General features: G+C 40.0%; 2 long non-coding RNA genes across 2 annotated transcripts; one reads left to right on the forward strand and one right to left on the reverse strand.

The window, feature by feature from the left end:
* Nucleotides 1-3,439: 3,439 nt before the first annotated feature.
* LOC114021572 lies at nucleotides 3,440-9,202 on the reverse strand. The gene is made up of 3 exons (XR_003566080.3): nucleotides 9,082-9,202; nucleotides 7,612-7,743; nucleotides 3,440-5,201 (listed from the first exon to the last, which is right to left on the reverse strand). It is a non-coding gene; the product is annotated as an uncharacterized LOC114021572 (long non-coding RNA).
* A 23-nt stretch (nucleotides 9,203-9,225) lies between these two features.
* Nucleotides 9,226-34,443, forward strand: LOC122463901. Its single transcript, XR_006287634.1, has 3 exons — nucleotides 9,226-9,476; nucleotides 10,321-10,364; nucleotides 25,906-34,443. It is a non-coding gene; the product is annotated as an uncharacterized LOC122463901 (long non-coding RNA).
* Nucleotides 34,444-72,089: the final 37,646 nt, after the last annotated feature.

A 72,089-nucleotide genomic window follows, 5' to 3' on the forward strand; every position in this document is an offset into this window, starting at 1 on the left:
GGGGGCGGGGGAAGGAGAAGGAGAGAGAGAGCGAGAGAGAGAGAGAGAGAGAGAGAGAGAGAGATGCGACCAAGCGGAAACGCTGCACACAGGCAACCTCAGTGAACCAAGAAAAAAGAGAAAGTGGCAACCAAAACAAGGGCAAATTGAACACTCCTCGGGGATTTCCAATGAAATAACACAATTCGGACATTCAAGGAACACATCTTTACTAATGATTGTGTTTGTGTTGTGTAATCCATACAGGCTACCTATCCGTCATGTATAATGCATATACACATATAGTGTGTGTGCGCGCGCCTACGGATAGAAAAAATGCATTATGTTTACATTAAAATGTGAAACATAACGCCCCCCCTCTTTCAGTTAATAATTTCCCTACAAAATTCAGCTAGTTGAATTCAGCTTCCAGCACAGACTACATCCCCAACAGCAAGTATGCAGCATTTGCGTGATTTGAAGATTAACTGTAGACTAGCAGAATTTATTTAGGACCCTTTCCAGGTCCTTGCTTGCACGGTAAAAGATACCATCTTAGGTAGGTTTAGAAAAACCATTAATGTGAAGTATACAGATCTGAAGAGTAATGGTAACTAAACCCTAAACATAACTATTTTTTTTGTTCCCATGCGTCCTCCAAAGGTTTCATTTTTATGTGTATAAAAGATCTAACACAGATTTCATTGAATAAATCTGAGATCTCCAGGTGCAGACGTTTGAATAGTCAGTGCCAGAACCCCATGTTTTCCTTTCCAGCCGATTTTGCTTGGATCAGGCTCAAAAACCGAGTGAGTCTCGTGGTTTTGTTTACACTGAATGGGGAGGATAGGAACGGTGCCATGGGGCCGTCTTTCATTAATATACAGTGAGGATTTTGTCTAAATTACTGCTATGAATTTCACAGTACACGCTTTCAAAAGCCGTCTCAGGTGGCCTGATGAAACGTGATAGCGCCTCTGCAAACAGATCTACATTCTTTAAAAAATCCTAAAAATATTGTACACACGCACAACAAAAACTAAGCTTGTGCTGGAGCTTGGTGTTTTATTAAAAAAAAAACAACAAAAACAAAACAAAAAAACAACAGCCAACAACAACTTAGTTCCCCAACTCTCGCCCACGCCCTCCCTTGCAGAGTGTGATTGTTTTGTCTGGAAAAAAAAAATCCAAAGTATAACAAGGGGAGAACAGTTAGTGCTGATTTTCATTTGCATAAATTTTCATATATTTTGGTGAAAATAATAGACAAGTGGAGAGCTGGGCTTAGTGGAGTCAGTGCAAAGGAAAATCTTAGCATGGATCGTTTCGCTGGAGTTCAGAACATGATTTTTCCCCTGTCACCTTATTAAACCCACAAAAATACAAAATTTTAAAAAAGCCCTCTAAATCCTGGGAGTCTGGTCGGTAAGTGTTTTTAATTTTTTTTCTCTATTTTTGTTTTATTTAAAGTCCTGTGAATCTATTTTTAAAAGCTTAGGAAAAGACAGGGAGCCCATGGCAACTCTCTGGAAGGAAGCAAGCCTAATGAAAAGAAAAAAAACAAAAACAAAAACAAAAACAAACCACCAGCCCCCCTCGCTCCCCCCCTTCAAAAAATCGCCCTAGTGAAATATTACATAAAAAGCTCATTCCAAAGCTCAAGGCTGTAAAGCAATTCTGTAGTACTGGAAAGTCTTCTGGTTACTACTTCACTTTTCTGGGCACTGTTAATTATGGTAGCACTGGGGGGGGGGGGAGCCCTAGAAAATATTATAGATTCTAAAGAGTGAAGGATTATAAATATTTATTATTTTCAAATGTTTCTTCAGGAGAATCTCTTCCGATGACTGGGGAAAATCAGCTTTGAACAGCAATAGTGTGCTGAGGGGCAAGGCAAAAAGTAGAGAAGTGGACACCTGCTGAGAGCTGGGGAGTGAAATAAACCAGTCTGGTGCTGGGGGAGGAAGATGAAGAGCAGAAGGAGGAGAAGGAGAGCGATGGGGCACACATAGGGTTAATATTGTAACTAGGGAACAGACGGTTAAGCACAACATCTAGAGCTCTGTAGTGAAAGTCCATCAGAAAGAGTATAATCAATCAAAACTAACCAGGACACCCCTTCATTTTATTCTCAAAGGAGATTGTGGCTTGAGCATTATAAACCAGATTTCACTTTGTTTCTCATTTCTGACGGTTTTCCTTGTCCCTAGATCCACTTTCCCTGAATTCCCATCTAATGGAGAGGTATAGTCTAGTGATCTGAAACTCTTTTATAGCGTTTAGGTCAGTGTGATAAATAATGTGATAAATAATGTAAGGTGAAATTAGTAGGCCAGATACTGCTACTGAAAACTTTACCGAGGCTTAAATATCCATTACATTACTTTCATTTATTGTAATTTTAATTTTATTTTATTTGCACCATTTTGCTCTTTTGGATACACAACAACTCGTGATCATTGTAATTCCCTAGAATTAGTTACTTCTTTGGAAACGATCGATACTCAAATCAGTAAAATGACTTGTAAAACTAGGGAGGTATAGGTTTCAATTTTGGGGGAGAAGAATCGCTCCGTTTCCACTTCTTGATGACGGGCTCAGCGTCTCTTTTGACTGGGGTTAACTCTGTGTTCTCCATTGGAACAGATGCCGTATAGAGCTGCTCCCTCAAGATCATTTGTTTCCTTGATGGGGGAACATTTCTGAGCAGAACATATTGGTTGCCATAGAGAAAGAAATAAAAGGAAGAACACTAGTCACATTAAGCTATATGTTTGTGCACTGGGCTTTAGATAAAAGGACCCTAGTTCAGCCAAAGAGAACGAAGCCAAACCAGAGCTTTCTAGCTTCACTAAAACTAGCTTTATTTTGTTTTGGACTTTTACAGTTGAAACATATAAGATAATTTTATTGGTTGTCGTTAATTTTATATGACACGGTTTGCAGAACAAAATAAACTTTTGAAGTGCTCAGTGAGAGCACTGATGGTCAGCAGGGGGCGCACTGACGCGGCTCAGAACCTGGTGAGTAAAACGCTACTACATTGAACAACAATTCTGTCCCTCCAGAGTTGTCAGAGGAACAAATGCCCTCTCCAAACTATATGTGTCTCTGATATTTTATATAGTTATATAAATGGTGACATCAAAATAGTGAACTCGTGGGGTGGATAAAGAGGCTAGGGTAAATTCATGTCCTAAATACAACAGACTTAAGTCCAAATAGAGCTGTCACACCGCTAAGATAGAAACACAAGATTCTACATTGGGCTTTACAGTTTGACTAATAGTTAAAAAGCCATCCTAAAAGTTGTTAATTTGGTGCATTATCTTAAAGTGAGATAAGGCCTTCGAGTAAGTGAAATCAGTTAAATAAATAAAAACATCATTTAAGGTATCACACAGACTTTGTCCAAATAAAGCTTTTAAACCGCTGCAGATATAACAAAGAGAACCCCGGGTGTCTTTACATAATTTAATATTTAATTGTCATTTTAAACCTTCAGAAGTATCTGCAATATTTCCAATAAAGTAGCCACTCACGCTCTGTCAATTACTGTACTTCACTATCTCGAATGTAGCTATAAAATAACATTATGTTAACAATCTAGATCATCTGAAGTCCGTAGCACTAAACACATGCAAAAAGTACACAAGAAGTTCCAGCTATTTACAGACATAAAACAATCTTAACTTCTGTGTCTGCTCAGATTTTCTGTCGTTTTGCAAACATATTGTACATAGTCTTAACATATTGCTTAAGGAGCCCATTCCCGTTAGCTATTTTTCTAGGTGGCTACATCGGACACATAAGTCAGCAATTCAGCTTCTGTGATTTTATTGATAAGTACATATGTTTATTATTATGAAGGTCTATCTGTATATCTATATGCACACCAGCAAGTTAACATTCCTTTAGCACGAGCTAAACACCTGTAAAAGTGGAAGTGCCAGGGAGGCTGGTGGGGCAGGCGCACGTTTGATGCATAACCATAACAAACTATGCCAGGCCGTAAAGACAGGTTGTTCTCTCCAACTAGAACTTCGTCAGTTTCAGTGTGACTGTGCAAGTTTTAGTCTTTGTTTTTACAATATAAAGACCAATTAAATCCTGGAAATAGTATTGCCAATAAATCTGGTGGAAAGCTAAGTCACTGTTCAAAAACATAATAGAGAGAAGTAAACAGCAAGAGAAACAATGAAAAAATAAGACATTTCTCTTTTTTCCATGTGCAAATTGTTCACACGCCTTCACTTTTACAACTGAGTTAAGCCTTGCCGTGTATTGAACATGACTGAAGATGCATTGAGATATTTACATGACTAAAACTTCCAACCTTGCCGCATTTGCCAAAGAAAGCAATGACTATTTCCCAAACTATTAGGGTACATATCTAGAGTGCAATTTTATTCACAAGCGTCACCACATAATCTTGGATTTACCATTGTTTACCAAACAGTTTTTGGACATATGACCATGGGATTTTGAGTTTAGAGAGGCCAGTGATGGTTAATATCCCATATTTGAAAATATTGCATTTTTGTGCAGTTCGTGCTTTGTCTTTTTTCCACCTCAAATGCAACTTGCATTTATAGTCCAAGAAAACAATCCTAGTAGGTCAACTCCGACAGTCTTATTCCTGTATAAGTTACTGTCTGTATACATCGAAGCGAATAAAAGCAAATAGAAAGCACGATCACTTAAAACGAGCAACAAGTTAATTTGATAGTTACTTTCCATGCTGGCTGTTAAAGATATTATTTGGATGTGATCGCCACGTTTATGCCTTAAGTACCAGGACAATTAAAACAAAGCTACAAAGAGGTTTTTTTTTTTTAAATTATTTTGTCCGCAAAGACTTATTTGCAAAATGAAGAACATTGCTGAGGTATTGGGAAATACAAAGTGGCTATTTACTGTATTTAGTATTCATCTACTTATATTCGAGAATGCTTAGGTGTGTAATACTATAATCGTGGAGAGCAACTGCCTAATTAGCATTTACAAATTAAAATGTTAAACAAAGACATGCTACATATACAGTATGCTATATGTAAAATGTTTTTCTTTATAATACAGCAGTCAGATGAAAAGGTGGAGTTGACTGGATTCCAGATTTGTAGCATTCCTGGGTAATGTGATTTGCTCTGTTTTTAAACCTTACCCATATTGTAGTTCATATAACCGTTCATAGCTGAACAAGAGATATTACACCAACCAATCTGGAGAAAAGAGGAAAATATACATATTACTTTTAAAGGCTTACAGTAACAAGGAGATACACAATAGGTAGGAAGATCTTTTATCCATTCATTTAATTGTGAAGGTTCCAGTATGAACCTTATTTACTGTTTAGGGTAATAAATAATTTCTGATTCTGTAATAAATTAGTAATATAACACAGTGCTACACATACAATTAAGATATATTTGAAAATATAGGTACGTTTAGAACAGCACATTTCTGATATTATACACTCTATTGTGTTTAGGGTGCACCTAACATGCATAGTAATGAAAGTTCTCAAATGAATGGAATAATCTATCTGCTGGCTTGAGTTCCATGTAGACACATTGCATATGAAACTTAATGTCACCACTTCCCTTAAAATTCTCCGGATATATGGTTACAACCTAGCTCCTCGAACATGTAGATTTTTATTTATAAGAATAATTGTGCATATAGCAACATAAAAAAAGATTTATAAGTTAGCGTCTTTCAAAGGCTGTGGAAACCTTAGCCCTGCTTTCATTAAACATATTCTGATTTGCTTGCTGGCCATCTCAATCGCGTTTCACATTAAAAAAAATCTATATGCATTACATAGATTTTCTTTTACGCGCATAAGAGTGGCAGTCTCTTAGTGGATAAGAGGGTGAATAATTGTGGTACACCAGAAAACAGTTCGTGCAGTTTGGCAGCTCTGTTTTTTATTATTAGATTTTTTGACATTTGAACTTGTCTATTGTCTGAGGAGCTCAGTGCAGATTGCAGTAGGTCAAGCTTAAGGCTGCTCTTTTTGGCATTTCACACAAACATGCACATGCTGTCTATTCTCCTTTAGTGAATGCAAGAGCTACAATTTTCCTGATGGGTTGTTGTTGTTGTTGTTTTCCTTGGGAGATATAATCTAGTGATATTTTCATGATAGCCTGGTTATTTTTTCTCATTTTGGATCCATTCCTAATATATCTACATTTCTTGATGTTTGATTCTTCTAAGTACTCAGTCGCTTTTACAGCAGCATGATTTCAAGCCTCAAAATGTTTGAAAAAGGGACTTCAGTAGCTCTGGGATTAAATGATTTATTTCCCCGAAGCTTCACCCAACTCTATCATGACTCCTACAGTCAAAGTTAACATCGTTCATCATTTCTTTGCATCCCCCCTCCTTAAATTCAACCCTCTGATCCTACTTTTTAAAAATTCTTGTTGCTTGATGGGGCTGTGAAGGAGGAGATCCTAAGCTCCTAACATGGATTTGTATACTTCCCACTACAATTTTGCAACCTCTGAAGCAAGGAACCTCTACCATAACAATAGTAGCAATGGTGAGTTTGGGGCCTTTTATACTGTTTGGTTGAAATGATCAAAGAAACACGCCCACAAATAGTGGCTTATTAAAGATCCACTTTTTACAATTAAAATGTAAAGAACAATTTTATACTGTTGAAGGGAGGGATGTGAAGCAAACTGAGTGAATCCCACATAGGAAAGTCATTTTATACTCTCAAAAGACAGGAATTAATTCTAAGTAACTTTTCCCTGGCGTGATTTACGCTTTTTGACTCAGACTTTCTCCTAATCTGCCTCGGTGCATTGATTGAAGCGGAGCTGCAGCCGATCTCTTCCCATAGCTGCTTTTAATTTAAATTTCTTTCTAAAAAAATGCAGCATTCTCTCCTCTCTCAGCAGCCCCATTCCCTTTAACAAGCGTCTGATAACGCGTTTAAAGCTTGTTATTCGAACGCTCAGATCAGCATGCAGAAATGTAATTGCATCGTTTTTCACCAGGAAAAAAAAGAAGGGGGGGGGGGGGAAACACACCTAAAGAAACTGTAAATGCTGAGTCACTGTAATGCGGTCATTGGGTAAACAGGAGAGAGAGATGCTGGCATCTTATTGAAAACCCTGGTGCAAATCGCATCCCCTATCTGCAGGCTTGAGAGCCCTCCTCCCTAGCCTGGATTTATTAATCCAGACTTTGAATAAAGTGGCAAAACCGCAGGCAGAGCCCTCCTTTGTCACTGGATCTCCTCCTCAAGCACCATGAGACCTGCTTTGTTATGGTGGAATAAGATAAACACTGCACTACCATTTCAGCTGCCCATAATGTGCTTCATGATGTGGGGGGACTGCAGGCCAGTTCACCTACTGTTATAAAGGAAGGGAAAGCACGTTTAGTTCTGATCTTGGTTTGCTTATTTCATTAGGCCTTTTAAAAGTATATTGCTCTGCACTGGGGGAGAAAAGCACTTTCCAAAACAAAAGAAAAAAAATCTAGATATTTAAAAAATAACAAAGGTGGAATGTTTTCTTTTTATTTAACAAGATCTTTTGTTCAAGGCTGTTTTCTGGGGCCCCACTACCTCCCTTTTGAACTGCTTAGAGCACTTTGTTGTGGTTTGCTTACCATTGCCCTGGTTTGAGAGGTATATATGGCTTCAGGTATGTGTGACTGAACCTCATGAAATGACAGAGCTTCATAGGCCTCTGGCTGCTGGTGGATTGAATGAGGAGAGTTGAAAACAGTTTGCAGCAAGCCCTGCAGTGGGAAACAAAGAGGCAGAAACGCTGAGAGACCAAGGAGAGGCAGAACTACAGAGAGGCACTGGGCTTCCCAGAGATGCTTTTGCTTCTCTGTGGGGAACAGAGAGCATCCTTTGGGCTGTCTTTGAAGTTGAGGGCTGGACTGGACAGCCCACACTGAATCAGGAGCATTCAGAGTAAATTAATAAGAGTTCACATTGTTTTGAAATGCTGCTGTTGTATTCGAGAGTGGGGTGGATTTTTTGTGTCTTCTAAAGGTGAGTGCAGATTGCAATAGTTGCTGCTCTGTTTTTGTTTGTCAAACAGGGCTCTTCTCCTGGGAGAGGGGCATGTGGCGGATCCCAGCCCAGGATTACATTAATCAAAGCATTATTTCCCCAGGGATGCACAGCACAAATGATAGTAAATCCTAATAAAATTGGATCGCTGAGAAATTGAACGCTTAAAGTAATCTGCTCTGCCTGATAAAAGCTTCAGATTTATAAGATATTTTGTCCCCACCCTCAAACACCTACGGTATCAACAGCGTGTGTGTATGAAATATTGTATATTATATATATAAAAGATCAAGCAGTGTGTAGTCTGACAGACTCATCATTATATACCATATGAAAAACAAAACACCCCCTATTATTTGCAGCATCCATAGGTTATTATCCTACAGAATCGATATCATAAACTCATTTAGGTAGTGGGTTTTCTCTCTCATATATCTGAAGTCAAAATGGTCCCCAAAATTAGATTCTCACGATCTGCATCTCATGAGGGAAAATGTACACTTTTAATATTGACACTGTGGGGAAAAAAGACGTGAATGGTTGAAGCTGAGTTTAAACATCCTTAGAGAGGATCAGTTACAGAAGGAAACAATGCTGGGATAAGCAGCCATTGGTGGAGGGAGGGGAATTGTTCCCGAGGCTGTTATTTTGTGTAAAATGTACGGCATGCTGCACTCTCTGTCAGTTATAAAAAGGCCCCGCAGACCGCTCCTTCGCCTGTGTGCTGGGGTCAGTGCAGCTCGAGGGGAGCCGCTAGGGCTTCGCTGCCTTCAGATTCTCAGCCTCAGCTAGTTCCTCTCTGCAGAAGAAAAGTTTGTTTGGAGCTGAAGTAGGAGGAAATGACAGTGGGCTCAATGAACCCCACCGGGCAATGCACAAGTGGACGGCTAACACTTTCAACGCACGCCTTGGGCACCAGGAGCTGGAGCAGGGAGCATCCTTCCCACTCCGCAGCACACGGGCAACTTTTTTTTTTGCGGGGGGGGGGGGGGGGGGGGACGGGACGGGAACCCAACCAAAAACCAAACCAACAACCCTGCAAATAAAGTAGCAACCTCCAAGCACCAGTGAATTCCCTTTTGCCAGTCTGCCGGGGTGCGCTGAAGCCAAGCTGCACGGACAAAACGCGCTGCTGCGGGATCCGCCCGGCCGCGAGCGAGCACCGAGCAGCGAAGCCGCCCGCCCGCCGGCAGCTTTCCGCGGCACGCGGGGGCGCGAGGACGGCGGGAAGGCCGACACAGCAGATGCGTCTTAATCGCTCCCATCGGCTCGGCCTGACCCTTCCCGGAGCCTCGCGCGGCGGCTCGCAAGACAAGGGCTGGCTCCGGCTGCCCCCGGCCCCGAGCCAGCTGCTGCGCGGGGTCCCCGTTCCCCCGGCCCGAGTCCTGCGGACGGACTGACACCGGCGCAGCAGCGGCACCTGGATGGGGAGAGCTGCACAGACTGGCAGGTAGCTCGCTCCGGCTCGGGGAAGGAAAGGGGGGGGCGACACCCTCCTAAATGACGCAATCGATGCTCCAGCCTTGGCTCCCACTTGGGCTGGTGCAGTTGCAGGAGCCCAATCCCCCCCCCCCAGCTCTCTTCCTCCCCCGCCCCCCCTTTTTAGTGCTTCTCCCCAGGACTGGGGGGGGTGTGTGGGGGGGCGAGTCCTGCTCCCCTCCGCTGCCAAACGGGAGCTGTGGCCGTGGCGAGAGAGGCAGAGCGGGCGGGGGGAGGCTGAAGGAGGGAGAGGCAGCCGCAGCAGCCCCCGGGGCGCGCGCACACCCACAGCCCCGCTCCCCCGCCCCTGCGCGGCTCCCCCTCGCCTCCGGCAGCCGAGCGCCGCCCGCCTGCGGCACCCAAGGGGACCGGCTGGCCGCGCGGAGCGACTGGCGGCAGCCCTCGGCTCCCTTCGCCCGGCCCGGCCCCTGCGGCTCGCCCAGCCCAGCGCTGCGCACGACGGCTCCGCCTGCTCCCAGGTAGCTGCGGCTGCTGCTTCTCCTCCGCCGCCGCGCTGTGGCTTTGCGCTAAGGCTGGGGTGGGGGGGTCGGGGGGGATGTAGCCCTGCACCGCTCCAGCTCGCCTGGCTCACCGCCCTGCCTCCCTTGCCCACTCAGTCAGCCCCCAGCGCGGGGGTGGGGGGTGGGGGGGTGTCCAGACTCTGTCACTAATTATGTCTTTTCACCCCCCTCCTCCGCCACTAACTGATCTATAATTTGGTACCCAAGTTTGATTTTTCTCTTGCACTCTCTTTACTTCCTCCCCCCTCCCCCCCCCCCGCCACTCCGCGTGAAACTGGATCAAAAATATCAAAGGGGATTACACTTTAACCCAGTGCCTTCCTGAGAGCACTCATAAGGTAGGTATCACTGGGGGAGAAAATCTATCCCTTCCAGCATGCTCAGTAAGGTGTGTGTGTGTGGTGTGTGTGTGTCTCCCTGTGTGTTTGTATATAAATTTCGTTTCCTTAATTGGTTCTAGCTTGATGTGCACTTGCTTTGTTTAGGCTTCTTTAATATTTTAGGTGGGCTAGACAGAAAAGGGAGCATTTGACTTTGGATGTCTATATGATGGTGTCTTACTTCTGTTGTTAATTTGGAGTTGGGGATATAGTTGGTATGTCAAAATCCTGGCGTCTGAAGAATTGATAGAAATAGAAGACTGTTCCATACTACAGACCTGGAGACTCTCATGTTGTTTACTGTCATCCAAATCGTTTTGTTGTGGTCACAAAGGAGAAGGGGGTTATTTATTTATTTTAAAAGATTTGGATCAAGTTTTTTTTTTAAATGTTCAGATTTGTTAAATTCCAAATTGAAAACATGGCAGAGATTAAACCAATATGGGAGACCTTACCTGTACTACACTAAACAATATAGCAAAACTGAAAGTTCAGAGCATATACTTAAAAATATATATTAATGTGTCTTCCTTGAAGATTAGTTATGAATAACCTTGGAATTGCATTCCTACTTAAAGCAACATTTGACTCTGATGACATTCAGAAAGAGTTGGTTAGACAACTAGCCATGTATATTTTTAGCTCTTTACATTTATTTATAAGTAATTTCACTACTGTTCACTATTCTGGATCCAGTGCTTTGTAATTATCTCACTGTTGAAAGGCATTTTATAGAATTATTTTCTGATTCACTTATTAAAGCTTTTTGGCATCTCCAGGTATATTTTCCACCATATCTTTGGGGATAGTTATGTAGCCATGTGATCTTTATATGAAGAATATGAATGTTACAGGGTCATAAATAGGTTCTTTTTTTCACATCCAGCATTTTTGCCTTTATTTGGATTTGATGAGGAAGCTGTTTGCCTTTAGGCCTTTATAATAGAAAAGTTCTCAGTCAATTTACCTTGTATATATTTTAAAACACATGCTGGAACAGAAAATCACACTAAGTTACTGAAAAAACAGCAGTAACTGGATCTGTTGATGCTCCACCATAGAAACTTTAAATGAGACCCAGCATGTTCATAAAGAATATTTACATATAATTTACTGGAAGTTTCACTCTGTAAAATCCATTTAACTGATAGAATGTATAATATATATCCACATGCACTCTCATGTCAACATATAAATGTTCATGTATATACCTGTGTTTCTAAAACTAACTAATGAGGGCCATGTATTGCACTTGAAAAAGACACCAGCAAGATAAGACCATATAAAATAGTAATGCAAAATGAAATTTTATATAATGTCAACACCTTCAGCATGATTTTTGGCATAAGTAATTTAGTGCAATTCTGTTTGCCTGAACTGGAGTGATATTACAAAGTGAATTAATAGAACATTAGTATTGAAAAAAGAAACAATTCTTCCTTTGAAATATGAAGTGTCACTAACTTGCTATGACACCTGGAAGTCAGTGAATAATACATGTGAAATATTAATATTTTAAATGCATCATATTTAACATTACTGTGAACTTAAAAAATGTTTCATATCAAGAAAACATACGTAGTTCATTTTAGATTCTAAATTTTAAATGCAACATTTTGCCAATGAAGCAATTTATTAAAGAACTAAAGTCAGATATCTCAACATATCAGGTAATTTTGCACATGAAATATAAACATTGTGGAATATGAATTTAATTTTGGTCGTTATAAAAAAGAACATTCATTTTACTTTCCACTACATTGCAAGAAAAACATTTTCAGGTAGCTGATTAATGAAATGAAGTGAATTGACATACTCCATAATTCTTGCATTTTTTAAATACATACTAAAAATAAAACCATAAAGGGACATTTATAGAAAGCATGAAGCCAGATAACACAACAATAATCATATTTGGTTTTAAAATTAATGCAGATTAGAATAGTAATCTATACAATATATTTGCTTTTGCTTAAAGCAAATCATGTAACATTGGGCATTGGATTTTTTAAAAAATACTACAATACTAAAATTATCACAATAAAAGCTATTGGAAGGATTGTATTAGGGTCAAATTCTGCATTCCAACTCCAAATTGTGGTCCCATTGGATGTTTTCAGTGGGATGAAGACATGGCCCTCAGTCCTTCTTCATGCATGAGTCCCTTTGACTTCAACACTTCCTGGTTTTGTTCTAGCACAAATGAGCATGTATACCTAATTCTTCTAAAAGCTAAATCCTATGTTCCTTGCCTAGGGCCAGATTCTGCTTACCGTATGTTTTGAAGGCAATGGGAGTTTTGCCTGAATAAAGTGACCAGGATCTGTTTCTCAATCCTCACTCTGACATAAATGCTACAGTGGGGTTATAATATGGTTGGCATGAAGGCCATATCTTCTCATTAAAATCTATGAGAAGTGTGCTGGAGTAAGGTCTGAGTGCCATATTGTGATCCTGGTTAAGTCAATAACAATTATTCCAGCATGAGAAATGAGGGCCAGATCCTGCTTACTTTAATCAAGCAAAATTCTCTTTGGCTTCAACAACTAAGGCGAGCAGAATTTGCCTTTAAGTAAGGAATGCAGGGTTAAGCTTTTTAGAAGAGTTAGATATATAGGTTAATTTGTGCTGATTCATAGGATCAGAAAGTGGTGTTGGATCCAGATGATTGTGAGAATTTTTCTACCTTACAAATTACACAAGACACCGTCAAGAACTAGGAAATACTGAAGTTCCCATTAGGGACAGAAAAACATAGGAATTGCCATACTGGACCAGACCAAAGGTCCATGTAGTCCAATGTCTTGTCTCTGACAGGGGTCAACCAGATGCTTCAGAGGAAAGTGGAAGACCCTTGTGATAGGCAGATGTGGGGTAATCTACCCCCACATTAGCTCTTTTCCTGAACTCTACTAGTTAGAGATGGGCTAAAGCCCTGACACATGAAGTTTAATATCTCTTCCAATTTTTTTGGTTATTAATTATGATAACTCTGTCTGGTGTTGTCTTCTCTATATAAATGTCCAATCTCTTTTTAAATCTTGCTATTGAGATTTTAAATTCCAATCTGTTCTGATATAAAAACAAATCCATTGTTAAACAGTTTTTCCCTTTCCTCCATGTTTGTTTAAACATGAATTTCTTTGCTATTAAAACACATTTTCGTTTCCACTTTTTTTTGTTTTTTGTTTTAAATTTTGTTACACCAATGTGAATGATGATTATTTATTCCAGAAGAAACTTTTTAAAACAATGGGACTTTCATGTCATGCTTAAAGGATAATTATTGAACTTATCATAATGAAAATCATACTAAATCTACTCCCATGATTGTTGCCTTAACATTTTTTAAAAGTTTGGAATTAAAAAACTCAGACATGCTACAACAGACAAAAAAATTACAAAATATATAGCATGTATTAAAAATATATAACTCCCACAGGGATATTTAGATGTAGACAAGAGTGTACTTTTTGGTTGATAGAATATCAGATGGTGACATATGATTTTATTTTTATTTCTAATTTTTTCTTACAGTTTAATAAAGATGATGTTTTATATATAGATATAATTTGCTGAGCAAAAATTCCATTCAAGTATGTAAAAGAAGCCTTTACATCAAGCCAATTAATGAAGAGGGGCTATGAATTCAAAACTATAGTAGCTATAAATTATATAAAAATAAGGAAGATAAATGGTCACATTAGGTATCTGGAGGGATAAATACAGAATAATCATGCAGTTTGAAAGCAAAAAGAATTACAATTTGATAATAAAGCCTACACTAAAGATAGGCAGGCACATTATAGTTCCACTGAGAAATATAGTAAGTAAAATAAAGCAAGAAAAAAAGATTATTTTCAAACTTACTTATGTGGCCAGGTCTTTTCTAGCTCCATGTTGAAATGTTCATTTATGTATCGTAATTGCAATAATACTGTTAAAGAACAAATTACTCAGACAAAACTGTTCTACATTGGTTTTAGATTTTGTACCCTTAAATCCTAAAGTTTAACCTCTAGCAGTCCCACTGTTAATGTAAGCAGGTAGGTTTGCAGTTTACAGTTTAGCACTCTTTTGAGATCTGGTCCTGCAAGCCCTTACTCAGATGAATAGTCCCATTGACTATGTGAGTAAGAGTTTGCAGGATTAGGTCCATATATTGCGCATCAAGGCCAACATTTTCAAACGTGGGTGCTCATAAATCTATATTTAGGAACCCACCTAAATGCAAGTGGGCTGATTTTCAAAGGTGCTGAGCACTTTACAGCTGCCATTGACTTCAGGGGAATTTGTGGGAGCTCAGCACTTCTGAAAACCAGGCCACAGGAAATTAAATATGGATTAAGGAACCTAGGTTTTGGTGTGCTGGTTTGAAAATTTGGGCTACAGATTGTTATTTGGAATTTAGGTTCCTTTCTGTAGAGGATGTTCAGGATAAAAGGAATACTGAATATTGAAGAAAGCAGTAGTATAACACCCTCTCCCTCAAAACAATCACTTTACCTCCATGCAAAAAGGTTCTTTATTGCTCCCAATGATGTAAATGCCAGTACTATACTTCCATGGATAACTGTTGGTAGTTTTGCCATTTACAGTAGGGAGAGTAGGAACAGTCCCTAAAACAGTAAAAACATTTTGAAAAAAAAGTGATATCCATGCTACAAATACTTTAATACTATTAAATACAGGGAGGCTGGAAGCTGCATATGGTGAGTTATGCTTTCAATGCTGCCATTTTAGGTTACACAAGTAAAGATCTTAGTATTATATTCTTCCACAGATTTTGTGCTATGATTTGGAAATACTAAGAAGTATATTTTCTGGGCCTTTTTAGGAAGGACAATTTTCTGAGTGTAATAAACTGAATTCTAACCACCAGTCTAAACTTTTTATGTGTGGGGGGCAATAAATAAGAGCGAGGAAGAAATGATGTCACGTACTGTACCATTGTAATTAATCATGTAACATTCAAATGCTGACATTATGGAATTTTGTTTAGTACAGTAGAATCAGAAGAACTAAAAAGGGTGATTGATCATTAGTGAAAGACCTTCAGTAACATGATCAATGTTTGAAACAATTTTTGTCAGATATTGATGAGTAAAAATTAGGGATGGGCCTAGTCCAAGCCCCTCAGCCAAACATCCCAAAATTCAGGGAAACCCAGCTCTTAATTTGGATCTGAACTTCCTTTATGTCTATAACAATGGGTCAAGCAAAGGATAATACCAGGCCTTACAACTAGAGACCCACTCCCACCTCTGATCAATGGGATAGTTCTTTGGGAACTGAACTTAGTAAAACTTCTACTCCAGATCTGGGCCTGATCTTTGCTACTTGGGCTCGTCTCTTCTAAAATATTTTAAAAATATCTTTGATTCTTCTAATAGTGATCAAGCTATATACAGCATGGACTATTGCTTAATGCTTTGAAATTCTCGGTAAACCTGTATGCATGTGTTTTATAAATATATTTAATAAAGCCAGCCAAAATATTAATAGGTGAAATACTTACATTTTAAAGGGACACTGTCAGCTTATATAAATATTAAATATATGAGTTAAGTGTAGTTTCAGGTACTTCACCAGACCTAAATGTTCCTCCCAGTTTCTCTAGTTTTGTGTTTTTACAGTTATTTTTAAAATTTTTTTGTTTCCACGGGTGCTGAATAAAAGAATCACCCAAACAGGGGGAAGTGACCGACTACACAGGTTAACCTGACTATGCACAAATTGTTACAAAAAGCACAAAGTAAATAAACTGAATAAAATATAGGAAGATAGTTTCTGTAATCTTTTTCAGTGATAGTAATCATAAGTGTTACATCAACAGTCAGGGGAAAAAAAATCAGACCAAAATGTGATTTTTAAGTTGACAGTGCTTCTTTAAATTATGCTTGAAGAACCATCTCAGAAAAAAAAGACATACGACACTGTTCTGGATTTTATTTGTTTAAATGCAAATTTATGGAGCTGGCCGCACACCAAAAATCAGAGAGTTTGGTACTACAGTAGCTTTGGTGTTTTTTCAGAATTGTAAGTACTACAGAAGGACAAAAGGAGAATATGAATATATGGCAGTTGATATTTAGATTTAGGGTTACGTTTTTGCTTGTTACAACTGTCATTTCCTCTTACGCTTTCATTCCATCATATTATCCTAGCACTACCAGACACTGATTTATAAAAGCTGAAATTATTTACATCCAAAATTGTCTTTTTTATACTATACTTCCTATGTTAGCAACCTTTCAAGCGTCCATGAATCTTAGAATTCATGCAGAAACTCTCCCCCAGTATAGTTATACATTACTAAAGATTGAGTTTAAAGACAGACAAAAAAGAAAATATTTATTCAAAATAATAAAAAGCATTTTATTCAATAGGATTTCTAAAAGCAAACTAACCTGTAATATCAGTATCCCTTTCAGAGTATTTTCTTTTCAGAGTCTGTCCCTGATTTTAGTCCACAGGTGCTGATTTTAGTAGTGGTATCCATTGCTCACTGTGCACACGTTAGCTGAGTGGTATGCACATAATTTCTTTATCTATTACCTGAAAATTGCTCAGATGATTTACTTTTCCAAAATAAGTATTCCCAATGAGTTGCACTCAATAAATGCCTTTCACAGCATTAATACAGAACTGAAATACAAAAGAATATTAATCTAATACATTCCAAAATTCAAATACTTGTGATTAATAAGCATTATTATCCATAAATAAGGCCCTAATGATACTTTGGCAGTGTTGTAAACACAAGAATCAGAAGCAATTATTGTCATTATTGTTCTGTAAGTACTTTCCATGAATACTAAATGGATATTGCTGTCCGGCTACTTGGCAAATATAAATCCCATAAAGAAACAGATATCAGCCAATCAGGTCTGGCTCCTATTAACTATATTTGTCTAATACACAGGGTACATAAAGAAGAGGCCACCAAGTTATTGGAAACAACAAAACTATTGGTTTAAACTCTTTCTTGACTTTATTAACCAACAAATATGTTAGAATAATGCTAAAGAGGAAGTTTTCAGCACTATGATGGGAACTAGTTACACAGTGGCCACAATTGTGAATGGGAAATGGATGCCTGATAATGCACTGATGCATTGATAATTTACCCTTGCAAAAGGAGCATTTCAGCATATATCACATTTACTTGTCTTTTAGTTTTCTATAGGCCCTATAGTCTGGACTCACTGCTGATCACCAGCCCCTATGTGTTCTGACACTGTAGCATACATTCTACTGGCAACATCTCTTTCATGAAATTGAAACCTGTCCCCTTCAGGCAGCTCCAGTCCACCCCAGTGTTCTGGGGTGGATGTCACATTGCCCATAGGTAGGGATTTTGTTTTTGGGGGTTTATTAATTTAATATTTTGGGGTTTATTTCTAGCAATTTTTGAGTTTTATATAGAAGTCCCAAAATTGGTTTTTTGGGCTTTCCTCTTTCTATATACTGTGATGACTAATGTATATACATTATATACACTATATACATTACTCAGTTCAGTACAGAGGAAGAGGAACCTCTGAAAACACCCTATTTTTGGACTTCTACATAAACCTCAAAAATTGCTAAAAATAAATAATCAAAAATGAAATTAATAAATCCCCCAAAACAGAAGCTGTACCTACGAGCAACGTGACATCCACCACAGAACCCTGCTGTGGACTGGAGCTGTTTGAAGTTCCATGGTACTGTAATGAGTAATCTCTTTGTAATGTTCCCTAGTGTTTTAATGTAGTACTATTTCCAAAAGCACTATTGCTCAAGTGTACTAGGTAACCTTTAGTACACTCCAGCAGGGTGTACACAGCCCAATTAATGCATAACATTTTAGTGCACTTTAGACATCACACCCCCAGAGTGCACATTACTGCTCCATGAACGAGCTCTTAGACACAAGTAACCATTTCCGGTATTTTTCTGGTGTTTATTGGATAAACGCCAATTTTTTCCCCCTGTATCTTGGGAGTTTTATCGTGTTTATTAGTTAAAACCAAAAATCAGAAGCCCTACTCCTAGTATTCACGCTAGGGCGTCATAATGAATGGGAGCACTGTTGATTTGGACCTTAGTCTCTGTGGAAAGAAAAAGCAAATCAAAAGCTTTACATTCCTAATGTGCTGAATTCTTTCCCCCCCTCCTTGATGTTTGGGACATGCAGCACATGTTCTCTTTTTTGTAGGTTAACATTGTCACAATTAAACTTCAGTATGTTCTGGCTGGGTTTTGCAGCACATGTGACATGAGCGGCTTTTTCACAGCTAGTAGGTCAAATCTTACTCTGGCTAAATTTGTACAGAAGCCAAACACCTATGATTGTCAGCCGCTTACTCTTGTAACTCATTGGTAAATTGGAGACAACTCCATGTGTAGTGCCCGGCAATGAAAATAAAAGCAGTGGGCAAGCTAGCTATCGTTCACCAGTGTGGAAGGGGTCACATCCCATGAACAAGGACAGGGTGAAGTCACAGCCATATCCAAATTACATACACACTTGCTACTAAGGATATACAGCCTGATCCAAAGCCCACTGAAGTAATTGGGAATCTTCTCCTTGACTTCTATGGGCTTTGGATCAGGCCAATATTTGGGAATGCTCAGTGAGAACACAGCACAGTGCGAGCAACCTGTTAAGTGAGTAGAGGGCTGTGTGGCTAGTTATGTGCTGATGGCAGAGCCAAATGGGTAGTAGATTTTCTACATGTGAATTAGACCACACAAGACCTTGGTGTGTGACATGCCTTCATTGGGGCTAGATTGTCCCTGGCCCTTGGTGTGCTGGCTGGAGGGTGGAAGGGCATGAGAAGACTTAAGCCCCTCCCCTTGCATTCCCGGAGCAAGAATTAGGGGCAGTTACAGTCCCTTTACTCAGAGATCCTTCTATGAGTCCCTGGGGGTACAAATTTCTCTACAAGGGGTGAGACCATGTCTATAACTGCTGGCTGCAGAGAGAGGAGCATGCTCTGCAGCGTCCCGTGGTGATGAATTGCCTCACTGTGCTAGGAAGCTGGGGGGAGAGGGGTTGGAATTGTCTCCCTCTTGAGACAATTCCTCCAAAAACTCCTTGGGGTGCAGAGCAGATTTGCATAATCTCCTAGCTCAGGACCATGGATAGTTTGCACAGTCTGCTCCTCTGTGATTTAGGTTAGATATAATCCTGAGCAAGATTTGCTCCATCTGTATCATTGCATCCCATTTTCAAATTTTGTTCACTAGCCTTGAATTTTGATAATTTGGTGCATTTTATAAATTAAAAAAATCTTGTGTCACTGACAAGAAGTTTTTATTTGTTAGCTATTCAGCATAGAAACTAAAATAATGAGGGTCATTGCTGCTGTGTGTGTTGAATTATTCACTGTTTGTAAAGCCCAGTAATAAATACTTATGCCTTAGTGGGTATATAGGATTAAGTTAACAAACATCTCTGAGAGATTCTGAAGCCCCAGTCCTGTAGGTATATCCATGCGTACAGAACTCTGAAGCTGGACAGAACCCAATGGGGAGCTGCCCAGGAGGATCCAATTATAGGATTGAGGCCTGTGGGATTATACAAGGAAAGTTGTTGTGGTATTACTAGAATGCTATTCCCATCAGTTTTTGGCATGTTTATAAATGGCAGGGAGAAGTCCCAGCCAGGTCCAGGTTAGGGTGAGATTGTGTTGAAGCGCAGCATGATACAGGATGTGGTTTGATTGTGTTTGGGGACCAGGAATGGGGTAGAGAGAGTGAGAAACACAGAGATTCCTAGGAAGAGGAATGGAAATATTGGCGATTCTGTTCTCGCTTGTACAGGTATAAGTCAGGAGTAATGCCAGTGAAATCTCTGGTGTTGTGCCAATGTAAAACTAGTGCAAGCAAGAGGAGAATCAGGCCTCAAACATTGTTTCTTAGTTTTTTGTTGCTAATACTAGCCATTAAACCATTTACATTTTGTTTCATTCTCCCCTTGTGACCTTTTCCATTTAATTATAAGGAAATATATAACAGGAGAAAAAGCAGATTCACACTGGGCCTCATCCAAAGCGCTGTAAAGTCAACTGGAGTCTTTCCAACAACTCCAGTGGGCTTTGGATCAGGTGCACCAAAGGGAAGAGACTATTTCTACCCTGTCTTGAACAGCTACAAACCTGAAAGTGTGTATGATGGCAGTGTAAAATATTACAATAACCCTTTTAAGAACTGTCCGGTTCTGGATGGATTCTGCTACGGAGAAAATGTGTGTGACATATGTTACATATCTGTGACCTTGTGTTAAGGATAAAGGTTATTATAGCATTAACACTGAATATATATATATATATAAAAAGAAGAAACAAATTAACTAAAAGATAAAATATATTGATGGAAGTATACAAGATGCTCTTTAACACGCATATTATTGACTCAATAGATTGTTACAGCTTCAGAGCTATTAGGGTCTGCTGTGTCAATGTGTACTTAGGGACTGTTTAATATGCAGATGCTTGACATGACAGACCGCAGCCATTACGGTCTATCATGTCAGTGGGGATACATGCATATGCACTTTGCTAACCTACTAAAACTCCTTTTGAAATGTAGTTATTGTGCATGCATAACTACCCTTTAGAAATAAAATCAGAAAGCTGCTTTTTTAATGTAACACAATATGAATTACTCAGCAATAAAATATATTTCCAAATTGTCATTTTAAGTATAGAATGTACAGTCAGTGATCCAGAGTGCAATCTTAGATATGCAGCTCCTATCAAATCTTTTAACATTAGCTATTGCACTTGTGCATGTGTGTAGGAGATCAGAATCTGGCTCTCTGTGTGTGTCTGTTTGAAAAATATAGTTTTGTCTTTTTTGAAGGTAAGGGAAAGTGTCATCTCTTTTTTCATCCAAATAATCTTCAGTAGCAATTAAATAAGCTTATGCTACCTAAGAGATCAGTTAATACAAGATAAGTAGCATGACAGTTTGGAAAAACTGAGTATGTCTTTGATTATTTACTAAGTTTTGATATCTGCTATTTGCCTCAAAATGCTAAAAAGTGAAGTGTAAGATACAACATGAAAGACTCATTTGATCATCATAAGGAAAAGAATCAGTAGTTTTGCTTTTCTTTCCCTTAACAACTTATATTTTATTAAAATAGCAAAGCCAAGTGTTGTGTTTAATAAGATATACTTTTCCAATTTGAATATCAAATGTAAAAATACAATTAAAATATATCTGAAATGTGACATTAGTTGTAGGATATATTTCAGCAATGTGCATTTCTAAAAAGTTTAGCATATGCATTTTTTGAGTGTTTTTGATCATTCCATCAGATGCACAGACATCTAGGATTTTTCTACACATATTTCTGAATGGCAGTTATCCAGTGATATTCTTCTCATTCATAAGCCCATGAACTTGAGAATAAAAATAGTTGTGGGATGTTAAACTATTTCCAAAAATGCAAGGATGCCATTATGTTTACTGTTGTGTCATATGGCTCAGACTTTGAGTTGATTTGCCTGAGTGAGGGGCATAGCATGGTTCTAACATGAAACTTACAAGCAAACAGCATTCTAGCATTCAAATAATATCGACTATGTAACATGTTGAGACCTTTTCTCTTCTCTGAGATATGGTCAGGTGCAAATTCTTAAAAAGAGAAAAGAAATGTTCATAATAAGGCAAATGGCCCAACATGAACTCACAGTATGTGCTCTGTGACGGGTCAGTTACAGATAGACACCGATTGTGCTGGGGAGAAGCCAGTACAACCGCATCAACTGTTCCCAATGTGATACCATTGTTTAGGTGGGGGAGGGCTAGGAACAGCACAGAGCCAAGGGGCACAAACTCATATGGCCAGAGATCTGCAGGGTCTGCACAGTCAGTGTCCATGGTTCTTCAAACTATGAGTAACTCTGACCACACTCCTTGCTTCTTCCACATGTTCACAAGCCTTCCTTTCCCTAAATGATACACAGTTTTTAAATTAAGTGCTCCCTTCCTACATTATTCTACATGAGAATGGGAGGATATGGCCTAAAACGAGCTATCTGTATACTGTACTGAATTGGTGACAGTCCAGGTTTTCACTGTGCTGCACACCATGATCACTTTGAGCTCCATGTTAGCAAGGGGACAAGTCTGAATCTGCTATTGCAAATGTACAGGCTGCTACCACTTAAGCAACAGGAGATAATTTTTTAGCCGTTAGCAATATAGGGCCTATGACATATGGTTGAACAGTTCTGATTCCATTCAGTAGAGGGTAACAGTGTGTGTGTATGTGCTTGCTTTCTATGTTAAAGCTGATCCTGGGCAAACTCAGGACATCTACTGAATCACTTAATTGCAACCTTGTGATTATTGTAGACACACTGATACAATTCCAGGAATCAGTTAATTTGCTGTGGCTATTGTTTTGTATCTGGTTTTTTTCACTGATGTAAAAAAACACCTGCATGTGTATATGGATGTATAGACATCAATTAAAAATGCACACGCATAAAAACAGAGTACCATATTAAACAGTGAAAATCGATAATGTGAAAATGTAGCCATTGACAGCACTTCTAATTTTGCCTGTTACAATGGTGTGCCATTTCTTTGAATGCAGCACACTTTTATGCCCCATTAAAGCATGGCTGACATAGCTTTCAACTACTCACAAATGCTGAGATGTTGAAAAACATAACATTTACAAAAGATACATCTGGTGCATATTTATAAGGCTCGGAATAAGGATGCATTTAAATAGTGCACGTGCTATCACCACATTAGGAGAAAAGTTACTCCAGGCCCATATGTGAAATCAGTAGTGAAATGTGTGCTGACTTAAATTCCTGGTATATGATATTGTGTGTCTCTGTGTTGGACATACTAAAACAAGAGACTATTGAACAATGTATGCCCTTCTCCAACTGAGCAGCATATCTGTGTCAAATAAACGTCAATGTGTGTAGTGTAAATCTACATGGGCAGAAGATGGTCAGTTGTTTTGAGAGGCAAATATTTAATGTTAGAAATTTATCTCTGACTTCTAATTAAAATACGTCAGCATTTGTTCTGACTATTCCTCTTCAGAGAGATAAGTGAGAACTAGTTAGAAATCAGGGAACAAAATGCTATGTGCTTTGTGATGCGGATGATGTATTAAATTAAATAGATGCGCAGCATATAACAGCCTATTTTATATCACATAACATGTCGAGGAGTAAAAAAATACTTTCCACCATTCCCCCAATACAACAGGAACTTGAAATAAACCAGAAAGCCACATTTTAATTAATGTTATGGGTCATGTTTTAAGCAGATGGAGCCAGGAAATTCAAGGTTAAACTCTGGGCTTTTTTAGTCTTATGAACATGAATTAGGGAGGTAGCACCAGACTTCATTGCAATTTCTGGCTATCTAATTTAATCTAACCCAATGTGGGTTACTGAACCCAGAACTGACGTCTGGGGGTGCTAACAAAGTTATTTGATGCAAAAGTCACTCTAGCAGGACTGTGACTTCCTTACGTCACTTCAAAGTAAATTTTTTTAAATTTATATTTATCTTCACTGGAGGAGTTGCCAGAGTGTTTTCATTTTATGTTGGACACCCACACTTAGAAGGTTACAACAGATGCACATGCAGTTTGCACAAATGCTGTTTTTGCACATACAATGTATCTAATTACCAAATTTGCTTGCACAAATGTAGGTTTTGATTTAGCATGGGCAAATGAGAGAGTGAGGACAATTTGTATATGCAAGTGTCGAGTCAAGGTTGAGCCCTTGGGCTCTCATAGCTCTACATTTCTCACCCAGAAGTGGGAGATATCACCCTATAGTCTGATACTACATCCTTAATTCACTTGACAATAAACCTTAGGGACCTGCCATCAGGGACAATCATCTTTGGCAGGTTCAGAGCTTTTGGTAACATCAGCTGAGGCAGACGTGGCTAACCATGTCATACCCTCACCATTACTAACTGATTGAGCAAGATGAGTTTCTGGCTAAACCCTTCAGCACAATGGACAACAGCAGTACTGAATATACCTTTGTCCCACAGTGTCTGAGAGAAGCTGATATGGGAATATATAATTAAGGCACAATATCCAACCATACTATTTCTCAAGATGCTCTATATTTATATTTATCTACAATTATGGGCTGCCAGTAATTATTATTAATATACTTATTTTTAAGATGATAGAGGTTTTAGGGTCAATACGTATTTTGAAACTCGTATGGCTTTTGAAGAAGGATAAATTGTAAAGATGAGCTGGCCTATTGTGATATTTGTTTAACTGGTTAGATTCGTACCATTCCTTTGTAGCCTTTATGATCTATCATACCAGTCTGGCAGCTATGCATGGGCACTATATCCACATGCCCACCAGGAGCCAGATTTTAATCTTAGATAAATGGCATGCACTCAAGCTGTTTTCACAACACCTCTATAAAACTACTTTATTTTAAGAAGAAGGACTGTCTTCTCCCTTTCATCCTCTTGATTTAAGCCTATAAGTGTGCCAGGATAGTAGAGTGCATGGTCCCAGTTGTGTCTAGGTGTGTGCCATGCATGGGGGATTAGATTTTCCTCTGATATCTGCAGGCTAAAAATCACTGTGATATTTTTCACTCTCAGTATCCTTGCCATTTTTATTTTAGGGTGTTTTTAATGCACCAAACACAATCTACCCTTATTACAGACTCATCAATTTTGTCAGATTTCATTTCTCTGTGATGCACAGTGCAAGAGAAAGTCTTCTCAATCAATAAACAATTTTATATTTGTACCTCTTAAAAATTATCCAAGGTGATTTTTTTTTCAAAAACTGAAAAATAAAATGATCCTGAGTTGAAATTTTATAAGTAAAGTTTCAACTAGGAACAGATATTCACTGCCAAGATATATAACAGAGTTTTTGAGAGATCCTTATCTTCAATGCTATAGTAAAAAAAACATGTTACACCCTACTCGGCATCATTCGTTAAGCAATTAAGTTACTGATAGGCTTTTACATTTATTTACCATGATGGAAAGATATGTTTACTCAACCTGAGTACAAATCAACATGAGGAGGCGGAAGTTCAGAGTAAATTTGACTAATGATGTTGTGTTTTCATCCTTGGAAGAAAGAAAAAAGCCTCTCTGCTTTTGATGCTATTTTATCTCCATTGGAAGGGATCTGAAATGATCTGAACTGTCATGTGAGAGCTCAGTTAAGCTCAGATCCTCTTTGATCGCATCTGAATGTGTCTCGCAGTTGGCTCATACCTTTCTTATACGAATACAGCGTCCCACACTTTGGGATGTTTATTAAGCACTTTAACTTTTCATATATTAATGGTCTCACAATTAAATTTTTAAGCAAAATATGGGGGGAAACCTTTGCCACGAGGAGAAATTTTAATGTGGAAATAGCAATTAATTCCATTTGAGCATGACTTTTAAACTACACAACTGACTGTTATAAGTTATACTTCTGAATGAACCCTAATTATCTATTGTTTTCTTATAGGCCGCTAGCATGTTCTCCAGCCTTGTCTATATGGATTTCAAAAGCTCTGTTTCTCCAAGTAACGCTTCAGCATCCTTTGTGATGGGATCCATTGTGTGTGAGCATCATCATCAGTCTCTAAGACAAGTTTTTTTTAAAACTTTCAATATTTGCGAAGAGATTGCTAGATATGAGGTCTCAGTCCAGAGCTGCTCTGGGTGCAGAACTACTCCAATGAAGAGATCGGTCAGCAGAGCAGCTGTAGAATATTGCCCATATTGAGGGCATGTACTGTGTACTGAGGAGTGGGCATTTAAACCAATCTCCATTGTAACATAATTGATGAAAAGCACCTGCTATCAGATTCTCAGCTGGTATAAATCAGCAGACCTCCATTGACCTCAATGGAGCTGCAGGATGCTGATTTGTACCAGCTGAGGATCTGGCCCCTGAATTTTTGTGAGTTCAGGTTCTGCAGACAGATGGTTATGATCTGACAACACTGTATTGCAACTCAAATACTGCCACATCATGCCCAGAGAGTCTTGTGCTTTGGGATCCCATTCCAAAAGAGGGGGAGAAGCTTGGATTCTGGTTATGATTCTTTATAGTAAGAAGATAAACTTGTCTTGTTGCAGCTATGCTTAAATCTAGCCTTCCAACCATGGGGTTAAATTCTGTGTTGCTTATTCAGACAAAACTATCTTTGAGGTTTATGGAATTAAGAACCACAGAATTTGTCTAAGAGCTGTTGGATCATACCCCATTTCTGACCTCAAAAACTTTTTACTTTCATTCCTGATTTTTCTTTTTGTAGAGATTGTCTCCTGCACCAAAATGTGTGATGGTTTTGTGATGTGGAAAAACATTTACTGGGACTAGTTTAAAATGACATGATATTCCTTGCCTTTGTGATCTAAGCCAAATTTGAACCCAGGTATTCATTCTTCATTTGAACACAGACATTCTCTTATTCTCCAATCTAATCACTTATACTCTTGTATAACTTGTGCTGGAAGCACACTCTGGTATTTTGGCTCTGAAATGATTTCATTGTTAGGCTGAGTGTGACACAGATGGTATTCTTAAATGTAAAATTCTTTTTATGATTCTTGCAATTTCATACTTATTTCATTAGCTCATTATTTATGTTAAAGGGACATCATCAACTTGAAATCTGCTTAGTTTAAAAAAAAAAAAAAAAGGTTGAAAGTAGTTTGAGGTACCTGCCTCACAATCTGCCAGGTTTTGTGGTTTCAGTACCACATTTTTTTTATTTTAAAAATGTTTTTGTATCCCTAGCTGCTGTGTGACAGATTCACACAAACAACAATGGGAAAGAGTCTCATTTAAGGGATTATAGGTGAGAAGCAGTGAAACTGACTATGCACAAAGTGCTGTGAAATGCACACAATAAAGAAAATGAAGAAGATAAAAAATAATTTCTTTTTGCCAATCTCTTTTAGTTAGACTAATGTTAGGTGTTACTTGTAATTTCAGTAGGGAAACAATTTTCAGATAGAAATGTGATTTCTATCCAAAGCTGTCTCTTTAGTACACAAGTATAGTTATTAAATAAACATTAATTATGATAGCTGCAATTACTCATTCAGATCAATAATCAGAACCAGGAGCGAACCAAACCATAGCAACTTTATTTTTCCATTAACTATAGTGTGATTTAAAATAAATTCAAATAGCCCTAACCATTCAGCCCCATCTGCTAGACATGAAAAGTCACTTTAAACCCAATGCAGATCGTGAAAAAATGGGAGAAGAGGTGTTCAAAAGATACAGCATATGAGGAAAGCTCCTCAGATGGTGTAAATCCGTGCTGCTCTCTTGAAGTCAACAAAGCTATGTTGATTTACCCCAGCTGAGATCGTAGCCTGACATTTTTAAGTGCCAGGTGTTATGGTGAGTTTGTCCATTGGGTCATATACTGATCCTGTTCATTAAGGTTAAGTGGTGAATGTGATATTTTTCATTTTAATCAGGACAAGGGAAGTAAATGCTGTCAGGAAAAATCTAATTTGAGGATTTTGTTTTCCTGGAAACTGGGGGCTGTTTGCCTGAATTGTATGGCGTTTTTGTTTTGTCCTGTCTGTGTTCAGTGGGCTGAATCCTCCTCTGACTGACATGCCTTGCAACCCCACTAATTTTGATGTCTGACAGGTCTGTTTTAATCTGTTTAATCTGTTGGAACTCCCACAGCAGGATCTGTAGAAGATTTTTCTTTCTGTCCCCTGTCTGAGGTGCAGACTCTATTGTCTGTGTGTTGGGGAGCAGGGTTCCACTGTGTTAGAAAATCTTTTTGCTTCAGGCCCAAGGGAAAAGTGATAAAGAATTAAAAGGGAGGGACTATAGCTATGGTTAGTACTGAATGCTGCTACTATTGCGCCCTATGCACTCAGCAAATATTTAGCCTCATAGCAACAAGAAGCCTTTTTTTTTTTTTAAATTTCCAAAGTTAAAGGGTAGATTGTATCTGACCACTGCATGTTTGCACAAGTGTAGGGGAGGGCATGAAAAGTCTTCACTGCTCTCATTCAGTGGCTGAGAACAACTGTCCCTAAGAGCAGGGACAACTGCTCCCTTCTAGTGCTCCCTAGCTAGGCACTAGCTACCCCAAAAGGGAGGGGAAAAGGAGGCGATAGGGTTAAGTTCCCCATCCCTGCACATACATGCAAGCAAAGACATGCTGCACCCCTTTAAAGGTTGTAGTGGAGGTATGCTCTCCCTGTAGAACAAGGGCGAGCTTTGCAAGATGTTTTTCCTACATAAAGCACAATGCCTCCTGTGTTCTCCCTGGGGAAGTAAAGTTGTGCAAAGCCCTTTACGCAGGGCAGTGCCTATCAAGTCCAGCAGCACTCTAGGACTGCATTGGAATGCACTCAGGAGAGAGCTGAGCTCACCCTGTGCTGGGGGTCAGCTGTAACTTTGGTATTTCCTGATGTTGCAGGGCTTTACTCTGAAGCCTGAACATTCTTCTAACAGTTTTTAAAAAAATGAATTATGTTATATTTCCCCAGCCGAGTAGAGCTGGCTGAAGCTCGAAAGGAGGTTCAGTCTAGATGCACACCCATATGTTCGGATGCATATCTGAACCTTGTCTGAACTGTCCACACTGCTTGTACTGGAAAAACTAGACAATAAGCGTGATGAGAATAGGCTTTCATGCAAGATGTTTAATATCCATTTGGGACAGAAATATTGCAAAACCAGCCTCTGTGGCCCTGCTGCCTTCAGTCTTCATCTTGAGTGAAATTATGAAATACAGAAGTGCAGAAAATAAAAATAGCGGGTGAGTGAAGGGAAATTAATCTCCGTTTTTCCAACCCCAATAAAAGTTAGATTAGGGTTTAGTTCAGGCTTTGATTGAAATTTTAGTAGCGGTGGTGATGGAGGAAAGAATGTTTTTGTTTTAGCGGAATTGGTTCATCCATCCTTGATATGCTTATGGTTAAGTCTGTGCCCACTGCTACGATGCAATGTAAAAAAAAGTCTGTACTTCTTCTTTAAGAGCTGTCCCTTCTGAGAAAATTAGGGCTGACTATAATGGGGCCTGTCTCTATTGTATGCAAGGGAATGTGGCATAACACCAGTAGGAAGAGAGAGGCTTCTGTGGTGAGTCTTGCTGCTCATTGTCCTCAAAAGCAGGTGTATCATCTATGTCTGTTGCCTGGGTATGTTTCTGATTGTTAATTAAACAAATATATTAGTACAATACAAATACTGGGTGACACTGCATTTTAGCCAAGAGTTTTATCCTTCCTCTGCACACTGGGGATTTCTTTTCTAGTACTCCTGATTCAGATTAGTTTATTTCTTGGTGGCACCATAATCAGTGGAATTATTTCTATTTTTATTCCCATTACAAAAGTTTCAGTGTCAGTTAATAAGTGGTCAGGAAAACAAAGACCATATTTACGGAACAAAATCCTCACTTTTTTGTTGAGTGGTAAATTAATAAATGGTAATGATAATTGGTAATTGTAATTAATGCTAATGGTAATAAATGGTAAATTAATTTAGGGATCTAGCTAAAAAATTGTAGCTAAAAATCCAGACTCCACTCTGGCCTGAGTGAGCTTGGGAGATGCACAGTGGCAGGTGGGGAGAAATTTCCCTCCCAGGCCACAGTATAACTTTGGTGTTGCTCCATGAATCTACGTCAGCCCAGTGAGTAACATTGTCTGTGGGGGGCATTCACACTGCATCCCCAGTCAGATACAGTTCTCCTGGCCTCACCCTGTTCTCAGACTGCCCATGCTCTGTCCCCTCCCACTCCCTTCATGCTGTTGCATGGACACTATCTTGCTCACATCCAGTTTGTCTTGAACAGCAGAATGATTCCACAGCACAGAGGCCCTTGGCAGTTGTAGAGGAGAGGCCTGGATTTATCCATTAACATACTAAGGACTAAATTCAATCCTGAGTTAAGGATCCATGATGCTTCACTGAAACCATTGTGGGTAGCACGGAATGACTATCAGGGCCGAATTTTCCCTAACAGTCTGAGTTACACATACATACACTTCGATCTTCTCAAAAAGCATTTAAGTAAGAACTGACCTTTCTATGTCAGTTGTGAAAAAACATATTGGCTGGGTTTGGAGAGGTATACAAACTAGGAAGCTGGACATAGACAAATGTACATTTTTTCCTAAGAACACGTTTACAGCTGGAATTCTCCCCAGCATTACAGTTAAAGGGAGTAGATGTGGTTATAGTGTTCAGTGACAATACCTGTAAAGCTCCTTCCTAACATGTAATGGGATGTGAGGCCTTTGATTTTAGTCGTCCCAAAAACATTATTTCCATTGAAATGCCTGCTCCTGAAAAGTTGCAGTCCTTCATGTGTATGGTGCACAAACGACAGAGTTGTGTTGTGGCTCTTTTAAACTGTATTAAAGTGGATGTAAAATAGGCACAATGTCCCTCCACCCTTAGGAGTACCCCTGGCATATGGGGCCTCTCAGCCAGCCATAGAACCAGCTTAGCCACCTCCATGCCCTCTGCAGGCAGGACATTTCTGTGCCCCAGATATTCTCTGGTAGTGCCATGGCCCACAGGGAGACCTTAACAGCTGGAGCACTAGTTAAGGCAGCCTTCAGGAAGGCTATGTCTACACTACAGCCTGTGTCGGCATAACTTATGTCATTCAGGGGTGTGAATAAACCACCCCCTTGAGCAACATAAGTTACACTGACATGAGCACTCGTGTGCACAGTGCTATGTCCGTAGGAGAGCTTATGCTACTCGCGGAGAAGGGGTTTTTTTTATGCTGACAGGAGAGCTCTCTCCCATTTGCATAGAGTGTCTTCATCGGACGCGCTGCAGTGGTGCAGTTGTATTACCGCTGCAGTGCAGTACGTCTAGACAGACCCTAAAACTTGCTCAGTAGAACTTAATCAGCAAATCTGAGCACTGAAGGCTGAAGTGACCCCCAACAGCTCCAGGATAGGGGAGGTGCAAGCTGCCCTTTCTTCATTGTATTTGTTTATGGCTTCTTAGAGGTGTATGGATATTGGAGGGGGAAAAACTGGTTAATGGTATCTGACCTGCTTTGTGGTGATAGTGAAAAACTTGGAGACACTCCTACAGTCTTGTCCACCGTGGACTCAATTCTGTCATTTGTACTCACATTAAGTAGTACTCTCCAAGTAGTTCCATTTTTTTCAGTAGGCCTACTTGCAAAAATAGGCCCTGATCCTGCAAACACTTACATGAGTGCTTAACTTAGATCCATTCATGGGACCTAGACGCATTCTGAAAACTAAAAGGTGCATAAGTGTTTCCAGGATCCGGGCTTTCGAACTTACTCAAGCCCCAGTGGAAGTGAAGTTGGCAGAATACGGTGGAGTGGGGTGAGAAAATTAGTGAACACAAAATCATGATATTTACTCAGTTTATGCATTTTTCTACTTTTTTCATGAAAACTTGCATACAAAACAGGCACATAATTGTTTTGCTAAGTGAGCCTTGAAAGTAAGAGTCTTGATAGCTGTTAAGTATCTCCTTTCTAGTACAGTATGTTGTCCTTATAAGCTAATCAGTAAAACTTGCTCGGTAGAACTTAATCAGCAGAACTGAGCACATTGTCAGTGCTTCACAAATACTACTACTAATAATAATTAATAATTAGTAATAACATGAGCTCCTTTTAACACAACCTATCAGACTTTTGCTTTATTTTGAGGAGGGCTTTACTTGCCTCTAGTTAACTTAAGAATTAATATTTATTACAGCTCTATTTACAACACCCAAGAGGAATTTGAGTAGGAAGGAAAATATTGATAAAAATTAAATTTTGACAAATATCGGAAATGAAATTCAGAGAAAATTATCATGCTGTTTCATGCATCAAGCAACAGTGCATTTAGTATAAGGTTCTGAAAGAACAGTAATTTTCATACAAGTAAGTATCCATATTATTGCTAATAAAACTGGATCTGAACAATTGTTTGAAATGTAAAACACTATATTTGTATGTGATTGTTATTAGAATTACCTTTGATCTCCTGCTGTTCTCTTCTTTAAAAGTTTTCCTTAGAATGTTGTGACTTATATATGTTATAAGAGAGGGATTGGATGGCTCAGAGAATTGGTAATGGATCCAGAGCTGTTCACTTCTGCATCACCCCTCTAATTTAACACAGGCTGGCAGTGACTGAAAGTTAATCTAATGGCTGTTTGGTAGTTTATGTGAAATCGATTCGTGGTTTACATGCAGTTCCAACAGGACAAGAATTCACATTGTAAACAAATCTCTGGGCCAGATCCTTAGCTGCTTTTAATCATTGCAGCTCCAGTGACTTCAATGGAGCAATGGTAATTTACACCAATAAATGACCATCAATCACAGCTGGCACTAGTTAACGTGTGTTGTCAGGCTCAATATAGATGACAGTGACTCAGTGAGGAGGGAGATTATGGGCAGATTCTCAGCTGGTGTAAACCAGTGTCATACCATTGAAGTCAAGGTAACTATATACTGATTTACCAGCTGAGGATCTAGCACTAAATGCCTATAGGTGGACATGTCAGGTCAAGTTTGAGCCACAGTTAGAGCAGTTAGAGTTGCTTGCACCACTGATGTTGTGCTGTACCGGGTGTTTGAATATAAAGAGAACCTTAATATTCAGGGCTGTCAACGAGTGTTAACTTACAAGCAACAAAATTTACTGATTTATTTTAAAATCTTGTGGAAAAAATTCTAGGGACTAATTCTACTCCCACTGAAGTCTGATGTGTATGAGATATTGTGGTGCTATTGGTAAAATATAAGTGAAAGTCCTAAGTAAGTGTTATCAGATCTGTCCTTTTCTTGATATGTGTGCATTGTCCTGACAAATACTCAAATGTGAGTTGCATATGTGTGATAAGGAGAGAAGAGGTCCCTATGAACACAAATAAACTCTGCTCATGAAAAGCAGCAGTATTTTGCAGGGGTAGCCACAAATGCTGCAATACCACTGCTGGGGTGAACACATATTTAATGTAAAACAATATTGTTACCTAGAATTTAAGCTTTCCAAGGAAGGGGCTTTTGGTCCAGATTTTAAAAGATATTTAGGTGCCTAAAGATGCAGATAGGCATCTAATGGGATTTTCAAAGCAGGATTGCTGCTTCACAGTTGGGGAATATGATCCCTTATCCCTTATACTTATATTTGTCTTTAAAAGCACCTAGCACACAATTGATGCTATATATATATATATATATATATATATATATATAGTAGATAACAACAAGGGTTATAAGAAGGACTATACAAGTAATCTAATAATGTGTGTACTACTGAGGACTCTTGACACATACATACCAATTCTTATGAATGAATATTGTATTGTGAAACCCTAACTACATGAATTGCAGATTGATTCTTTTGTAAGCTATGCTTGGTGGCGTCATTCAATGGAAATAGGGAAAATCCAGAGAACAGGAAGGTCCTGAAACACAACACAAGTGGATCATTTCCAATCATCAGCAGGTGGGAGCGGGAAGGATTGAAAACTTGCACAGGAGTGCATGCCCCCTGAGAGTGTCAGAGTCTGTTCTGTTGTGGACTATCCCTACTGCAGGATTTTGATGGTGGGTGTAGTTTTGGGGAGGAGCAGGAGTAGGGAGTAGTTGTGATAGCATAGAGTAGGCGTCAGCAGTGGATCTACCATTGTGTAGATTCACTGACCGTTGATCCTGGAAGAATAAGGATAAAGCAGTAGAGTTGGTGCATCACAGCTAGGGAGCAAGAGTCCTTTTCCCCACCCTCAGTCTCATCATCAAGCTAGGTTACTTAGGTTTGGGACAGGAGAAAGGATTTGGTTCAGAACGAGTAACTGTATAAAGTGCTTCTCATGTAAAATATTAGCTTAATTGCTTAGTAAACATATAATGATTTTAAGGAAAATCAGTAAAAACATGTCCGCAAAGGACACACCAACCTGAGGACTACAAGGGAGTTTTAATTAAAATAGCAGGTAAAAAAAAGTGTGATGCAATATTATTATTTCCTAACATATCAACAAAGTACAAATGCCTATTTTTAGTGCAATTTTCTAAATGAAAAAGTAAACATTAATATCTTCAGAGATCTTACTGATCCAGTATGATAATTTAGAAAAATATCTCTATTAGGGATAGTTATATATGCTTTTTGTTGGAAATGCAATCACAGAATGTGCATATAACTGCAATCTGTAGACAGATTAAGTAAATTAAATCACTCAATGTCTTTTTTTCAATAGCTCTAAAGTTAAAAGTAATTTGCAAAGAAAATACTCAGTTTCAATTGGTTTGTAATATCTGCTAATGATCTTTGGAAAAATTTCTGATAACACACTGGAATTCCCTCAGGGACAGGATTTTGAATAAGTGGATTTTTTAAAAGTCTGAGATGTCATTAGCTAGTGATTTCTTTGAAGTAAAAAGCTGTTAAAGAATAAATTGCATAGGTATACAAGTGAACAGGACAATCATTTTTATGAATAATATGCATTTTCCCACTGTACTTTCTGCCCGGAAAAGAAATAATTCAAAATATAAGCTGCTAACTGATATAAATATATAGGAATCACAACAGTGTAAGCATTTTGTGCTTATTTTACACATTTATTAAATCTTTACATATATTTAGAGACTGCTGGTGTAAAAACTCTAGTGTAGGGAACAGTTTTGATCCTTTTCACTGGTTTTATCTGGTAAACAATTTCCTAAAACTAGAGGGCCTATTAGTGGTTACTGCATAACTCCTCTGAGCTGTCACAGTTCTGCAGCAGCCCACCTCCACCATTTCCCTAGCGACAGGGTATAAGACTCCTCCACAGTGCCATATATGGCCTATCGTGTAGTTGGTATTGAGGGGAGTGTGGTCATGGGAAAATGGAACCTCCTCTGCTGTTCCTGCATAGGGAGATCGTAAAGGGACACAAGTGGTCTCCCTCATTCAGCACCAGAGTCTGCTGACATCTCCTAAATGGATTAGATGGGAGTACTGGCCAGAAGCCGCCCCCCAGCCCTCCCCCTCATGCAGATAGTTGGGGAAAGAGGAACCACACAGGCACTATTGACCCTCCAGCCCCCTCCCACTCACAAACACCTGTTTCATCCAGGTGCTCACTGAGTTCTCCTCCAGTCCTTGGCCCTCTTTTTTCCTGCCCTGCAGTTCTGTGGGGGCTATTACAGCAGCTGGATCACTGCAGCCTCTGTGACTCCTGTGCAGGGACAGAAAGAAAATAGGATCTGCACAACTGTGGTGAATGGGATGCAGAGACATACTTTGCATAAGTTCTCTAGTCTTTTCTGGGCCTCTGCAGTTCCTGTATACAATGGCTCCAGACCTGCACTAGCCTGTCCATCGTTGGGCAGATCAGATGGCTGTTGACTTTCCATACACAGGACTTCTGTGCCACTGAACATTTGTTTGAGGAATATTGGAACCTATTCATTGCTATACCTGAACAGACCCATGGTCCTTCAAGTATGGTGTTGTGACTCTGACAAAGGTTACAACACCATAGCTGATGTTTCAGAAGCAGCTTATCCCTCTACATAATGCACCTAATTGTGCAATGCTTTATCATGAGGGCAATGTCTTCTTGACCCCAATTTGTGACTAAATTATGCCATGAACCATTGGGATACCTAGCCATAGTAATGTAATCCTAGCTAGTCAAACTTTCATAGATTTACAGGCCAGATGGGATCATTATGCTCATTTAGTCTATTATCCTGCATAACACATGCCATTGAATCTCACCCAACTTCTGAAATTGTATTTCTTTAAATGTCTAGTCATTTAAAAATCTTATTAAGCTATTTACTTCAGTAGTACTTCGCAGCAGTGAGTTCCACAAATTAACCATGCATTGTTTAAAAAAGTAATACCTCTTATCCATTTTAAAGATTTCATCTTGCAATATGGAAAAAGTTGAAGGGTTTTTTTCTGTGCCTTTAACTGAGCTTGATGATGATGATTATGACGAATTATTTATATTACTGTTAGTGCCTAGAGACCCGAGCCGACATCAGGGCCCCATTGTGCTACGCACTGCGCAAATACATAGTGAGAGACCATCTCAGCCCTGAAGGGCTTACAGCTGAAATGGAATTTTCAAAAGAGCCAAAGTGACTAAGGAGCACAAGACTTACTGAAAGGCAATGGGACTTGTGCACCTAAGTCACTCAAATTTTTGAAAATTCCATCCAAAATGTGAAAACAACAGTACAGAAAGAAGTTACTTGCCCAGGGTCACCTATCAGGTTTGTGACAGAGTTGATTCACGGCAGGGGCTCTGGCAGGTGAAAGTCCTCCCAGAGAGGAGGCTGCAATGATGCAGAGTATCTGCTTTATAGCAGGCCCATAGCTGTGCAGAGCAGCCACAAGAATGGTTAGGGTTCAGTGCATCTTGTAAACTGTCTCTGGCAACAGAGGTCTTATGAAGCACTGGTCACAAGCAGTTCTCCAGATGGAACTGTCATGGTGCAAATATTATTTGCACCCCCATGGGGTAGATCTCCCCTGCAGCATAGTCCTTGTGTTTTTAATCTCTTCTCATGAAATTCCCCTCCACTTTGCCTTTCATCATTTTTATTGCCATTTTCTGGACTTTTTTTATTTCTGCTATCTCTTTTCAGGGATGAGGTGACAATCTTCAGTATTCAAAGTGAGGATGTACCACTGATTTATATAATGGCATTTTAATATTTTCCATATTATTCTCTTAAAATTGTTCTTGCTACAACCCCCATACAATTCTCTTTTTAATTCTTTGAACTACACTGCCTTTTAACATCTGTAGTTTACTCAATCAGATTTTGACAAAGGAATAAAAGGCTTCATCTTTCACATAGGATTTTATTTATTGTGTGAACTGTAGAGAAGAAATTGGTTAACTTACTATTTAAAATTCATGGCAATATAGTAACAATTGGGCAAAGATTTCATTATCAGTCCTTATTTTAGTGACCTACATTTCCTGTAAATGTAAGCGAGGATGAAAGTTGGTATACAACTTCTCAGCTCAAGAGTGTGTTTTGTGCATATATATTTTGCCATATACATACATGATTTTGTTCACTAGACCATGTGCATGTATATTAGGCCAAATTGAGTCCCCTGTATGTGCTTACTATACTTACTGTTTTTTAAAAAAGTCTATCCTACATACCTATTTATTCAGTTAACCAGAAATAGAGTCGAATCCTGATCAATGGATAAACTCATTGCAGCAACATTCTGTTTTTCCACCAGCTGCATTCCTGCTTTAAGAGGTATTCAAATAAGAGGGCGCTAACATCTTATGAAATATCTTTTGGTTTAATATCTAGAAAATGTTCATTTAACTCTTCTGTAACTGAATCAATTTTTCCCTGAAATGTATTTTTAGGTGCTTGGAAGTTTCTTTTTTTTCTGGTCTCTAGCTCCCTTAGATGTATTTCTGAAAATACGTGCTTATTTATCTGAGAGGTTCCAAAGCATCTTTCCCCGCAAGCATACACATGGGTTAAAATCTCTTACCGTATTGAGGAAGTAGTTCTGGTTTGTTGGGTAAGTAATACACTCATGAAAATCCTTTGGGAATGATTGGGTTTTTCCCTTTTAAAACAGTTCAAACAGGAAACAAAGACATTGACACTGACAAAGACGGCTCATTCCAACTCCCACTGGAAACATCCATCGACTATAGTGGACGTTGGATTGGGCCCAGAGAAAATAAATACATTTGAGTTAACAATGAGTTTATGGCACAAACCAGGAAAATTACAGACTCACATAAATTAGCAACGTACAAACCTTTAGGACATCCAGTCCAGCTCCTTGCCAATGCAAGATTGTGTCCTGTAGCATATTTTCTAGTGTTTTGTACATCTAGATTAAATGTCCCAAGTGATGGCGCTTCCCTAGGGAAACGATTTCACTGCCTAATGGATCTTGCTGTCAATTTTTTCCCCTTTCTTAATGTCATCCCATTACTCCTAGTTATGTTCCCTTGAACCTCCTTAAATAATTCCTTTCCTTCCTTGGAGTTATTTCCTTCAAGTATCTTTAGACTATTATAATGTTCCTCTTAGTTGTCAGTTAGCCAAGCTGTGTATACATATTTAGCTCATTTAATCTTTCCTGATAAATCAATCCTTTCTGTCCCCTGGTTATTTTTCTTGCTCTTCTCTCAACACTGGTCTAGACTGTCAGTTTCTTTTTGGTGACGAGGTGTCACGAGGTGCTGTTACTGCTCTGAATTAAGGATTGATTTTGAATGGTGCTGAGCACCAACTGTCTTAGTTTATACACTCTGACACTTTGGTGGTGACTGTCCTAAAATTCCTATACAGGTAGACAGAGTGACAGAGAACCTTTTGCAAGATCATTCCCTTACCTTCACTTTTTTTTATTCTGTTGGTCACTATTACCTATAGTCAGGAGTGCAAGTAGGGAGGTACCCTCTAGTACGCAGTCTCAGCAAGAGATTTTTACTGGGTATGGGGTACCAGAAAGACTTGGGGTTAGCTCCTCCCTCCAGAAAGTGTGGGGGTGGTGCTGCGCTCTGCTCCTGAAGGGAGCAGAACATGGTTAGGGAGGGCATTCATTCTTTAAATGGCTTTAACAGCACAATACATATGCTAACAAATTTAAACAAAGGCTTTGTTTAAGTTTGTTAGCATATGTGTTGTGCTGCTTTACATTGGTCAGGAGTCCTCAAGAGGGGAGGGGTGCAGGGGACGAAGATGTTTTTGATACTGTTGCTGCCCATTGGTCTGAATTATCCATGACACCCATACTGCATCACATCAAGTCCAAACCATTAGAGGAATGCCTCTGCGTGCACTGACCGGAGGATGTTTGGATTCTGATGGCAGCCCAGTTCTGCAGCCTGATAGGAATCAGGTGTTGTCCCCAGTGTACATAGAATTCTTCTTTGCAGCCAAACTAGTTTAACATGCATTGTGTTAACTGGAACTGGAGCAGCAAAACAAAGAAAACAAATGCCTCATTTTCCAGCTTTCTGGGTGAGAGAACGATAAGTGAAGATTATAATGTTGGACACTGATGGCCTTAAACCAGCTACCTCAGGAATCTGCCAAGAACTTTCCTGAAAATATGTTCCTCATCTTAGCAACAGATCTAAGACTTATCACACATCTGCTCACCTTTATTCTAATGACGCTCCTTCTGATCTGACAGCTCAGGCATTGTCAGTTTCATCCAGAACAATTTACAAACTTGGAACCTAATCCTGTAACCCTTAATCATTTGATCAATCCCATTGAAGACAATGGGACTATTTGCATGACTATGGACCACTTTTGTGGACTAGTAAGAGTTTTAGGAGTCTGTTCCTATAAAGGAAGTTGAATCCCGCATTGAAATGTAGTGTTTGGTACAATACCATAAAGCAGTTTAGGATACAGTTCTACTTAAAATTTGTCTTTTAATAAGTCAGACATATGCTGAAGTGGCTCCTCACCCAACTCCCATATAAACAGACTGAAATACTACGTATTTTGGGGGAAAGTGAGTAGTTAAGCATGTTGATGTTTGTATATACAAAGGGGAGTGTCGGAGAGGACAGGGAGAGCGTGGGGGCCCCGAACTGGGGGTGGGGCAGGGAGGAATCACGTGGAGGGTCACGTGGGGAGGTCACATACCCCCCTCCCCTTGTCTCCCTCCCAGGAGTGCAGTACCGGCAAGAAATTATTTCTACTTGCACCACTGCCTATTGTAGTTGAAACAGTCAGTCCAACTGTTTTTAAGAATAAATGCTCACCGTTATGATTTTCTTTTTTACACAAAAGCGTGAGATAAAAATGACAATGTCCAGCTTTTGGTGTTTTATTTTAAAATCTACAACTATTGAACATATTGGCTTGTCTAGTAAATAGGTGTAAGTGCTAGCATAGTCTATCATAGAAAATATTATGTTGCTAGTCATAAGCCTAATAGTTCACTTCAGGCAATAAATCCTGATCAACAAACAACACTTCTTCAGTGCTAAACAGATCTTGGTTGTAATTGAATGTCTTTACCAGAGTTTTCTGTTGGATTGGAGGAATATCATTTTCATCCACACTCTTTAAATTTTCATTAAGAAAAGCTTTGGCTACCTGCAGCCTCATCTGGTCATGTTTAATGATATCTGCTAACTCCTTCTTCTTTGTACCAGCAGGGGCTTCTTTAAATTGGTCAGCTGTGTGGAACATTGCTTTCATGAGTTAATATCTTTTGCATCAGACTTTTAAAATAATGGCTCCCAATAAGTTCATTTATACCTTATTTATATAAGCTTATTTACTTCCTTTAAGCAATTCAAACTGCTGGCAGCATAGAAAAAAATTACCAGTAAAAGTGATGATGGTACAACTTGTTTAACTTTACCCTGTTTCACCTAATACAATTCAGAGGAGATAGTACTGATGAGCTATTTCTGTTGGTTCATTCTGCTGAAGCCATCTTTCTAAGAGGGTGGGATAAATGTTCTTTGCTGATTTGATTATGCTGCCTATTGCATTATATATTTTTTGCATAAAGTCTTGTTTCATATGGGCACTCCATGGCCCAAATCATTAAAATATTTATATGTGATACACAGAGTCCTGTGTTTTATTTTTTATTGATTCCTATGTAGGGTATGCACCGCCTATGGCTGACTTATTATATAATAAAAACAATTTACAGTAAAAACCCATTCTGGAGTTACCTGCAAACTATGACAATGTGCATGTTTATGTGGAAAATATAGACATACACACACAGATTCAGAAGAACAAATTAGGACATGTAATAAGTGGGTGCAATTGCCAGCTGCATAAATGGAAGCTCTATAGCTGAAGCTAGAGAAGAATTTGCTCCATAGAAGACAGGTGAGAACCTTTGGCCAGTGAACACTGACAGGCAGCCATATGGCATGTCTGGATAGTGGAGGCCACTTTTTATCACAGCTGGTTAACAACAGAGGTGTGCAAGCCCTTTCCAGTTCAGTTCAAAACAGACTTATTTGGCAGCATTAAGTTAGGTTGGGTCTGACATTCAAAAAAGGTTTGCTTTGAAAGAACCCATTTCTTCATGTTTGAATCTCATTGCAAACATACAGCTAAAGTAAATTAATCTCTGTATTGCCTATGGGTTTCCTCAGGTTTATGAACATTTACATGGGCTCACTTATGAACTATACTAAGCCAGTGCCTACAAGAAAGAAACAAAGAGGAGGCCCCTCTGATGCATTGTTTGTGTGGGACTGCTATAAAAGGAAACAAACCCTCTCCTCTCTCAGTTTCTCCACTCTCTGCCTGGCTATACAAATGGAGATTCTTTCAGTCTGATTAATAAAATGGGATGAAATTATATTTTTGTTTTTAAATGGATAGAAGAGTTCAGCTAAACACAGACTGTATGAGAAATGACCGCTCTGCACCTTTAAGCGATGGGGGGAGAGGGATATTTGGCACGCTGGCTGAATAAAGGGAACTGTACTTTATGGCTTAGTGGGGTAGTGGGGGCAGGTGAGGTGAAAACTGCTGCAAAAGGGCTCAGTGTGGTCACTGACTCATCCCCTTGAAATGAGAGGTTTAAAAGGGACAGCCCTGTGCCTTATCCCTCCCTTTTGCATGGAGCAGCTTGAGGCAGCACTCACCCTTCCTCTCCCTTTAGGTGGTAAAATACCAGGTTTGGTCCAGACCTGCTGTGGGCATTACGCTAGCCGCCCCTTTGTTAAGGGGGGCTGGGAAGTAAATTTCCCCTTGCCACCATATTGACCCAGGTGGAGTTGGGGTTTTTACACTTTCCCCATAGTTAGGGTTGCGAATCCTCCTGTTTTTGCCAGGAGTCTCCTGGAATCTGGCGCTATCTCCTGGCGGCTACAGAAGCCAAACCGGGAGATTTTAGGATGCGAAAAGTCTGGTGGTGCAGTTGGGCTAAGGCAGGCTCCCTGCCTGCCCTGGCCCTGTGCTGCTCCCGGAAGTGACTCACACTACCCAGCATCCCCTGGGCGGGAGGCAGGGGGCTACGCGCGCTGCCCTGTCCTGAGCGTTGACTCCGCAGCTCCCATTGGCTGGGAACTGCGGCCAATGGGAGATGTGTGGGTGGTGCCTGTGGGCATGGGCAGCGTGAAGAGTCCCCTGGACCCCCCACAGTGGCTGCAAGGACATGGCAGCCACTTCCGGGAGCAACACGGGGCCAGGGCAGGCAGGGATCTGGCCTTAGCCCTGCTGCATCGCCAACTGGGAGCTGCCTGAGATAAGTGATGCCCAGCCGGAGACCGCACCCCTCACCCCCTCCCGCAGCCCAACCCCTGGCCCCAGTCTTGAGCCCCCTCCCAGAGCCAGTACCCCAACCCCTAGCTCTGAGCCCCCTCCCAGAGCTAGCACCCCAAGCCCCCTCCTGCACCCCAACTGCCTAGCCCAGCCTGAGCCCCCTCCAGCACCCAAACTCCCTCCCAGAGCCTGCACTCCACATCCCCTCCTACACCCATGCCCCAAGTTCAGCCTAGAGTCCCCTCCCACACTCCAAACCCCTTGGCCCCAGCCCAGTGAAAGCAAGTGAGGGTGGGGGAGAGTGAATGATGGAGGAAGGGGGGATGGAGTGAGTGGGGCGGTACCTTGGGGAAGGGGCGTGGAAGGGTGTTTGGATTTGTGTGATTAGACAGTTGGCAATCCTACCCACAGCGGGTTTCAGGAAGGGCTCTGTGCATGCATGGCATGAAGGGTAGTGGGCCATATGTCGCAACTCATTATGCAAGTGTAGAGTGGATGTCCAGTGAAGGTACTCCATAGGAAAGTATACAGTGACCGGATAAATGGCTTGGAAAAGGTCTTAAAAAGAGGTATTTGGTAAAAGAGTGAATGAGGGTGGGTGGCGGTTGGGGACTCCTATGATTGGTACAGCAGGGATCCAACCCCCATTATTATAGCCCACCTTAACGCTCCTACGAAGGGGGGTGGATGGTGAGGTCCCAGCAATGGATTTGCTGGAGGGACCTGGATGAAAAAAGTGGGGGAGCTGGTAAAAGCCCCCAGGGTAATTATGGAATAAACATAGGGTTACCTGCCCTGTATACTTTTACCTGCTGGGTAGTCTCAGACATCTAATAATAAAGTTATGGCCTGATTAAATCCATGTCAAATGTCTCCTGTCCTCCTTTCGGTATAGTCAGACAATGAAGGCTTTGTTCTGCCAATCAGGGCCACAGGAAAAGTAACATGTGGTTTTGCCTCTTATGAGCCTTCCCAAAGAGCACACATTGAACTTGAAAGAAACCAGCAAAGCCTCAGATTCTTGATGGAAATCCAGATAGAGCAAATGTATTTGCATCCGAATTTAGTGAAAAATTACTAAACACAAAAAACCTGGAGCAAAACATTGTTGGTTCATGCAGGGCTAAATTAAAGTATGTCTAAAAGGTGCAAGTGAAATTTATCACACAGCTCTAGTTAATAACAATACTTTACACTTGTATAGCACTTTTTATTCAGGCATCCCCAAATACTTTACAAACATGAGTTAATTGATCCAAACAATATGCTTATGAAGCAGGTAAGTATCATAGTTCAATTTACAATGGGCTACATTCGAGAGATTATTGCCATCTTTTTTATTATTGATTATGTATAGGACAGTGGTACTGTGTGGGCACACACTATGTGAAACTGGAGCAAATAGTACTAATTTTTCCTTAAAGTGATACCTTGAGTGGGGAAAAGAAACAACATTTTAAAAAAGATGAACACTGGTAATGTCACCAGAGTGTTAAAAATACACAGCAGCATTGAGTGCAGCTAGAAACTGGATCTACTTTACCCTTTCACCTGAGCAGCCCAAAGGAATTAGGGCTAGATTTGAAAAGCTGTTTAGATGCCTAAAGATGTAGATAGCTGCTTAGTGGGATTTATAAAAGTGCCTAGATGCCCAACTCCTATTGAAATTAATGGGAGTTAGGCACCTAGGCATCCCACTGGGCACCAGTCTGCATTTTTAAACACCAAAACATCTTTAAAAATTTAGCCCTTAATCCTGCTTCAGTTGCAAGTGCAGTGGAACCAGCCTGCACCCACTTCGACGCCCCAGAGATGGGGTAGAGTAGAGGAGCCGAAGGATCATGGGCTCACCTCTGCAAATGGTATTGCTCCCCAGTGGCAGTTCTGTTTTCTCTATTGGCACCACCTGATGCTCTCTCGGGCACACCAGCTCCAGCACTGCATCTATTACCATCATCACTTGAGCACTAGTGCTGGATATGCCCCTCACCATTGCTATTTCCTCCTCGCCTGGGCTCACCACCAGTTATTGGAGAGTGGCCAAGAGCAACTCCCTAAGGTGAACCTCTATTGTGCTTTCATCTTCCTCTTCTTGGCAATGAGTCTCCATTGACTGTGCCATGGCCCTCTCTCACTCCTCAATGCCTCAGACAATGCCTTCATCCCTTCCAGCAGCTGGTCCCCCTCTTCTCCACAGCTAGCTGCTGCTCCCTGTGGTGGTTATGATTTATATTCAACAGTGTCCAGGGAGCCAAATCAGTAGCAGGGCCCCATTGTTTAGATGCAAGCACATACTAATAAACAGTCCCTGCTGTACGGATAAGGCCTTTTCTTGTAGCCATATTGTAGAGTCTAAGGCCTTTGTCTGCAGCCATATTAGGAGAGCAGAAGCCATTAGCCAAGAAGCAGAAAGTTATATCCTCACATTCCATCTAAATTACATTAAAACAATGCAATGTCCAGCTGTTAAGGTGATCCTCCTAATAGCACCCACCATCACCATATAAAGAAATAGATTTTAAGATGGTTAAAGAAAATTTAGTTTGATAGCATCCTGTCTGGCAAGAAATCACTTATCAATGGTTGTGGTTGTGAAAGCCTCATTTCTGTATTGTTTTATCTTCATGGTCCCCACTTCTCTATTGTTTATCTGTTTGGTCTCTGTCTGGTTCTTCGGTTGTTTCTGTTTGTAATTTTGCTAGGTGTAAATCAATTAAGGTGATGGGGTATGATTGGTTAAAGAATTGTTTTAGTAAAATGATTGGTTAAGGTATAACTAAGCAAGACTCAAGTTTCACTGTATAAACTGCGGTCCAAGAAGGAGACCAGCAGAAGGAACAGAAGAATAATAAGAAGGAAAGACCTGGAAGAAGAAGAAGAAGAAGAAGAACTCACCTCTAAGACACAGCCTAAGATCAAAGTTGTTAAGACTCCTCTGCACGACCGTGATGTGCAGCAACCAGAATCCAGACTAGAGGACCTTGCCTGGCCAACAGGGAAAGTCCGCCTGCCTGATCAGGATTGGTGAGCATAGCATCGTATGCTTAGCATGTGTATTCTGCTTGGTAACTGTTAATAGAGGTTAAGGATATTACTGTGTAAGGCTTTTTCACTGGTAAAAGGTCCTGCAAACTAGCTGAAGGTTATGCCCTGAGCCCTAGGAATGGGCTAAGGGTGGGTGCCTCAGTTAAGAGGGTTACCTTCAGCCCTAGGAGCTGGGTAAAGGTGGGTGCCCTAAAGTGTGGGAGTAACAGAGAATTTTGTATGGTTAATACATGCCTTGAATAGCAGTTGTGCCACAGGAGCAGCCACCTGTCTGTATCATCCTGCACACTCTTACCACCTTGCTGTTGGTGACAGGCCTCCTTGTACTTACCTGATGTATTTCCAAAAAGCTCAACTACTCAATCACAGATCACCTCTCTCTTGCCATGGAATCAGATGGCACCTTGGCTGTCAGCTACAATTTTAACAGTGCATTAGGGCCCAGAAAGGCATGCCTAACATTTGGTACCTTGTTGTCTATCTGACACCTCCCCTTCCCACCTTTTTCTTTTACCTTCTCCTCTCCCACAATCTCTTTTGCTCAGATGTCCCTCTCCTTCTTGGACCTCATCTCAGTGGCATTGGAACAAATTTGCTGAAAGCCATTGAGCAAAACTGTAAATCTTGGATATGATGGAAACCACTTCAAGCCAGGGGGTGCTGCCGTACCCCAGCACTCCTAGTTCCAGCACCTCTGCCTCATCTTTCCTCCCCTCCTGCCTTCCTTAAAGAAATGATGCTCACATAAGCCTGAAGGAACCTTAACTCCTAAAACCTACAATTTATAAAGCTAACTAAAGCACTGTGACTAAAAAGAAACAAAACTGAATTAAAACAAGGGAAACAAAACTGTTATGAGTCTCTATGCGTGTATGTGTGACAGAGAGGAGTTACACTGATTTATACCAGCTGAGGATCTGGTTTAATGCAAATGTAACTATCTATTTTTATAAGCTCTCTTACAATCTGTCTTCAAAAATCACCGCCTGTCTCTCAACTAAAAGCCTACAATAAACCAGTCAAAGATGTCCCACATCTTGTATTTTGTCTAGTTCCAGCCCTGGTATCATCTGAAAACTGCCCAAACATAATGAGCTCACAGGAGATACAAAGAGCAGAACAGTAATAGCCTGTTTTGCTTGCAAGGTTTTGGATCTGAATGAACCCAAAACTTTAAGTGAAACTGAAGGGGTATGAAACCACGCAAATCCAAACCATCCAAAATATTTGTCAGAAGCGAGGCTAACCAAAACCAACAAAATTGACTGATCTGTTTCTCATAATCCTCTACAGTTTGTACCAGCCACAGAAATGTAGTTTCAACAGCAAGTTACATCAATTCTACTTTTGTCCGACAAACCATTATTTTAATTGTTTTGGTTTTATATTTAATTTCTTCCCCATAGACGGACACACGCATTTCATTTGTAACTATGAAATGAGTTGGAACTGCAAACTTTAGCTCTGGAGTTTTAAATCTTGGGTTTGGTTTGTCCTATTGTAAGATTTGAACCAGATGTGAAACTTGGATCCCAGTCTGGGATGGATGCTGCATTCCCAAAGTTTGTGTGAGCTAGGATTTGGCATTTGAGTTTTATTTCCTTACTTTTTTTATAAGCCTTCTTTTGAGGAACTGCCTCAAAACCTTTGGAAATTCAAGGAGATTGTGTACAGTCACTTTTCTCTACTATTTTTGAACTTTTTCAGAGTACTTCAACAGGTTAGCCAGGCACGATTTTTCCTTGGAGAAGCCATGCTGGCTTGACCCCCAGGAGGTTATATGCATCCGAAGGTTTTACTGCCTTTATCTTAAATTACTATTAATAACTGTGTCTCAGGTTCTCTAGAACTGTGGTGGTGCTCACAGCTCTGCAATTCCCAGATCTTCCTCAGCTTCTTTTAAAGACAAGCAGCAGAATAGGACTTTCCAGTCTTCTTGAGCAGTTGCTGTTTTTAAGGAAATAATCCACACCCTTGTCAATATTTTGGCTTTTTCACACCTTATTTCCCTCAGAGCTCCCAAAGGAACACTATCCGGCTGTGGTGCTTTACTGCACTTGAGTTTCTCAAGTCACTCTATAACAGGGGTCTCAAACATGCGGGCTGTGGGCCGCATGCGGCTCGTGGAGTTATTTGCTGTGGCCCGCCAAACTCCCTGCACCCCCCCACCAAGTTATTTCCTGCGGCTGCCAAGCTCCCCTCTCCCACTTCCTCCCCTCCCCCCCCAGCGCGCCACGCCCCCGCTCCTCTGTTTACCTCCAGGTGCTTCCCGCTGCCAAACAGTTGTTTGGCAGCGCTTAGCACTTTCCAGGAGGGAGGGGGGGAGAAGCGGGGACCCGCACGCTCAGGGGATGAGGCGGAGAAGAAGTGGGGATTTGGGGAAGGGGTTGGAATAGGGGCAGGGAGGGGGCAGAGTTGGGGTGGGGACTTTGGGGAAGGGGTTGGAATAGGGGCAGGGAGGGGGCAGAGTTGGGTTGGGGACTTTGGGGAAGGGGTTGGAATGGGGGCAAGGAAGGGGTGGGAAGAGGCGGGGCAGGGGCAGGGCCTCATGGAAGGGGTTGAGTGGGGGCAGGGCCGGGGGCAGTGGGAGGAGGGGTGTCAGTGATGCGGCCCTCGGGCCAATGTACTAGTCCTCATGTGGCCCTCGTGGTGATTTGAGTTTGAGATCCCTGCTCTATAATGTTCTCCATTGAGACTCCAGTCTGTGTAAAGGCCACACTCTGATTTCCTTTGCGAAGTGCCTTCAGCCTAAGAATTTCGACACCATTCTCAGTAGTAAAGATGATGCAAGAAATTCATTTAACTCCTCAGTTATCCCACCAGCCACTTCAGTTGACCCACTTCATGTGGATTTGTGATGCTCTCTTGGGGTGTTGGGGGCATAACCCACTGATAGCATTACATTCAATGATACATGGAGCCAGAGCCTCAGCTATAATTCTGAAATTGCTCGACTAAAGAATATTTCTGCATATTGTTGTAGCAACTTGTATTGAGTTTTACTTGGATGATTTATTAAATGAATAATATTACCCTTATACTACATTTGGCACAGGTGAAAGAAAGATTGGCTAGATCCTCAGTTGAAGCAAATTGGCATCGCTCCAGAGAAATCAACTAGCTGAGGATCTGGCTCTATACATGGTTGACTTCGATGGAGCTACATCAATTATATAACAGAACAGAATGGAGATTGATTATTCAGTTATACAAAATGAGAGACTAGACTGTCTGCAGCATTTCCTAGCCCATGGCACGATGCTTCTTGAAGTGAAAAGTATGCCAGGCTTTGGAATTTTGACTCAGGTATGCCATAAAATGCTGCAATAGATCAGGATCAGCTCTGCTGTGCTTAGTGGCAATGAGCTGTATTCTATTTTTTGTATATCGTCCTATTTCCGTTCCCTTCCCATGCCTTTCCTACTTTAAAAAAGATAAACATAGCTAAACAACAAATATAAAATTTATGATCACAAAGGACAGAACTAGACTATAAGAAATGGGGCAAATATTCTCTATATTTTCTGGTCATGCACGTGGTGTTTTCATCCAGAGTTTCAGAGGAAGATAATTTTGATTTTGCCAATCATAAGGATTGTTCTTGCAAACGGTAACTACCAAGTGTAGTTTTCACTAGCAAAAATAATCCCATACATGGGCACATCTGACTGCATTTACCAGAGGCACAGATATGGAAACCATGCCCCAAACCAGTTCCATGTGCACACCTGCCAAAACAGAGAAGAATTTGGTGTGAGCATACAAGAAAGTTGGGCTGCCTTTATCACAGCCTATCACACTTACTTGCTTTTTTCAGACAAAGGGCAGAATCAAATTGTACATATTGCAATATAAAAATATTTAAGCATGTGATTTTAGAATAGACTAAGAGGCTTACCACTGTGCTTCTTAACCTTTATTGGCTGAAGTTAGATATGGACCAAAGCCTCAAAATTCAGAGCCACGTATCAAAATCGAGATCACATTCATCCCTGGTTGAAGTTAATGGCATGACATCACAGATACATTGAGTCCTAAGTTTCCTGAAGTTTAGGGTTTCAGATTCAGTACTTTGGTTTAATTTAAATCAGAACTTTAGTGTTATTTGGTTTTTATTAACTCCAACTTGTTTGATCTTTTAACATACCTCATAATAAAAAAGCCCTGCAAAAACAAAACAAAACAAACAAACAGAAAACACTTCTACTGCTAGTCCCCTTCCACTTGAATTGCCATTCGGCTGCAGGTTGACATGATGCAAACAGAGTCACTGATTTGTTCTCAGTTCCATCACGTGAAGATGTTACTAGTTTATCGTTCAATATTTTGCCAAAATTTTGTGATATGTTATGATACCACTTAATACAGCATAAGCAAAATATATTTCAGTGCATAGGCACTATATTAAGTGTAGACAGGATACATAGAGCCATGCTTAGTCTGATTGGTAGCACTGCAAATTTTGCATAGGTAGAATACTACACACTGACACATAACAATGTCTTTTTCAGACCAGTTTGAAAGTATAATAACAAGGTACAGAACAGACAACAATCTGGTGTTATTGAATCTGTTACATTTGAGCAATAGTGGAAGTACAATGATTTTATACATTTAAATCCATTTCCTCCCCTCCTCCCAAATGGTAACTAAAACCAGCTAAATATCTGTAAATAAAAATTTGGAAATTATTTTAAAAAACTATCCTTGATTTGAGGGTTTCTGTGACAAATTATGGCCTCCAGGAAAATAAAACAAACTAATTATCTGAATCCCTTGAAAAGAGGGATTATAATGGTGTTGGAAATATTTATGCAGCCTGATTTTAGCCTTGCTAGTCCCTCCTTTCCTAAAGGATACTCAAACATATGGTACTAAAGATCCCTTGGAAGAGTATTTTGAGGTGTCTGTATGAAAAAGGTAATGTTCATCTTTTAAGGTAAGACAAGACTCGTCTCTTCGCTGCAATCTCTAAGGCTAAAAGGTTATGTTTAGTTGGGCCTATTGCAGTCATTAATGGATTGGTGTTGGATTAGCCTAGATTTTTATGCCTGCACATCTTTCTTTGTTCTTTCCCACAGTGTGGCATGTGCGTGCTGTCTTGAGTAGGTTGCTTCCTTCTCAGTGCCTCTGATGCACAAATTACTTTTTGCATTAAGAAGGAGAGGAATCCCAAATTACTTTCTATCTATCTCCATCTTTAAGGTACTGTAGCAATTCAAATTCTGGCCTTGGGTTTAGTGTCACACTTCCATGGCCCAATCCTTCAGATCACACTGAACTAGGTTTGCTAAATTCTGTTGCCAGCAGAGTGCTTTCCCCCTATGCTCATCCCCATACTTCCACCATGATGCCTATAATTCCCTTCCCCTTATCATCAGATCTCTGCCATCATGTCGACGAAAGACTATCAGCTGATAGTGACTATAACACCTAGTGAGTGGACACCTCTGCCTGGTATGCAAAATATTCATTTTATTGTAGCCTTGTCCTCCCACTCTCCCATTCCACAATTTGTCTGTTGCATCCATCTATCATAAAGAGATCCATCTAGATCCATCTAGATCCATCTAGACTGGAGCCCAGACTATGTATTTATACAGTGCCTATCCCAGTGATGTCCAGCTCCTGAGGTGGGGTTCCCTAAGTGCTACTATAACACAAATAATAAATAATCATTATCATCCTCCTCCTCATCACCTCCTTGGATGTCAAAAAGGCTCTAGAGAGGGTGAGTTTGCAGAATGTATGTTTGATGCATAAGATTTTATTTTTAAATGTTGGGGGTTCTGTGCAAGCTAGGTGAAGACTGTTAAACATCCCAGGACATGTTACTACAGGTAACATTAACAGAGATGTCTGCTATGACCTCTTCTCTTCATAGTACTCAATATGCTGCACACCTTTGCCATGATAAGCCACTTGTGAAAGTGGACTGTGAAGTGAAGGAAATTTCCCTTGACAAAGTCACTATGGTAGATGCAAAATAACTGATTAATAAATAACTTTCATTATAGGGAGGGTGTGTTGAAAATAGAAACATGCATGGAATTAGACACAAACCTTGAACATATACACAAAATCAAGACTGATTGGAACTCAACTTGTGTTCACAAACCAGCAGTGAGAAAAGGAGTACTTGTGGCACCTTAGAGACTAACCAATTTATTTGAGCATAAGCTGTAGCTCACGAATTCTTTTTGCGAATACAGACTAACACGGCTGTTACTCTGAAACCAGCAGTGGTTCACTCAAGATTTGCTTGTGTCTGAAAAAGTTATGCCAAAACTTGACATTTTTGTCAAATCCAGAGTGGTGTCACAAGGCCTTAGTGTGAATGAGAATCAGCCTGCTTGAGTCTGCTATTCACTTGTGCATTTTGAGTCTGAGGAATGATTCATAGATTCATAGATACTAAGGTCAGAAGTGACCATTATGATCATCTAGTCCGACCTTCTGCACAACGCAGGCCACAGAATCTCACCCACCCACTCCTGCGAAAAACCTCTCACCTATGTCTGAGCTACTGAAGTCCTCAAATCATGGTTTAAAGACTTCAAGGAGCAGAGAATCCTCTAGCAAGTGACCCGTGCCCCATGCTACAGAGGAAGGCGAAAAACCTCCAGGGCCTCTTCCAAAATGCCCTGGAGGAAAATGAGATCTGTGGAAGGTCAAAATGTGCACATCACAGAGGGTTTTCCAATTTGGCTACTACAGATGTGTCTGGAGTGCAACACTAGATCTGAACTTTCTTGAGTTCTGAGGAAATTCTGATACAAATCTGAATTTGGATGTGAGAAATTAATGGCTCAGACCTATCTCTGTAACAGATTGAGTATTTGGAAGTCTGCAGTTCTTGGGGACTCCTCAGTTCTGATCCAAATCTAGATTTGAACTTCATGGATCAGGCACATCTCCAGTGGCAAAAAGCTCTACTCCTGGTTTCAGTATTCTTGTGTGAATTCATGCAAAACGTGTGTGATCCCAAATTTGAACATTGGAAAAATAGGTTTGTTCAGACCTTTTAGAAAATCAAGGCACTCAAACTCATGAGAACTGATTGCATACAGAACTAGTTCAAACTGAACTTGGAAAGGTTTTCATAACTCTAGTTGGAAGGCGATTTACCTATATGATCCTTATATGAAGGATCATTGCATTTAGATTGTTGGACTGGACAGACTTTTTCCAGTAGATTATACAACCTTTAAAATATTGGCTATGAAAACGAATTTTCACCTGGATCACCTTATCATTCTTATCTCCTTTCACATGCAAAGATAATGGATGGTACTACTTAATGGACCTTTCACAGTCAAAAGACTATGAGGCTGCCCTTGTTTATAAATGCAACACTATTCTAAGGTAATGGTCCCGCACAATACAGCTTACAATGTATTATTGCAGAGTTTTGGACTGCATTACAATTGCATGACAACTTTTTTTTTAAAGAGTGGAAATTGGATTTTATGAGCACTTCCAGGATCTCTTATAGCATAAATTCCCCAAGACAGAGATACTACTACTGAACTCCTCTGCAGCGCCCAATAAAGGTGGCCAAAATTTTTGAAAACGACTAGTGATTTTCAGTTTCTCAATTTTTGGGTGCCTAACTTAAGATATATTAAAGGAGCCTGATTTTTTAGAAAATGCTGATCACCCATCTTGTTAAAATTAGGCCTCTTAAGGTGTCTTGTTTTTGGAACCCCCAAAATGAGATACCTAAAAGAAATCTCTGGTCACTTTTGAAAATCTTAGTTGCTGTTCTTCCCTTTGATGATGCGTGCACATAACTGAAACTAAACCAAATCCTTTGAGCTTTGCTTATCACTGATTATCACCTGCAGAGTTGAGCCCAAAGTCAACCTCAGATCCAAAACTCCTAGAGCACGGGGTTGTTTTAAATCTGGTTACAGATCCCAAGTCTGTGGCGCATGGCTATTTGTAGTTATTACCAGTTAGCAACTCTAAATACTTAACTCTTTTAAGAAGTGAAGGGTCAACAGCTTGTCAAACAATTGTTTCCAAACAACCACTCATTTTGTATGTTATCACAAGAGCAATTTGTGCATAGATAAATCCAGAATATGTTCAAGTGACCACTGTTCTTTGACAGAACACCGCAGAATGGATTAGAAGAACACCACAACCCAGCCACCGGTTTCCGTGTGGATGATGCACTGAGCAAGAGAAGCAGGGCCAAAATGAGAGCAGCCACCTCACCCCATATGACTCAGTAATATATCAAATGATGATTTGTACTAACCTTATTGCTAACTAATTTTTGACTGAATGTCATCAAGCTCAGGCTAGCTGATGTGCCAACACTCATGTTGTAATCTTCCTGTGGGAGGAGCGGGGAAAGGGAGCTTCACCAGAAGTCTTTGTAAATGTTGACACTCATCTTGGACCGCAGCTGGATCTCCAAGTAGCTGATTCCAGAATAGATAAATCATCTTAAACTAAGCCCCCACACCACTACCACCACCACCAAAAAACCAAACAAACCCCAAAACAACCACCTCACAAAAGCAAACAAAAAAAAATCACAACCCCCTGAAACACTCATTATAATTCAGATAGGTCCTGAGATTTTCAGACTTGCATGGTCAAATGTTAGCTAAATACTTACTGTCCCAAATTAAACATTCTCCCATGCAGTCCCTCAGATTTAAATTCAAAGAATAAGGCGTGTGCCTACTGGGGAGTGCTGAGGAGAATAAATGGCTAAATGTACACACCTTGCCTCCTCTCAGCAGTAACCGGGAATACCTCTCTCATTGTCTAGTTCTACTTCCCTTCTGGCCTACCCCTTTCTGAGAAGAACCAATTGAAATTGCTATTTATTATGTGTTGGGGATGAAGGTAGAGAATGCTGTTCTCTATTTAAAAAAATGAAACCCAAAATTTATGAGAGTTTGAAAAGCAATTTCCTTTTAAGATGCAAATTCCTAATTTTCCACATAAAAGTACAGGAATTAAGTGCTAAAATCCTTCTTTGCTAGTGAGACCTCTGAGACGAGGTATGAAAAAAAAACGAGTTACTGTTTGGTTTCTATTCATGTCTCCTGAAAGCCAGTGTAAGTAAAAATGCACTGCAACAGTCCTGATTTTTTAATAAGCTTTCCTGTCGTTCTGATTGACTTTTAAAAAATGAACTCTTGTCCAGCTTTGTATGGGTGGTTCTGATTTTGTTCTGCCTGCACTGTATCACTTTTCTCCTGCTGCCATTAATCTTCCATGACTACTCCCCAGGGTATAGTTTCCCCCTTTTCTGGATGTATAGTTCCTATTAAATTAACAGGCATTCTTTGCCTGGGTGGAGGGAACAATACACCTCTATATCGGCCTTGTTGCAAAGGGAGATTTTTGCTGGTCACTGAAAGGAAGTATTAACTTTGAAGGGCCACAGTAAAGTGGTGAAGACCAATAGCAGAGCAGAAGCAGGAGGCTTTTTTAAAAAAAAACTATTTATAATTTAAAACAAAATGGAGGACAGCTCAGCGGTTGTGTTCTACAGTTATGTGGGATGACTCAGATCTAATTTATTCTGAGTCTCATTCCCCTCAGAGGCTTAAATGGAAGAATCTTATCATATTCCTTAACAGTGAACTCTTTGATCAATTAAAGAGTGTGTTGATGACCTTCAAACGAAATCCCATAAATCCTTAAAGGAAGGATGGTGGCTGCAATGTGAGGCCTTGAAGTGAGCAGATGACCTTATAAAATATACTACAGTAACTAAATATAGTAAAATAAATATACTACATTTAAATAGACTACAGAAAAGTAAATATAGTATAGGAATGGCCTCAAGCAGCATATGCTACAGTAATGTTACTGTCATGTTTTGGACCATTATTGTAGATACTATAATCTTTCAGCTTTTTTTTTAAAGGCTAGAAGGGATGATTAATGGACACTAAAAACATTCCCCCCAAGTTTATTTTCTTTTAATTTAAACACTCTCCCCCTTGTAATCCATGGAAAACCAAGTTTGTCTATGAAAGCATTGCATGGATGTGTTAGGCCAGTGGTTCTCCAGTGGTTTCATTCTGTGAATCACTTCACAAGGGAGATCTACTCTCCTGCACCACTTTCCATGGCCACACCCGAATCTCTCACTGCATGGTTCTCAAGATGTGTCATTCAGTGGACCACCAGCAAGAGCTCCACAGACTTTTGGGCAACGGTTTGAGAACCAAGGTGGTGGCCAGATAAGAATTTCTTGTGTAAAGTTTTGATTATTATATAATTACCATACCATTTCCCCTATGATTTTTTTCTTTCAGCAACAAATTTATTTTTATGCTTTGCATTCATCTGAGTATCTCTGACAAAGCTCTGTTGTTCATTTGTGAGTATTTATATATATCTCATAATTATCCTAAATGGTGCTCTAGCTACCTCTGACACCAAACTCCGCACACTCGTTTTAAGCTTTGCCTTGTCCAATTTGCTTAAAGTGACCAGGCAAATACATACAAATAATTCAGTTATAAGCAAAATTAACTAATGCTCTTTTTCATGGTGAGATGCTGTAATGATTTTATAGAGCAGTCAGACTATTTAAATACTAATGCTGCCTTCATGCTGTAATCACCATTCCAGTCAGATGTCATTTTTAGCAGCCTATAGGGAATCCCATCCCTTAATTATTCTTCAATACACAAACCAAGCATTCTTTAATTGGTGTAAATTGAACAGTGTTCCAACGCAAACAAGGCGCGGACAAACTAATCAATGATTCCGTGCATGTCTATTGGAAAGCTATTGCCATTAGATCAAGTAACTAATCCTCAACTTCATTAGCTTTGGTGGAATGATGGGGGAAAATAGTGCTCATGCTGCTCCTTCTTATCAATCAGGATTGGGAAGCATGGGGCAAATCAGGATTCATAAACTCCAGGTTTTTTTAAAGTGCTAATGGAAATTTTAAATGCAGATGAAGTTTCAACTTCAGAATCTTCATTCAGAAGCCTTTGATAGGGATTCATGTGGAAACAATATGTTTTTAACCTCTGCTGGCTCTAGGCCTATGGTTTGTTTGTTTGTTTTATTAAATTGGAAAGATAATAGAACAATTTTTTTCAACTTGTCAAGTAATTTTTTGGCGAATTTTCTTCCTCTGATAGAGTATGATCCATCTATTCATGTGTATTCACTACTGCAATGCACGATGATGTGTGGTTCTCCCTTTTCTTTTTTTTAATATGATCTGAAACAAAGGTGCCGGATTTAAGAAACAGATAAAAAAAATCCATCTCATAAATGTGTCATATTCACTTTTCATTCTTGTCTCTTTTTATCAATTCTCTAAAACTGATTATTTATTACTGGAGACGGAACAAAAGAAAGCAAAAAGGCCCATTACATACCTCTGCCCCAGATCTGCCAGTCTTATACTTCTAGGTAGTGCAGCAAACTAAGCTGTGCTGGGAAGAAATATAATGGCTATATATGTTCACTTTTTAATCTATTTGTTTTTGATGATATGCTGTTTACTGTTTAAGGGCCTTTCATGTTGGTTAAAGTCAAAGTTTTAAACTAGTCTAGTGCAAAAATACAAAGTGACATGAATGGATCGAGAAACGCAGCATCTTCTATACTAAATAAATTGGTTAGTCTCGAAGGTGCCACTAGTACTCCTTTTCTTTTAGCATCTTCTATAGGCAATCTTTGTTAATACCTTCCAGTTTAAAAAAAATATAGAATGGGCTCATTTGATATGAGAGCTTCTTGAAACAAGAAGGGTTTTAATTTACACACATTTCAATTGTAGTTGTCTTCCTTTGGTCTCTGCACCAGATCCCTTAGGGCTGGATCTAGATTCTCCAGTGAAGTCACATGTGTGTGGCCGCAGGCACTTTTCCGTATGTAAGGGGACTGTTGCCACCTTACTAACATTCAGTGTGGGTGTTTTAGTTGCTAGCTCCCAGTACTAAAAGGGGGAAGGGTCGATGGGGAATCAGGACCCTGAGACTGACAGTCCCCAGGAAGAATGGGGAGAGGCCAATGCTCCAGATCAGCCTGAATGACAGGGCGGGCAGGCTATTCAGGAAATCAGGAGGCCAGGGAAGTCCTGTCCTCCGTGTGAGCTGGATTTGCCTGGGTCAGACAGAGTGGGGCCGAGCTAAGGAGAAAGCAGGGGCCCAAGCTGAGCTTGGGTAGTAGAGCCGCGTCAGATCCAGAGAGAGCAGACCCTGTCCTGGGAGCAGAGCTGCAGCCCCAAAGCCAGAGGCACAGCCCAGAGAGAGCAGACTTGCCCTGGGAGGAGAGCTGCAGCAACCAGAGCCAGAGGGGCCAGAAAAGCAGCCCAGGGAGCTGGAGGCAGAGCAGCAGCAGTTGTGCTGAGACAGAGTGGTGGGGCTGGAGCAGTCCGGAGCTGGGTGCGGTGAGCAGCTGGGGAGAGTGAGGGGGACCCTGGGCAGCGGGCTCAGCACAGGGAGATGCCTCAGCCAGGAGGCTCTGCAGGCCAGACCTGTGGTGGGGATTGGTAACCCTGACAGGGCGGGGGCAATGCTGGGAAGAAGGGCCCTGCCACCTAGAGCCTGAGAGCGTTTGGCCACCACCAGAGCGAGTGTCCAACCCACAGCATCCCTGCAGCACAGCCAGGGCCTCAGAAGGAGGCCTGGGACTTACAAGGAACAGACTGTGAACTGCCCTGACATTCCAGAGACGCTGTTTGTGATGTTCCCTGCCACAGAGCGGGTTGAAGTGTTTCTTTTAACCTTTCCCATTTCCCTTATTCTTTTTAAAATTAATTGTTGATTAAATAACTTGCATTTGCTTTACATTGTGTGTAATGGTCAGTGGGTCAGAGAAGTGCCCAGTGCAGAGAGAATACCCCGGAGTGGGGACACCCTAGGCCCTGTCCTAAGTGACCACAGCAGGGTTGGGGGTTGAGCCCCCCAGGAATCCTGGGCCCAGCCTTGTTGCGGTTATGAGGACTCTGCCAGGCAGGAGAGTGGAAGGGGAGTCCTCAAGGGCAGGGAGGCCACTGGGTAAAGGAAGTGGGAGCGAGGACTCAGATCCTTTCCCTAGCCCACTTCACCGGGGTAGTGCAGAAGCCAGGAAAGTTCTCCACAATAGCGGGACTATTCCCCCGCTTACACGTAACCTGCACAGATTTATTTTTGCCAGTTGGGATTTTCTAGCTTGCTAATTGTCATGGGTGCTGCGAGGGGATTGACATAGGATGGAGTGGGGAGCAAGAGGCTGTGCCTGGGTTTGAGAAAGTTTTACATTTGACATAGGCACTGTGGTTTCATTTTCTGAGGACATCTTCTGAGGGCAATCAGTGTGGAGGAACAGTGTTCAGTGCTTCCCTCCTCTCTCCTTCCAGCCAGCTAATTCCCCTCTTCTTCTACATTCTCTTTGTCTCTTCCCTGATTGGCTCCCATGTGGTGGTGAACGCTACTCCCCAGCAACTTACAGGGAGGAGGGAGTGCCCTGTCTGAATTTAGTGCATCACTCTACTTTCTCCTCCTCTAAAGGTAATGCCTTTATCACCGAGCTGCTTCGATGGCAGTTACAGAAGCACCAGTGGGACACTGTGACACTTGCCCTGGGGCATTTGGAAGCTTTTATAGCTGCAGGGTCTTTTCCAGGCTGGCAAAACAGATAAACTACCAACACCCTCTTTCTTCCCACACAGCTGAGATTGAGTCTTCAAAGGGGGTCTGTTAAACTTTGCTTGCTGGCTCCAGCTCATCTTCTCTGTTTTTAAAGATGGAGTCCCGGAACAAGAGGGATCCCTAAAGCATGGGGTCTGACTGCAGCTGCACACTGCATTGCTTTGGGCTTAGGTCGTTGGAACCTCCACCCTTTGGGCAGTGATCTTGCTACCCGAAGAAGCATTGCTGCGTGTTGTAAAAGTGGCTGTTTTACCATTAAACAGTATCTGGCTTTTGTGTGTCCATATTAGAGAATAGAATCAACACCTTAGAATTTAAGGCTCAGATCCTAACTGTGCTCTCCTGCTGGGACAGAGAAGTCAACAAACAATAGACACGGTCTGTGTCCACTTACTAATTGAGGTCTGCAGATACTAAGTGAGAAGATCTAAAACAAAAGTGACAGAAGACCCATCTTGTTTAGCAAAACAGTGCTGTTTGAAAAAAGTTGACAGGATGAGAAGGACAGTGCGCAGTACTGTTTGCTTTTCTCCAGCTAAGAAAAGATGAACAAAATAGTGCAGTGTTGCAATGTGAAGTTTTAAGGAATGAGATCAGGTCTAAGTAGATTTGGTGACACGTACACACAAATAGTGACAACATGATGGTAGGTGATAAATTCTGAAGAAAAAAAGTTCATTTCAGGTCAATGGAAATGTTTCATTTTGAAAAAATCAAAACATGTTGTTTCAATATCACCCTTTAACAACTTTTTAAAAGTTTTTTTTTCCTGCATAAAAATAATTCATTTAGTTTTGGAAAATTGTTTTGAAAAGAAAGATTGAAATGTTCCATTCTGAAATTGTCAAAACATGATGTTTCAATGTTAGTGAAATGCTTCCTTTTGGGGTTTTCTGAAAAACAAATGTACTCAAAATCAACACTTATTTGAAACATTTCAATTTTGACAAAATTCACCGGAAAACTGTTTTGATGAAAAATTTCCAACCAACTCGAGTGGGAACAACCATTTGAAATCACTTCCTTGGGTCATTTCTGTCCATAGGAAAAAGATCTCAACTGTGACAATTTGGAGAAAAATACACGATTTTACCTCTGTTTTCTGCTCAACAAAAAATGCCACGATTCCAGCAGAATCCTAGTAGAACTATTTTTATCACTTTACAAACTTAGAGACATATGGCCTTTGACATCAATGGCAAAACTTCCATTGACTTCAGTGGGAGCTGGATCATATACATGGAAACAGAACAGATATCCACCAACCCTGTCTCTGTCCCGTGTAGTTACAGAAAATCCATCATATGGGATATGCCAATCTGATCCTAAGAAATGATTCTCACTCATTGCTCCATAGCAGATTGAAAAACACCTAAGGTCCAAAGGACGGAGCGAGAAAAAGACAGACTATGTGACATCAGCATTGTCAGTATATTTATTTACATGAAGGGATAACTATTGAACATGAGTGGCTGAGTGAAATGAAACTAGCAGAAGACTTCCATAAAGCAGCTGGAATATTTAGTACTGCAGTTTTGATGGAAATAAATACAAATATATTAATAAAATATCTAATTTGAGAGTGCTAAGATATTTTAAAATTCTTTTTTTTGTAGCTTTACCACTTTTTTATAATCACCTCTTTAGATCAAGCAGATTTGAAAGAATTATTTTTCAAGCATAAACAAGATGATTTTATGCAAAATTTATTGAAGTTTTTTTTTCAGTTTGAGAGTGCAGTGCTCTATTAATATTACGTTCATTTATTTTTCATGTAACAAACAGCTACTACCTAGAGGAAATAATCATCCTTATGTAAACTTACAACATTTCAGGTGTGTCTTGCATATTCATATCAGGTTTATGATATATAAACTCTGGGCCAGGTTCTGAGAGGTGCTGTGTATTTATAATTCTGGTTCTGAATATCTCTCAGGATTATGCTGTCAATATTACAGATGTATCAGTCTGGAACAGTATTCTACCTATTATTATGAATCAGCTTCTGTGAGTTGCAGAACAACATAAACTTCCATTATCAGGCCCTTCACATTTATTTCCTTTTCTTTTCTATTATTTAATGCACACTTTCTGACTAACTCAAGCTTTCATCAACAACATCGTTCTAGTTCTTATTTTCAATAAGATCAACAGAGGGTCTCTCACGCTTGCAAGGTTAGCCTGTATTTTACATATTAATTTTTCATATGAGACAAAATCTGCTATTGCTCTAACCCACATTAAACAAGATTGCATTGAACACCACATAGAGAGCGCTGTTCTCATTCCAGGCTCACTTTATTCCATGAACAAGTTTAGTACCCGATCCCTTCCACCATAAAAGCAAAAGGCCTGTCAGCTCATTACAGTAGCTAAACAACACAAATGCAATAACTGGTGTGGGAAATGGTTGGTTAGTGAAAATAAGCTTTCTTCCTTCCCTTCTGGGAATATCAAGCTTCTGAGTTCCAGACAGCATCAAGCAACCTGCATTATGAATCCAATTACATTTGTGTTTTTCTTTCTCACAAATGTGGGCAGAAAAAAAGGATCATTGCCTATATATAAAGTTAGATTTCAGAGTAGCAGCCATGTCAGTCTGTCTCTGCAAAAAGAACAGGAGGACTTGTGGCACCTTAGAGACTAACCAATTTATTAGAGCATAAGCTTCTCATATAAAGTGAGACTTCATTATTCTACTTACCCCTCTCTTTCCAGGAGAAACCTAGAAAAACCAGGGGTCATGATAGCAGGTATATATATTCTGTCCTCAAGAGAATGGGGGCTATAGGAACTTAAGGTTTTCAGGAGCAGGAGAGGCAACAAGCATGTTTTAGATCTCCCCCACTCCCCAGTGAAATTAAGAAGAACTTCACTGAAGGCAATGTATTTTCACAGTACATATCACTGGCCATATCTTTGCCACTATAGTGAGGAGGCTATGGAGTGCCCTCCTTTTTTACCACAAAAGTAACCTCTATTAAGTGGATTTAAAACACCTGTTAATTGGTGAAGGTCATTGACTTCAGGCATGGGATGTTGACTTTTATTTATGACTTCATATTAATTTTGAATAGTTTATAAAATATTGTATGTTTCAGTCATGTAAGACCCAGTCTTAAAGGCCGTTGTCCCCTAAAGGGCCATAGCAAAGCTCCAGTTAGCTTCACTTAGGCAGGATTGGGCCTTTAATCTGTATTTGTTTTATTATAAAGCCCCCAAGATATAGTGGTAGATAGGCACTCTATGAATAAAACTAGTAGTGTTATTAAGTACATTTTCCTTTCTGTTTTTTTAGGACACACATAAGCAGGCATGTAAGACTTTGACAAAGCCCTCTGCTACTGACATCACTGTCTGTCTGTCTGTGTCTGATCCACCCAGGTAGACAAATATTTGGCAGCAGACGTGTGTAAAAATATTTGTTTTAAATGGATGATTCTTTACTACACTGCTAGGTTGCGTTATTCCATTAAATTCCACCACACATGATCCTTCCCAAACAAACATTTGCCATCAATATTTGCTAAAAAATCAAGTAAACAAACTATTACAAAACATAATTTCATTCTTTCACCCAACTATATCCAGTAAGACTTTAACACAAGTACAAACCTAAGACAAAGGGTAAGTATTTCTTAAAACATGAAGGCCTGTAGCACATTTGCATTTTAAAATTAATTGCTGACCTAATTATTTGTCAGTAGAAGCATAAATTAATCAAATATAACTTACAGTAAAGCTTTTAAACACCCACAGGATTTTTTTCCCCCAGAGTAAATTGTCTTAACGGTCCAGTTTGACAATCCATTCTTGCTGTCATCTCATGACCGAGGGAAGAATAGCTGGGAAATGGTACCATATGGAGACACAAGAGAGAATGAGATACTTAGATCTCTTGTACAAAGGCACGATAAGCTAACAGTCACCAGAGGAAGTCAGGAAAGACGTAGCTTTGAAAAAACAACAACAACCCTAAATGCGCTACATCCACTTAGATATAATTTATACTGCTTCCAGTTTTGTCTAAATTTCTCTGATATTAAATATGCATAATTATTAGGAAGCAAACTAAGTGTGTAATGTTTCATTTCTTATATCTCCACTGATTATGTTTTGTGCTCAGTATCACTGTTATGAAAAAGCCTGTATTTATAGACAGAACTGGGACTTTATTTTTTCTCTTAGAGGAGCTCAGTGTTTTACTCACAAAAAGCATGTCACAGTCAATACCTTCATGACCTCAAGCTACGAACATATAGTTTAATTTTAAACATTCAGGCTTTACACGGAAAGAAAACTGGTTGAACCTTCCAGGTAACATGACCAATGCGGTACTTTCAAAGGGTACACCTAGATGACTGGGATGGAAATACCTCATCAGTAGATGCGTGAACTACTTTGCTGCTTCTCTCATTACAGTACTGCCTCTATCCTGTCATCATCTGGCAATGGCAACCCACAGTAAAGGCTGTTTTTCTGATCATTTTGCACTCATTAAATACAGCTGTCACAATAGTGGATGCGAGAATGCATACAAAACTTTTATGCCACGTCAAAATAAAGCAGAAACATTTTAAAAAGATCTGAAACCTTTGAAGCTTTTTCTTGAGAAATATTGAAATATTGCTTTTTGTTGTTGTTGTTTTTGACAATTGAAATTGTTCCACAGCGACACACATTAAATCTCACCACAGAACAAAATATCATCTATCAAAATTATAAAAAAGTAAAAAACAAAAACAAAACAAAACAAAAAAACCCAGCCAACTTCTCTGAAGCATAAAGTGTTTGGTTTCTGAGGGGCTGAAGTTCTGGTTCATCACCTGATTTCTGGGGCTGAACAAACAGCAAGTTTCAAACTATCGAGAGAGCTGACATTTACTTCTGGACGATAGGGTGAAATCTGTTCCATAAAATTTCCATTTGAACTGAAATCCCTGCTCCCAAGTTCCACATTTTGAGTAATAGCTCCCTTTCAAGATAAGCAGCAGTAAATTCAGCAGTTGTTAGACACTGTTGTCTCCAGAAAAAGAAATGAGAAGGAATGACTCAAAATCCATTGTGTAATCTGTGGAGACAGAGATACCTATATGTTCTGCATTAATTAATCTTCTTATTAGTAAGAAAGGAGTGTAGAAGAAATACAATATCCAAAATAACTCAATGAAGACTTTAGTCACACTGACTTCATTGATAATAGTTATTTGCACTTCTATAGCACCTTCTTCTCTGAGAATATCAAAGCACTTTACCAATATGAATATATTTAGTTTTGCAACAGCTCACTGAGGTAGTTATTATCCCTGGATGGGGAAACTAAGGCACAGAGAGACCAAAAGACTTGTCCAAGATTACATCGCTGGTCTGTGGAAAAGCTAATGGCAGAAACAGACTTCAGATCTCTAGATTCTCAGTCTCATGCTTTAATCACAAGACTTGTCTAGAGGTTGGACTACAGAAGGGATGAAAGCCTACTACTACCATCAGCTTAAAGTCCTCAACTCAAGTGGCATATGCCTGTGTTTCCCTGCTGAAGGGCCTAGGTCCTATTCCTCCTGATGCTCTGTAGTCAGGATTATTTACTAGGGATTTGATTTTCAGTGCTAGAACTCAGCTTCTACTTATTTACACATAATTTCGTGTGAGCTCTCACCACATCCATAGAAAGTACTGGCGCTGCAGGCGGAATTGTGAGCACACAAGTGGAACTGATAGTTGAAAACTACACCTTTACATCTATGGGTGAACTCACAATGCAATTTGTTTGTTAAGGCATGGAAATCCCAAATTGTTTTATTGTGCTGAGAAGCTCAAACAGTGGAGGATCTCAGGGGCAGCATGAGTAGTAGCTAACCAACCAGACCCCTGATCTCTAATGCAATCCGAGTTGCTGTGATCTTGGGAAGCTATAACTCTTAGATCAAAGATGGCCAGAATAGCTCTTCCCTGCTCACTTTAGGTTCCAAGTCTTTCCCTTCTTGCTGTCCGACACTGTTGGCTCCGGCTAACTCTGTGCCCCTTCACCCTCACTGCCAGCCTCCCAGCTGGCTACTTAATCAGCTGCTCTCCCTGCATTAAGTGAGTCTCTCTTTCCTGCTCCCTCCACTCTGGCTAGCTCAGATATTATCCCTTACATCAGTCTCAGACCCTCCTCTGGCGTGGAAGAGAGAAAATTGTGCCCTCCTTCATATCCTGGCTTGAGGAGAGGGGGGAAAATTCAAAGTGTGTTGGGTTGAGTGGGCAGCAGTGTGTGTGGGAGTGAAAGCATGGCAGAATGTCTCTTTGTGGGGTGTATGGAAGGAGGTGTGTGCACATCTGAGGGAGGGGTGATAGTGATGGAGGGTGTGTATGGAAGGGACGTCAGGGGTACAGAATACACAGTGAGTGAGAATAGAAGGTGGAGTGGAGAGAGGCAGAGGAATTTGGGTAGCACTGAAGGGGAGGACAAGGTAAGGAGCCAGTGGAAGGAGTGAGGAGCTGAAAGGAAAGGAGTAAGAGACAGAGGAGGAAGAGAGCACACGAGGGAGGGAGGGAAGGAGAAACTAAAAGAACAGGAGAAAGGAGGGAGAGAATACAGCACAAGAAGAGAAAGGCTGGGGCAGAAGAAAAGGGAGGGGACAGTTTTAACAGTACAGACAAGTTAGACTGAAGAAAAAATACTGAGAAAGACTGAGGAAAGGATACACCAGCAGGAAGAGAAAAGAAAATAAATGCAAGAGAGACCCAGTACTAGAAAGGTAATTGTTTCTGTTACTCCACAGAAAGCCAAGTGCCAAATCATACATCAACAAACTTTGATTCTGTCCATATACACACAGATCTTTTGATCAGCCCACAAAACCTGATTCCTGTCCATGTCCCGGAACCCAGGCTGCTTGCTCCCCTGAAGCTGGCACAGCAACACAACTGGTTAGTCTCTAAGGTGCCACAAGTACTCCTTTTCTTTTTACGAATACAGACTAACACGGCTGTTACTCTGAAACCACCCAAACACTGCACACCTGCCTGCCTGCTCCAGCACTGGCAGAGCTGTACCTGATTGCTTGCTCCCCACAGCCACTCCTCTCATCCTCAGGCCAAATCCTCTTACGCTCCAGGGCAGACCCTGTCATTTGGCCTCCAAAATTCATTTGCAGACTGGCCAGTAACCCTTAAATCTGCTCCTCAGTGCACAGTTACAGCTATAGGCTCAAACCTGCAGATCCTATTCAGCTTTGACTCATTCCAAACTTCCACTCATTTCAAAGAGACTTTGGCCTGAATAAGGACGGTAAGACTGGGACCATAGTTAGGTTGTTCAGTGTGAAAAAGACTTCATTTTCAGAGGGTTTCACTGTTACCTGCTTTAAGGTTTTATTGTTTTGTTTCTCTTATTGAAATACACAGAAGGGAATTGTACATCAGACCCATAAAAGGTTTCAACTTTTTAATTCCTACCATGTATTTTGGTAAGAGGAATTAAATGTCAAAACACAAAAGCAATAATGCATTTAATGGTAAAAAACATATAATCAACTCATGTTTTTATTTTTCAGATTGGGGGAATTGAAATAAAAGGGCAATAAGGTCTTCCTTTGGCATTACATGAAATGGAAAGGCACATTTGTATCCTTTTGTACCTTTTACAAAATGAATACACCAGTAATCAAACCCATTCATTTCGGAAAAGGAGATCATGCTTTAGGTCTATAGTGTATTTTGCAAGGATTTTCAGAAGGCATACTAGTGAAATATGCCATATGAAATCAACTGTGGGTTAAAGCAGTTATTCCTCATGATGAAATATGGTTGATTTGGTATAATCCTTGAGGAGAAACAAAACTCTCTAGTTTGGGAGATCCATAGCGTCACGTTTCACTCCCATCAGTATGAGCAAAGTGGGCAAATGATGCACCTGGTATCTTACAAGGAGACCCATAGGAAAAACAACACGTACATATACATTACACTTATTACATTACATTACTTAGATAATAAGCTTTTTAGGACAGGAACTGCCTTTCTGTGATGTGTTTGTACAGGGCCAAGCACAATTGGGCCCTGACTGTTGGGGCCTTTAGGTGCTATTACAATACAAATTATTATTACTACTACTACTAATATGCAGATGCAAAACTATGTAGCTGAGCTCTTAGATTGGTGGAGTGTTTTATTTCTGAACCCAGCATTACTACCTTAGATATCATGGTGAGTGGCTCACTAGAAGCACATATATAGATATAAATAAACTCAGTGATAGCACTCTCCTGAGATAGTGCCTTTCCATCAGATTAGAAACTAATGGTGAAATTCAGTCCTCAGATAAGCACACAGTCCCCACTGGAACCAATTGGAACTCTACGTGCGCATCTGAGGACAGACTGTGGCCCTGTAGATGGGAAATCTCCTTGTTGAGAACTATGGATGTATGTGTTTTAATTTTTTACTAAAGAAAAAACAGTTTTGAAAACTACACATAAAATAAACTGTTGCATCAAGCGACATTAATATAATTGTATTAATTGCAATACAACTGCCGAAACAGAAGGGAGTCCTGAAAGCAACAAACATTGCTAATATGGTGTGGAGAGACAGACCAGCAACACCCGATATTAGACCGTTACGCCAGCTATCTTTCAGAGGCTGTCAAATGTAAGAGCATATCCTTCAGAAAATAACACAATTTGTATGGTAACCATATCCTTGTGCTTGTCAAATCAAAACCATCACAAAGTTCCAGAGGCCTGATTCTCATTTACATGAAGACACCTTTACATCACTCTGGCAATATAAAAGGACCTTAAAGGGTATAAACGTAAATGCAAAAGTTGTGTAAAGATGCCTTAGCGTAAACAAGAATCAGGCCCTGGATCTATAAAACTAAAGGACTGTATTAAAATGCCAGAAAATTAAGATCAAAGCTTAACTCTATATCAACCAACGGTATTACTCCTATATATGGAAAGGACCTATGAGCAGAAAAATCAGGGCTTAGATACTGAAGTGTTTGGTGTTCTGTAAATAGCACAGCTAGCTAGCTGGCAATACATTGAAGGTCACTGACTTCAAGAGAGCTACACCAGCTGAGGATCTGGCCCAATGTAAAAATGAAATATTTATTATGGAAAAGAGTAGAACAGACTTTCTGTTTTAGTGTAGCCTCTGAAATCTTGGCTTTTTAAATTTAAACTAGGCTCTTTTACTTCTGTATAAATAACTTCTGTATTTCCTCATTTCCTTGTTTCTTTTGTATAATGATAATATAAAGATAATTTTAAAATCCCAGAAAAGGAAAAAAAGAAAAGATAATCTTTCACGGAAGTATGTGAGAATTAACTCATGAATTTTGGCTACTGAAGCCATTACAATGGTAAAATATGTACAGTATTTACAGATATTTAAAGAACTCTTAATTGCATATATTTATATACTCTTTGTGCCTAAAAAACTATAAAAGCTATTTTTGTACCTCAGTGGCCTATTATATAAATACTTTTAGCTTCCACCTAAAATGGATATTTACCAATGTAGACTTCAGAACAGTCTAAAACATCCATATAACGTGAAGTCATCACATTTATTCATTTGCTTAAAAGAGTGGACATTTGATTTTTTTTTTTAAAAGTAAAAGAGCCTCGTTCAGATTGTGACCACTCAAAATGTACTTTACAATAAAATGTAATTTTGACTTGTAGGGGAAAAAAAAAGCAACCAAACTGGTAAACACTATTTGCAGTCTTGCATTTCTAAAATGGAGAAATAGATAAAAATCATTTATTATTAATTTACAAAAATACATTTCTCCCTGGCTGAGCCCTAGTACATCATGTTTCTGGACAGACAGACAAAGTTATAAACTCCCAGAAAACAGACTCTTTGGTGGACATTCTTGTAGACCCTTTACCATAGTGGCATAAATTCTCCTGTAGAATAATGTACAGTAATGATTCTGAAAGAGGATTTCCCTCTTTCCAAATTAGAGCTATGCTTCCCTTACAGTAGTTGAATGGAGAAGCTACAGACAACTAGTTGACCTAAAAATTCAATTAGCATCACATCTTGGCACAAATAAATAATTTGGATCAATGCCTAGTTAAATCAGGTCTATTTCTAGTACACTGAGTAAAAAGAGCAATTTTTTACAGCCTAGTTTGATAAGTAAGAGGTGTCTCTCTCACCTGCTCACACTCCAAATTGTCAGTCTCATTCTTTGTTCCTTTGCATGCAGCTGTTGTCAGTTTCCGAGTCACAGAACCACTTGCAGGAACGGCTCTAGAGAATTTGGGAAGAAAGGAAAGAAAAAAGAAGCTTCCATTTTTTTTTTAACGGAAGAAGGAGAACATAAAGAAAAGAGAAGGGTTCTCAAATATGTAGCCTGAAGCCTTGTCAGGTAACATTTCTTTAGATGGTTTTCTCTCCCCTTCCTCACCCCAAGATCTCTCTTCATCATTTTTTTAAACATCTCTTCTGGGACAGGGACATGAAAGTGAACTGTGGGTCAAAGGCAAGAATTAGGGGTTGCCGGAGCTACTGTCTGATGGCTTTACTTTATCTTTGTGTCCAAGCTTTTCCCAGTCAGCAGGTACTGGAGGTTATCCATTCCAGTCACATCATTTTCTACTTGATGACAAGCATCACACCTTCATCCATCACATTTACATTTCAAACTGCCACACTGCTGCTATTGATTAATTATTTAGCAGCCTGTGGCCACGTGAGCATTACTGATTTCACATTTCACGTAGAAAGTCCATTTAAAAAAAATCTAAATCTTTTTATTTGTGTGCATCTGTAGTTTTTAAAGATAAAATACGTGCATATTTAAGCCTCTGTGTGCATTAATGTATATTTATGCATACACCTATTTAAATATATATTTGTATCCACATACACATACATAAATGCATACACACACGGAGTATAACCTTGCTAATCAGATCTTCAGCAAACCACAATAAGAACAGGTTTTTATGTTTGCAGTTTACTGAAAGACAAGTCAGTGAGATCTTGCAGGGTTGCTGGGCCAGGATCACAGCAGGCAACATCATACTCTCTGTGGGCCAATAGGAGAGGATTACATCATCTGCTGGCCCCATCACTGGCACTCAGCAATGAAACATAAAGGCTTTTGCAGTTGGTTGGTGCTGCTTGTGCTTCCCCCTCACCACTGGCATAGGGTGGAAGGATGACTTTGTGCAACAGGACTGGGAATCAGGGGATCTGGTTTCAGTTCTGGGCTCCAACACTGATTTCCTGGGGCAACCTACGTCATCTCTCTGTTCCTCATTTGTGAAATGGAAAAGGAGGGATATCTGAGGCTAAATCCACCAATGTTTGGGAGGCACTCAGCTACTGTAGTGATGGGACGCTCTGTACCTACCTAGACAGTCAGGCTTCAACTTCCTCATAAAACTCATTAATCTGCCCTGGTGCTTCCCAATGTTAGTGTGAATTTATATATGAAATTATAAAACAGAAAATTTGGAACAGAGCAATGGCTCTATTGGGCTATTGGTTTCTGGGACTATTGATCCTGTAGAGACAATTTCATGGATTCTAATGAAGTCAACTGGAATTTCTACTAGGGAAATAAAGGTCCAATGTTTTCCTTTCGCATGTTGGATGGCATCCATGATTTACCTTAATTCTACTGTGAAGTTGTATAGAGCTACTAATATTCAATTCAGATCTCTCCATTTTGACTAGAGATGGAAACTGTAGGTGTGTGGATAAGTGCTGATGTTTGGAAAGTTTAGGGAATTTCAGATTTGGTGTAATTTCTGATACCTGAGGCATCTCTAGTCCTTCTGCTTCTATAAGACCAGGCACTTCCCCAGCCCCCTACACATGCCCCACTTCCACACAATGGTTCCCACCTCAGCAAGCCCTGGTCCTCCAGAGTTGTCACGGCACTGTCCCATATTCCTAATATCTTGCCCAAAAAAATATCTCTCTAAAAGAATCAACTACAAGAAGAAAACAAGATTAGTGAAGTATCTCCATATAGGAGGAGAAATGGTTCCAGCAACGAGTTTCCTAAATCTTCTGACATCAGTGGCATCTCTGTGATACAACATGGCAATGGACAAATTTAATCTTTGAATGCTAAAATTAGAATAGTATTTCAACCACTTTCCTGATTTTTAAGGTTTTAGTGTGGATATAACCCAACAAACACAAACAGTGTGAGTTATTTTGGATTTCAGACCTCATCCAAAGCCTACTAAAGACAATGGAAGACTCTCCAGTTGCTTAATGTGATGGATGAGGCGCTTTGAGAGAACTGATCATACTGTACTTACTACCGCACCACTTGTGTTTCTGACTTTGTCCACCGAATTGTTCACATAAATGTAATATCATAATGGACTCGTTGCACAGACTTTCTTCAAGCGTACATAACCGCACAGGTTTTATGTCAGTGTTGAATATAGTTCGCCATGTGCAAAGGGTGGGTATTTGGGCTCATTGAAAATTTTCTATCAAAACTCTTTGGAGCTTGGAAATAGCATTGCTATGAGTGAACGTCATATAGAATTACATTTTATATGCATTATAGATTTACAAAAAATACTAGCGTTTGGACAATAAACGCTGAACGATAGCAACATTTCAGAGTCAATTAGTGATGGCAATATACTGTTTTGTTCATACTGAGTGATTAACTGGCCCAATCCCATTAAAAACATTGACATTAAAAACCACAGTCAATGGAAGTTTTGATCCTTGAGGTCTTGAGGATTTGGCTACACACCAAAGGGGATATCTATGATAACCAAAAATGAAAT

The sequence above is a fragment of the Chelonia mydas genome, chromosome 1 (genome assembly GCF_015237465.2).
Source record: "Chelonia mydas isolate rCheMyd1 chromosome 1, rCheMyd1.pri.v2, whole genome shotgun sequence".
Taxonomy (NCBI): domain Eukaryota; kingdom Metazoa; phylum Chordata; order Testudines; family Cheloniidae; genus Chelonia; species Chelonia mydas.